Consider the following 72,089-nt stretch of genomic DNA (forward strand, 5'->3'; position numbering starts at 1 on the left):
TCCATCCTCACTATTTGCCTGTCAGCAAGTCGTATTTGGACACGGTCAACATTGCTATAAAAGGAGATTTGGGACAACATATTTCATTCACCAAAGGAAAAGTCACGGTGAAACTCCATTTTCGAAAACGGTTTTCTCACGATTCGTAAGTAAGTCATGTATCCAGTGTACCGAGGGGTTGCACGACAGCGAGGACACGGTTTAGGAGACATGCTGAAATCGGCCTTTCGTTCGGTGGCCTTGGTGTTGAAACCGATGGTAACACGCGGATTGCACGCCTTGAAAGATGCGGCACTGACGCAAGGCAAAGAATTTCTCCAAAATGTCATCATCGACAAACAAAACCCTAAAGAAGCCTTCATGAGGGCTGGCAAAAATGTCTTGCTGCAAACGGGCAAAGACATTTTAGGCCGACGAAACACACCTATAAATGCCCTGCACGCTACCGAGTCAGGCATTCAGCAAGGACAAGGCAGAAAGAGACGACGAAGAAGAAAACACCTTTTCACCAGACTTCAAGCGAGAAAGGCCAAGAAAAGAAGAACCGTTCGAGACTTAGACGTTTTCGATTATTGAAACACAGAAAAAAAATATGCACCGAGAGTCTTGCGCTTGTTCCAAGACGGAACTGGATCTGTTTGCCATGCCCCCTACCATGATGACCATGCAAGAATCCCAGTGGGTGGAATTTCATCCCGTCTCCTCATTGACCGATTCCGCTCCCATCCAGTTTGAAATCAAAGGACAACCCGAAGATTACATTGATCTGAATAGCAGTTACTTGTACTTGAAAGTCCAAGTTCTAGATAAGGATGGTAATGGAGTAGATGACGCTGAACAAATAGCTCCCGTCAGCAATTTCATGCATTCCTTGTTCAGCTCAGTGGATTTGTACTTGAATAACAAACTAGTAAGCAGCAGCATGGATACTTACCCTTACCGTGCCTACCTGGAAAATCTCTTGACGTACGGAATAGATGCCAAGGATACTCATCTCAATGCCTGTGTGCTGTGGGTACCTGACGAAGCGGGCAAGTTCGAAAAATTGGATGGAAGCAATTCCGGCTTTCAGGCAAGAGAAAGCAAAATCTTAGAGAAGAGGAGTTTAGAACTGATGGATCGTTTTCATTTGGACATGTGGTTGCAAGAGAAATATTTGCTGAACGGGGTCAATGTTCGCTTGAGACTGAATCGCAGCAGTACCGCTTTCCATTTGCAGGCTGATTCTGAAAAGATTGGCATTCCTAAAAGCAAAATCGAGGAGGCCAAACTCTACGTACGACGCGTAGAAGTGTTACCTAAAGTGGGAAACGACATCAGTCAAACGTTGAGCAGAACGACCGCCAAGTATCCCATACGACGTGTGGGAGTGAAAACGTTCACCATTCCTGCTGGACAGCATTCCATGATCGAAGATCATCTGTTTCAAGGACAGTTACCCAAGCGTTTAATCCTTGGTATGGTCTCGAATTCAGCCTTCAACGGAGCCTTCAAAGAAAATCCTTTCAACTTTCAACACTTCAACGTGAAGAAAATCGAAGTCAGTCGCGATGGCAAGACCTTGTGTACCCGACCTTTCGAACCTGACTTTAGTGACAAGAGGATGAATTACTTGAGATCGTACTTGTCCCTGTACGAAGCCACCGGCCAGTTAGGAACCAACACCAGTCACGGCATTGAGTACGAAGATTATGCAGGAGGCTATGCTTTGTGGGCTTTCGATTTCACTCCAGACCAAGGCAGCGACGAGGGACATTTCCACCCTATAAAATCTGGCCAGATTCGTGTGGAACTTCAGTTTGCAGAAGCACTGAAACAGACAGTGAACGTCATCCTGTATGCAGAATTCGATAATACCATAGAAATCAACAGTTTGAGAGAAGTCATTCTAGATTATTAGAAGCTATGGAAGACTGTTATCCCTCTTTACCTAGTGGAGAAACTTTGGAGATGGAATGTGAGGAGACCGTGGAAGAAGAATCTCAAGATAAAGAAGAAGAAGATATCATGATGAAGTCGAGATGGCCAGAACAAGAAGCCCATTTAGTCTCCTGTTTTGCCAAACACTTGGTCGAAAAAATGACGGAATTGATCAAGAAAAATTGTTATGGATGTCAAAACGATCATCCCAGTCAAATTCAACACGATAAATGCCTGATGTTAAGTCAAGAAGAAAAATTGGACGAGTATCTGGACGAAGCTTGGAGTCTCATCTCGGACAAAGACGTGTTGCATCAGTGGTATAAAGACTTGCGTGAACATTCTTGTCCACCATTAACCACTCAAGAGATCCATCGTATCGAAGCTCTCCTGAATCAGAGTGAGGAAACAGAACGAATAACCGTTTATTCGTCAGACATTTTCAAGCAAAATGTCAGGATCGAATTGACGACTTATTATTACCTGTGAAGAAGAAGAACACACACACACACACACACACACACACACACACACACACACACACACACAAATCAATGGATACCTGGGACTTTATTAACTTTTGAACCACAGTTCGTATACGGCTTCTTGGAATCCTGTCGTCTGTGCTAAAGATGAACTCCCTCATCGGAAACCTAAAGACCATCTAGCTTACGTGATCAACACGGACGACAGTCATCTCCCAGGAACCCACTGGGTAGCCGTCTACTTTCCTCAAGAAGGATGTGTGGAATATTTCGATTCGTACGGATTGCCCCCTCTGGAAGACGATATCATTGACTTTATGAGAAGAAATGCTCAGACCACCCGATTCAATAATGTGAAATTACAAGGCACATATTCCTTGGTGTGTGGACAGTACTGTGTGTATTTTCTGCATCATCGCAGCCTGGGCTATTCCTTAGAACATTTAGTGACTCATTTTGATCCTCGTTCTTCTTCAAGAAACGATGTGAAAGTAGATCGATGGTTTTGTGACCATTATGCTTATCTTTTGTCTCAAGCTAGGAAACGTAGTGTCAATCAATGACCTAATGATTTCCAACAGTGGAAATCACAATTTCATTCACAACGTTGTCAGCCCTGTTTGTCCATTGAGAAAAAAATGTTTGTGATTTGAAAAGATTGTTTGATGTTATACTGTTGGATTATTGTTAAAAATGTTAGAGTTGTTGTTTAGTGTTAAGTGATTTTTGAATAAAAAATGTTGTGTTTTGAAAAAAAATGCCTTTGTCTTTTGTTTAGCTATAAGAATGTTGGATTGATGCACTTTCATTTCTTACTATCCCTCTCATGACACTCACTGAACGTTGCGGCTCGAAAATCGTGTGGGGGATGTTTTCCTTCACGTCCGCGCTTTGACTTTAAGAACCGGGGTTGTTTCCAGTCTAACCATCCATTGTCGACTCATCCTCCTAAGAAGATGTGCTCCAAACTAGCTAAACTCAACGAAGCCTACGTGAATTTGCATAGGGTCAGACACAGTCTGATACCGAAGCCAGAAGAAATAGAGAATGTGAGAATGTTAAGAATCACTGAAGACCTGATAGAAGAGCTCTTCAGAGAAGAAATGAACCGGGAAAAAGAAGAATGGACAGAGAAGTACAGACTTCAGAGACAGCAGCAACAGCAGCAACAACAACAGCAGCAACCTGAAGCTGACAGAGGCTTTGTCGATTGTCGTATCGACACCAAAGAGTTCTTCTTCTCTTTTCGAAGAAGCAGACCTATCGCCAGAAAGTCTATCCTCAGAGGACATCGCATTCTTAGAAACTAAAAAAGAATGCCATAGCAAACAAAAAAAACAGCCCTTTTCAGGGCTACCCAATACTCTAGAAAAGAAATAACGATCGATTTGCCGATGTGTGTAAGTAGAGTAGTGTGAATATAAACACTAACTCTTTCTTAAAAAATGTGAGGGTATGTGTTAGTGAGTTTGTGTTTGTAAGTGATTAAGTATGTTGGTAAGGATAGTAGATTAAAATGATGTCTTTTTCCGTGTTTGAGGTGTATATTTGAGGTTAGATTGGATTGCTTTGTGTATGTGGATAGTCTATTGAAGTGATTTATAAAAAATTTTAAAATAGTGATGGATAGTATAAAAAAGTGAGTGAGTGTTTCTTTTAGGTCCGCGCGTTGTTGTTTTTGGTTATGATCTAGGTAAGATCAATTTTATGTTTTTAGGGGGATGTTTTCCATCACGTCCGCGCTTTCAGTATAAGAACCCACCACGTTCGTCGTTGGAACCATTCTACGGAATAACTGAGACAAAATGACTCAAGTATCAGTTCTATTCAATCTACTGAGAGACATCTATTTCTGGATAATGGATGTAGAATATGTTTTAGGAAGAATAGAAGAGGAATGGAGGCATGGAGATATGAAAGACTTTGCAACGAGTCAAGTTCAAGGCCTAAAGACAGCAAGAGATATCATAGCAGGGATGATTGAAGAAGAAGTCAATAAGTCAAGAGGCTTCATTAACCCACCTTACTTCACCTTTTCAGGGCCAGCCATATTTCTCGAAAAGAGATAGCCTTTCCATTGCCTACCCCTTTTTTTTTAAAAAAAAAAATCCCATGTTCAAATTCCCCTTGTCCCTAAACAAGCCCAAACTCTATTCCCCATGTTAAATTCCCCTTGTACGTAGATTGACCCACGATTTTTTGCCATATTCAATTCCTCTTGTACGTAGAGTGTCCCACGATTTATTCCCATGTTAAATTCCCCTTGTACGTAGATTGACCCACGATTTTTCGCCATGTTAAATTTCCCTTGTACATAGATTGTCCCAAGGGGTTCTGTAATGCTAATTCCCATTGTACGTAGGGTGCCCCCCCTTACTACTAGCTTATGCTAGTGGATAGACGTTGTTGTTGTTGTTGTTGTTGTGTGGTTTAACGCCATTTTCAGCACATGGCATGGCGGCCAGTTTTATTGGTGGAGGAAGAACCCAGAAAACCCCCAGGAAGAACCACCGACCCACGAGAAGCTACGCGGATAGACGTACCTCAGAGGCCGGACAACGGGCCATCCCATAAAGTACGGTTTTCTAATCAGAGGAGTTAAAAACCAGTCTATGTTTATAATATGATCAATAATAGTGTTGTCGACCTGTGCAGCAAATACTCTGTGAAATCGCCTTCATATATGTAAAACATCACGTAACACAAAACATCGACTGAAATTAATCCGCAGTGTTTTGTCAATACTATTGTACATACAAATTGATCTGATCTAACTTTAGGAAGAAAACTATTATCTTCGTGCAAGTTATAAACAAGCTAGCAATAATCAGGCACGGTTCCAGAAATATCGTCTGCTTGTTTGTTCTTTTGTGTTTACTTTGGGGAGCGATTAAACAAATTGGCAAGGGTACTCTGGAACGGAATCCCTGGTGGGGACCCGGGTGGCCAAGCATCCCCTCACGAAGATCACGCATTTTAAGCGTTTTTAGAGCATAGTTTTATGGTTAGGTCATTACGCGGTCCTATGTCCCACCCACCGCTATTCCGCCTCTGATAGTTACTGTGCTAATGTGAGATTCGCGGCAAGTTTCAGTCGTGTTATTAAATTAATTCTATTACACTGTTTATAGCCCACACTTCCTCTGTTTACATGCAAGAATAACTCGACAGGGTGTGCTTGTTATTCCATATTTATGTCACGTAAGCAATGCATTCAATGACCCTTACTTATCTGATCGGTGTAGATGTAGAACGTGAACAATGAGTATTTACCAATAGACCCTTAATGACCTTTGCATACATAAACACATTTGCCTGTGCTCAAAATCACGCCGTTACAGTTATATATAAAAAAACGAGACTTTCCAGACATTATACATGAGTTATATAAAGATGAACGACATGCCTCTGTGCATATTGTATGTATGCCTAATGCATGGCGTTCTACAAATGTTGCAAGTCTCATATAACTTATTTTCACGTGGGCGATCTGTTTTCGCATGACTCTCCCATATTTGAAGACAGTGAACGAAATAACACGTATCCTAGAGCATGATCTCCGAATGGGAGCCCGCATAGTTATAAATAGTACGGACTTTCCAAACATTATAAATAGGTTATTCAAACATTGTGATGTAATGTGATGTGATTTTGATTTTTAACGTAGCTTTAACAATTTTTCAGTCATATCGCTACGATGTCTGCAATGTGGCAGTTTCTAGTGATGTCTATCACTGAGGCATCATGCCGCAGATATGTAGCATGATGTCCCACCCAGTCACATTATCCTGACACCAGGCCGACCAGTCCTAACACTAACCTCTTAATGCAGAACTCCAAGCGAGGCAGCTGTTAGTACCATTTTTTAAGTCTCTGGTATGACTCGGCCGGGGATCGAACCCACGACCTCCCGCATCCGAGGCGGACGCCCTAACCACTAGGTCACCGGAGCGGTCAAACATTGTATGTATGTATGTATGTATGTATGTGTGTGTGTATTTATATGTATGCATGTATGTATGTACGTGTTACAGCTACACATTTCCTTCCGCCATTTCTAGCAGAGTAAAATTATGAAGATAAAACTTTCTGAATAAAAGTGAAACATGTACTCCTATTAGGTGGAGAGAGAAGGAACATTTAAAACAAGGGCTTGAAAAGGTATACGTTCTTTATATTGTTTATATGCTAGTGATAATAACGTGCGATAAATAATATAGTCATTAGCGATTAGAAAACACTTTGTTGTCCGATCCCTGTGTCAATTTTTTTTCAGTTTACAGTCAATGTCAGGTGAATTAATTGGAGGTACTGTAACACCATTTGTTTCAAAGATTTATTACGCCTCTCTCTTTAATACAGTATTATATAATATACAAATAATATCACAAATACAGTATTATATAATATACAAATACTATCTTAAAGACAGTAATATAAGCTATATAAATACTATCTTTAATACAGTATTATATAATATACAAATAATATGATAACTACAGTATTATATAATATACAAATAATATGATAACTACAGTATTATATAATATACAAATAATATGGTAACTACAGTATTATATAATATACAAATAATATGATAACTACAGTATTATATAATATACAAATAATATGATAACTACAGTATTATATAATATACAAATAATATGATAACTACAGTATTATATAATATACAAAAACTATCATAAATACAGCATTATAAGCTATACAAATACTTTTATATAATAATAGTATTATAATTCTTTTCTGCTTTCATGAAGGTAGCAACACAATATCCAGCTATTTTTTTAAAATCTTCTGTAGAAGTTTTAAGTAAAATGATAGTGATATAGTAAAACACAAGTTATCAGCGTTTGCCTAACAAAGACATCTGACTTTAAAATATTACACAAGATAAATAATTAGTGTGTGCTTTTCTTTCTTTCTTTCTTTTTATTTTCTTATTATTCAAACTTAAACATGACGCATTAACGAGGATCTCAAAACGGATGTGAAGGGGAATTCATTGTGGGTGAAATAATATGGTAGTAAGGGATACTGGAAATTTCGTAGTTTAAGGATATTACTTGACTTCTTCGCCTACTATTGTTTAATGATTAAAGATATGCATATATTAATGATTAAAGATATGCATATATTTGTGAATTAAGTGTTTCTGTCCGGTCTTGTTCTTGAAACTGATGTGAGACATGTTCAGTATCTAGACCAGGGGTACACACAGGACCGACAAGAGGGGAGAGAGCAACCGGGGATATATCCCCGAGGCCCGGTTCCGTGAGGGGTGCCGGGTTGAACAACACTTGATTTTAACATGAACTAGGAGAGGCCAGGGTGTTTCTTAATACAGGGCAAAGGATCGCTCTATACGGCCCATGGTACACAATTCGGATGTTTGCAATGGCTGTAACTGACCTTGACTGGATCTAAGTGGCCCACCCTCGTGTAGACAATGAAATACTAATTGTGAGTTACGATCGAGAGCTAGCCACCCACAGCAGTAGACGCGCTTGACTTAAAAACGGCTTTGTATCAACCATTCAGAATTGGATCAAACTGTTTAGTACACACGCTTTCCAGAATTATCAATAGTGTCAAAAATTACCTTCAGACCTGAAACATGCATGTCTGAATTTGGGGCTGGGGTGTATCAGCTTCTTCTGTTATGAGTCTGCATTTACTTGTCAAATCAAGTAATTGATATTTGTATGCCTTTTTTATTATAGATATCCAAATATGTTAACCTTTTTACTCTACATGTGTATTTTATTTTGTATGAATTTTTATGCCAGGCAAGCTAAAGCGGTATCAAATTCATGCATACGAACTGTCCCGTCGGTCCAATAGATTACAGATGCTTCCATTTCTGCTCAAAACGCAACATACTTTCTTTCAGTGTTCAACAAATGTCCTGAGACACCTAAACTTACATGCAATGAATATTTTTATACTGGCTTAAAACATTTTGACATAAAATAAATGCAGAATTATTTTGCAGCAACTCATTTAGTCACGAATCTGAATAGCTAACCAATGAATCAACGCGGTTCCTAAACATGTTTTACGAAAAGAGTTTTCCGCCAACTTTTACAAGAATTTGTTTGTTCTCCACCAGCTTTTACGAAAAGGCGGAGAGAGAGAGAGAAGAGCAAAGAAAGGAAGTTCAATCCTCTTGAAAGAGGTGTCACTTGATGATGTTGTAAATACAGCTATATGTTGGGGAAGCTTGGCATGAGAGAGTACACGGGGTCGAGCTGTAAAGACAAAAGTCGGTTTAAGCTTCTGGCCAGCAAAACTGGTGTCAGCCCGTGGCTGGGGCTTTATATACCAGTTTCTTAAAACAACGCCAAATATGGCGCGCTCCTAGCTCCTTGCGAAGGCCAGAATCTCAAGTGAGGCTTCGTAGTCTCTTACAGATTATCGTCTAGATCTATGTACGTCATTAGACAGACAATTCTACAACGTCAGCGCGATTAGTAATAGCTTATGATTTTTCTAGGTTTTCGCAATGCGGTACTTTACATGTAGTTTTTTTGTGTGTGCCGACTTTAGGAGACAAGGGAAATGTATGTATAGACGGTTCGTACTTGATCATAAGGGCGCAATCTGTATTAAGTAGTATATAATTGTAATACCGAAATATATGGATTCAATCTCAATATATTTGAATAGAAATTTACTTTCAATATAATTTATCAACTTACTTTAAATACCATTTAGAGAAAATTTCAATCTTGTTACTTGTACTAAAAAATTCTGTCCCAATAATACCCTCCGGTTCATTTGAGCCGAGTCCTCGAGGCTCGAGAGAAAGAAAACAAAATTACATTCATAAATAGAATGTAAAAAGTGACAGATAAAAACATACAATAATAAACAATAATAGAACAATGTGAGAAATACTTAAGTTCAAAAATACATAAGATAAACACTGCAAATACCGAGTAACATACAAAATATACAATGAGAAAAACAATGCAAGTATTCAGTGAAATATCAAAGGAACATTGAGGAAGAAAAAAAATAACCCACTACAAAATACTCAGTAAAATACAAAATTACAAAGAGAAAAAGCACTGAAAAATGCTCAGTAGAAGTATACGCAATCTACTTCTTCGACTAGGTTTATTAAATAATTATAACACTAAAATTAACATGCTGTTCTTGTTATCTTTAATTATTTTTTTGGATGTTATTTTACTCTTTTTTGTTATTTTTTTATAAAGAATTTTCTCTGTGTAACATCAGCATAACATATTTTTGGGTGACTACGGTTATTATTTTGCTTCAGCCAAGTGTTGTGAAAAGAATTCCCGTTCTTATGGATAGTACTAGTGAGCCGATGTTGAGTGCATCTTCCTATTGCATAGATAATATCAACAAGGAAATACCAGCAACAATGAAATAAAAATAGTTGCGAAGAGAATGTCCAGAATTTGGTATTAACCAAGAGTAAGGAAAGTAACAATTTTAGTGTTGTGTTAGTCCTATCCTAATAACCATAAAGTATATTCACTTGCAATCAGACCTTGAACTGCGTATGTATGAAATAGAAATCGTATCTAACATAAGAGCAAAAGTGAAAATATCATTATAATCTATCATTATAATCTTAAGACTGGTTGGTGTGGTCAAGTACAACTTTGAAATGGGTGTGTATTGCCCAAGTTACATATGACGTAGCAAAGAGAATGTATCGCCGTTATCGTTTCAAACAAAGTAGACGCAGAAGTTGGCCGTATGTAGGCCAATAGCTACTCATATCTTATGAGAGCTGTTCAACGCGGAAAACTCGGTTTCGAGTAATCGCTCTGACACTTTGACTAATTTATCATTTTAGCATACATATATAATGAACAACACGACAACATCAATCGATGTTGCCTAACCAGGGAAGGTAGCACCTCTTCTGACTGGTTTGAAGGCATTAGACCCGTTTCTATGGCGTTATCGCCGTGAAACAATACCATAAGGTATACACTCATACGATTCGTATGAAAACATAAGAGAGAACCCTCAATAACATTATCGAACCCTATTGGGCTGACACAATAAACATCTGCATCAATATGTTCGAGACGGCTAGGCGGAAATTACAATTCTCGATAAGATAGGCGAATACGGTACGACATTGTTATATGTGTAGGCTACGAAACGTGTATACGGTGGTTTCAGATTTCAGTACGAACAGGTTTGATGTAAAAGCTTAGTCTGGGATGCAAGTTCAAGTCGGTATGTTCATTCACTCTGTAGTGGAAACCTTAGTTAGCGCGATGAGTGTTGCTGAAGTAGGTGTATAGAAAGTGTTATTGTTGCTAAATAAGACATTAAATACAGCATAAATTATATCATTTTGTTTAGAAATAGTTTGAAATTATCGCACTAACCTTGTATTTTTTTTGTAAGTCAAGATACAAAATACGGTATAGCAAAAACATACCTGTGTGAGAATTACCACAGTCCAGAAATATTCTCCTTATGAAACCAATTGTATATTAAATGAATAGTAAACAATACACTTATTGTCTTTAATATAGAAAGAGTTCAAATTGTAAAAGTTCAAGTCACTATCAGTGGAAAGGAAACTGTCGCTGCTACTGTCGTTGACTTGGGGCCTGGCGGAGATGTCGCTGTTGGACCCATGGAAATATCTTTTTTGGCATGGATAAATGTATTTCAGACTGGGTTGTAAGTAGCTCGAATTCGGGGCTGGACTATGTATAGTATGCATTCGCCATGTCTGGAATTTCAGGTGTTATTTCAAGAAGAATTCTCACTGGCAATGTATACATTGTATACTTGTAATATGTTCGTTGCCTTTGTAATGTTTCTGTCGCTGATGTTTCAGAACAAACCCTTCTTATTGAGCGAAAAGTACGAAAATCACAGAAGAGTTGTCAAGTCGTTCCGGAGTTCATGTAGCGTAGCTGGGCGGCGTGACGTCTGATGGTCGCAAAGGTTTTTGGCGCGAGTCTCACTCGTGAAACATCATTATGCGGAGTGACACCTTTATCCATGTTATCATCCCTTCGTTCTATTCTCCACCAACTTTTACGATGATGAAAAAAAGAAGGAAAGTTCAATCCTCTTGAAAGAGGTGTCACTCGACGATGTTGTAAATACAGCTATATGTTGGGGAAGCTTGGCATGAGAGAGTACACGGGGTCGAGCTGTAAAGACAAAAGTCGGTTTGAACTTCTGGCCAGCAAAAACTGGTGTCAGCCCGTGGCTGGGGCTTTATATACCAGTTTCTTAAGACAACGCCAAATATGGCGCGCTCCTAGCTCCTTGCGAAGGCCAGAATCTCAAGTGAGGCTTCGTAGTCTCTTACAGATTATCGTCTGCATCTATGTACGTCATTAGACAGACAATTCTACAACGTCAGCGCGATTAGTAATAGCTTATGATTTTTCTAGGTTTCCGCAATACGGTACTTTGCATGTAGTGTTTTTTATGGGTGCCGACTTTAGGATACAAAAGTAATGTATGTATAGACGGTTCGTACTTGATCATAAGGGCACAATCTGTATTAAGTAGTATATAATTGTAATACCGAAATAAATGGATTCAATCTCAATATATTTTAATAGAAATTTACTTTCAATATAATTTATCAACTTACTTTTAATACCATTTAGAGAAAACTTCAATCTTGATACTTGTACTAAACAATTCTGTCCTAATACATGTATAGTCCTGCATATGTTTGAATAAATCAAACTTTCATTATTGCGTTTCTTATGTTAGTATACAAACCTTTACAATATTTCGTAATTTGTTGCAAGTCCCAATTTGTCAAATAAGAGACAAAACTATAGTCATACTCTCCTATATACAAACGGCTATTATTATTATTATTATTGTTGTTGTTGTTGTTGTTGTTGTTACTCCTGATGTTGTTGCTGCTGCTGCTTAACATTGTAGTTAGATGTTTGTATTCGTTTAGAGTAATTTTGAAAGATATCACGGTGTCAATTATTGGTCAAATCACCACTGGACATAACTGTTATTCAATGATTTACAATTGTTATTGTAGGGTTTAACGACAGTTTCCAGCACAAAATAGGCTATACATGGCGGCTGGTATAAATGGTAGAGGAAGAACGCGGGAAAACACCGAAAGGAACAACCGACCCACGAGAAGCTACTGGCGAGCTTTCTCACAAACCCACAATGGCCGAACCCAACACTCGAACCCACGCATGCAGATGTGAGATGGCAATGATCCGTAACGGTAAGCGCTTTAGACAACTCGGACACTCGGGGCCCCCTAGAATGATTTACAGAACGTATGAAAAGTTAAGGTATAAATTTATAGCATGTATTTCGAAACGTGTTCAAAATATTAGGCAGGATTTTTAGTTTGACAGACAAATGGGACAAAACTAAATAAACAAAAGAACACTAATGTAATATAAAGTGTGACTTTCTTACACAGATTAATGATGAAAAAGTCAATGGAACGCTGTCAAAATGTGCGCACCAACAATGCCAACTCTCTCTCTCTCTCTCTGCTTGATAAGATTAGGGCAGTGAACTTTACAATTTTTCATATTTTAGTGCTGAAATAATATTTTCAAATTTGTTAAAAGTTTAAAGGGAAACCTGTCAGTAGATATAAATGGGTGTAAAGCTATGTGCTTGACTATTGTGTAATAGGTTAATTTCATTTCTTTCTTTCTTTCCTTATTTAGGAGAGCACTGTAATAATGGATGATTTAAATGTTAACGTATTGGTTATGTATATTTGATTTAATTATACGTGATTTAACACACACACACACACACACACACACACACACACACACACACACACACATATATATAAATTTAATTGTTTGTTTATCAGTTTTTATTTTTATTTTAATTTCTTATTTTTTTATTATTTTTCATTACATGCTAATGTAAAGTAAATTTATTCACTGGAGATGATACTTTTTTCCAGAAAATAGTTTGACCTTGACTGGAATTCGATTCTTAAAACCGTAAGTTCATAATTTTTTCATTTTTACAGAGTATCCCTGGGAAATAAATTATTTTCTTTTTTCAAAGTTTGTTTTCACTCTTTCTTGCGTTATTGTTTATTCCAGCCTAAACACGTGTCAGTCAGTAAGTTATTTGCTCGATTGTTGCAGAATATTACGAGATTATAATTGTAATTATGTGTAGTATGTATGCTTAATTATTATGATCGTTTAGTACGTATAATTAGCTTTGTAGTGTTTTTAAATTACATGCGTATTTGAGAAAGGATTTTCATTATTATGTAGAGAATTGTGTAGATTGTAGCCTGTGGTCAGAATTAATGTTTTAATTCGCTATTAAGTTACTTCGCAGTAAACTAGTGCATTTATTCATGTGATATGTTAGAATGTACACATGCTTGAATTGTGAATTTGGAAAATGGTTGAAGTGTGTAAGATCAGTTAATATGGATGCATGGATATTTAAATATTTGTGTATTTAGTACGAGTTGTAATTTTTATAAAAAAAACGCGTCTGATTGTTGTGATATTTTTTTTATTATAATGGGATTAGGAATGTGTACTAATGTGACGCAGTTTATTGATGTATGCATAAGAAGTAATTGATACCGTGCTTTTATTACGACGTTGTTTTACCATACAAGAACGTATTAGTATTTCGATTTGAATGAATGCGTGACCGAAGAAATTTAATAGCCGTTATCTGATGATAGGCTGGATGTAGTGCGAGATGAGAGGTCTTAGGAAAATAGGTACCGTCTTTATATTTTCAAAGGAAGCTTTTTGGGGGGACAGAACTTCCGGTTCAGTGAGTCCCGAGTCTCTAAGAGGGGAGACGGAAGTAAGACTAGCAGAGTAGTCAGAGTCGACAAGTCTAGTCGGTAGAGAGTCGAGCAGTAGGAGGAAAAAGAGTCGAAGAGGTTAAAGTGGAGAAGAAGGATGAGTATCGAGGAACCGGTGGAGAGAAGGCATTTGGAGAAATTCGGGAGGAAGAAGAGAAGGAATAGGAGGAATAGAGAGAAGAATAAACAGACGAGTAGAATACAAGGACAGGTGTAAATCTATCTCACACTAATAATCAAATGATGCAATAGGCTATCACAGGATCGAGAAGAAGGGAGAGTACTCGGGAAATTTTAATCATTTGATTATTGAACTGTCATTAAATTGTTATTCGTTGAATATCACTTTCGCTGAAAGAAGAAATTTGAAAATATGAGTTATATGAAAAACTCATGCCAAAAACAAGAGTCACTTGCATGGGCTGATGTTCTTAAAAAACTCCAACATACCATCTTGGAGAAGGAGCAATAATCAAATTTTCCAGATGGTCATTGAGGTGGCCATAATGCATGTCAGAGTATCAATTTCATCTATCTAAGACCAACTGCACAACATCCAAAATCTTTCAATTAAGACACCATGTTGATATGACTGACAGTAGTGATAAGAATTTCAAGACACCCTCAGTGATCTTCATCTATTGGATAACTGAGGGTATGTCCGATAGACACCATTTTGATTTAGGAGCAGCTAGTCAGCATAAGAATTCTTTTAGCAAAATCTCCATGTCGATACAATCATCCATTCAAGAAAGTAACAAAAAGAAGGCATATGGCATGGCGACAATACTGGATGTCGTGTACTGATAAGATTTCCACAATAGCAGCCATATTGGATGTTAGATTGTTACTAGTTTCATTTACGACATCATAGGAAGTATTAGTAATAACCCAATGTGAATATGACAGCTAGCCAGCTGTCCAGGAGTAATAGCGATAATAAAACTTTCAAAATGGCTGTCTGGTGCTCATGCTGGATGTCCAATGAACATTATTTTCTATTTTTCCATGGGTCTATCAATGAGCATAACCCAAGGACAAGAAAGCCAATAAGAAAACTGTGACTATGTAAAATTCTTACATTTCAAATATAAAGTAAACCAGCTATTGGGTCACAGAGCATCAAGTGAAGGTCAAACTTAAACAATCTTGTAAAACTGGCCACAAACACACAGCTAAGAACACAAACAAACCTTCTTACAACCTCAGTATTAAATGACCTCACCTCAGATCATACATTTGATGAGATTAACATACTGATGTAAATTAAGTTTATTAGCTTGCTAGTGGCTGTGTCATTGTGGTATTATAAGCACTGCTAAATGATCAACATGACCTTGACCCTTTTGAACAAAAATACTACAGGTGTTTACTTATCTATAAAATCTAATTACTTGGCACATAAATGGTAATTATGTATACTGTGTACATACAGTTCCTGTTGATACTTATACCAAAGTTCACTGCCAATTAACCTACTTTGGGCATTTTTTTTAAAAATCGACCTTTATTCATTTCTCATGAATTTTGTCTAAATCTTTCAAAGTGTGTAGTTCTAAAATTTAAAAAAAAAAATGAGATGTTTTCAACTGAGAAAATGACCGACATGCATGTTATAACATGTTATAATCTGGCCTGTTGCTTTAGCATTCGCTCAAAATGGTAGACATGGAGCCTAAATTGTTGTATGAGTTGCTGCAAAAATGGGCAAAATTACACATCTGGCAGCATTTTTGGCTGCAATTCTCCAAGAAAGATGGAAACGTAATCAATAATAAAGCTATTTGTTGAGCAAAGCAATGCTGCAGTGAAGCTCACAAGTGGGACCATGAACATAACTGGCCATATACACTAACATCGTCCCATAATAGTTGCCAATGTCGCCAAGAGTTTAGATGATTCAGGTTAACAAGCAGCCTATTTCAAATATATCGTATTTGCCCAAGTCTTAGAATGTTCCCCGATTAGTGTTTATTTTAAGAGATATAAAAGAAATTAAAGATATATGGAACTTTTACTTATTGTTTAGTTTTTAATATTTGCATTTTCAAAACATTCGTACTATTCTGTATTTTGATACAAAAATTCTGCTGACACCCAATGCTACTGATTACTGTCTATTAATGGAAACAGAAGATGAAGTCACATCATGAATTTGATTTCCAGGAAAGTTCTTTCCTTCCTGACGCAACTGTTGCAAAATTCTAAAGATACATTACACCACACAGGAGATACTACCTTTTAAAAGTGCATTAACCAAAAAGTTTCAGTCAGACAGACATATATTTTGACCACTACATTTACAAACAACACATGCAAAACAAAAATGATTCTATACAACAACAAAGAATGTATGCTTACTATTTTAAATATCTGTATCATACAAAGAAAACGGTTTAATATATTAAAAATCAGAAACTATACCATGTTCTCAATTACCTGCATCATCCGGAGGGGCTTGGCATCATGTCAATTACTGATTAGGTAAATAGTTTCCATTTTCCATAAATTACATCAGGTTTATTTTTTTAAACTGCTTCTTTAATAAAAATTAAATCACCTTCCATTTCTACTGTTGTAGATTCACATAAACAAGTACATAAATGACTGTACATGCGTCTGAAATTATAAGTATTAAGCATCTTCCGTAGATTATATTTTCTATTTAACACGATATCTAATACTAAAATAAATACACAAAACTTTACATGATGAATGTAGCGTCATATATATGCAAAAGCAAAACAAGACATATTTTATAAAAGATACAATGATTGAAACTTATAAATTGTAGTAATTCGTAGCACATTAATATTTCTTCTAAAAGTTGATCTAATGTTGATAAAATCAAGAATATACATACATATAAGCAATTAACATAATTACAATGTCACACATACCTACTTAATAATAGAAAAATGTCCTGATCATGGTTTATTTACACATGATTCATGACAAACATGAAAATGTTTTGGCTTATTTACACACGGGATTCATGACAAACAAGCCAATCTCATTCCAGTTGGATCAAGAGTACAGAGCTGAATATAATGATGACCTCACCAGATTTGCTATATCCAGTAGCAAAAGACTTCAAAATGTGACCTGCCCATCTGTCATAAAACCTTACACATCATTTTCACCAACAACATTTATTCTGAGGGAGGGTTTTATGAGAAAGTGGTACCTCCCTGTACTTAAGCTGTGAGAGGTACCTTTCTGTGCTAAAGCTGTACAAGCGGTACTTCTCAGTGTTCAATCAAGGACTGCATTTGTCAGTTTCAGGCAAGATGTCCAAGTCTGGAAAAACATTTGTTACTCTATATGCCATGTAAAGTTTTATGACAGAAGGGTATAGGCTAGTAACCCTCCATTAAATTATGCCATGTAAAGTTTTATGACAGAAGGGTGTTGCTCATGCAGTTTTTGAAGCCATATGTGCTCTTCGCTGTGCCACGAACGCCCAGGACTATGCTAGGTGTAGGCTAGTAACCCTCCATTAAATTATGCCATGTAAAGTTTTATAACAGAAGGGTGTTGTTCGTGCAGTTTTTGAAGCCACATGTGCTCTTCGCTGTGCCGCGAACGTCCAGGACTATGCTAGGTGTAGGCTAGTAACCCTCCATTAAATTATGCCATGTAAAGTTTTATAACAGAAGGGTGTTGTTCGTGCAGTTTTTGAAGCCATATGTGCTCTTCGCTGTGCCGCGATAGGTGTAGGCTAGTAACCTTACATTAAATTATGCGAATTCAATCGTGTTTTAAATCTAAGTGCAGGCTCATAAAAAATGGTAGATAACAGAATGAAAAACTATTTACAAAATGTATTAGGTATCTGAAAAAACAAACTAAAAATTAAAAATATGAAAAGAAAAAGGAAATACACTGAGATCAATAATGAGCCAACATACTTCATCAATTTCATTCAACGTGATATACATTTTGACATGTACCAGAAAGTGAGAATGTTTTTATGTATTACTTTGTTATGTTCTCCCTTCTTTTATCATATTTACATACTTCATAATTTCATTTAAATGCAATGATACTGACTTTACAAATTAAGTAAAAAATATATGCATATGCAATCTTGTCTGATAATGTTGCACAATTTCTAAAACTTATTCATTTGAAAATGATGGACGACTGATGAATGTCACTTTTGTCATGACAATTGTACTTATTATCTGTCCTATCAAATTCTGGCTCTTTCAACCAATTACAATATCCACTTCTAGACGTAATACCGAGAGTAATATCTAGCGCATGTCGCACGACATACACTTATGAGGTACTAACACCATTACATAATCCCAATATACTCTGCACATACGTCATACGTGACAAGAGGTGATTTGCAATAATTTGTGATGTTACAATATCATGGTGTAATAATGTATTAATACAGCATTATTCATTTGAAATGATCTTTTCACTAACAAGTTAAATAAAAAAAAATCTGACATGAAATCATGTAATAAAACAATTACAGACCTTTGTTTAGGTGAATATACAGATTTGTTAACCTGTAAACCTATCACACAGGCCTCCGCTTAATGTCGGCCGACATCTGGGGGTTTTGTGGGTTTTTTTTGGGGGGGGGGTTGGCTTTATGAAAATTAAAGGGTTTCTATCTCAATTGTTACTGGTGTTAGTGTTTGAAATATTTAAAGCTATACTATCAGGCACAAAACATCCAACCATCAAAACCCTGCTTATTTTTTTTAAAGAGGTGGAGAATAACAGGCCCGTTTTTCTGTATTTCTCATTTCTTTTACAATAAACCTAAAACAAATGAATATGCAATGTACTACTTGTAATAGTATTTTGTTCCGATTCCTTTCTCTGATGTCACTGTTATTTAACAAGCAGTTCATTAATAATGAATGAGTTAGTCACGTGAAAAAAAGCCACTATTTTCACATTTACAGTCATGGAACACATATGTTTGTTTTAGAATTGCTTTTTAATTGTACATGACATCTTGACCAAATTATATTGAATTCTTTTACTCATTACTTTTTTCATATTTTTAACAAACATTAATTACTTCATAAACAATAAACTACAAGATATACGCTAACGTATGGAGATGTAAAACAAAAACTTTGATAGAAACCCTTTACCATTCACCTCAACAAAGGTCATTAACTGTAAATGGTATATGACCTCACAACCTAAACTGTGATATCACATCTCTGAATGCAACCTCAAGCTCTGGAGGCCGTGAATATGCTTCAGTGACATAAAACCTGAGGTTAAAAAGTGTTCTATTTAAAATAAAAGGATTCCTATACTGAACTTAAGCTAACCTGCTTGTTAAATGATAAAAAATACATGGGAATGCAAAAGATGGTTTTGTTGTTTTCAAACGGTATTGCTAGTAAAATTTCATGGCTTACTATCCAACAGCAGAATAATATGTACATTTTGCAACAGTTTGAAGTTGATCATAAGTCCAAAGAGTGATTAACTTCATCAATTTATTATTTTCTTTTAACTCCAAACGTACATCACTTTTGGAATAAAATGTGTCGAGTGAGAGAAAAAAAAACCTCATATAAACTTAAGTCTTTGAATACTTGTGGGTTATAATTTAGATATAATCAATATGTTTTAATTCAAACCATGTGTTATGCAGATTCCAGTATCTCACTTGCATCATTGCCATTTAGTAACCCCTATCTGCCTCTACCACCACCAAACAAGCTGGCTTGCAACAACTAAGAGTTTCACACAAAATGTCAAAGCTGATACCAATGCTAATGCAACCGCCTCCAGATAAATGATACCGATGTTTTACCATGCCTATGCAGGCAAGACAATACTTTGTTTGAGGAAATATAGGTAAAACTAGGTGTACGTGTAGTCACAGACATATATTAAAAAAATAGAAACAAGGTGAAAACAGATAAATGACTCACGAGAATAACACAGTAGCTAACACGTATCATACGCAAGTAACAGAAGAAAAAACTGGAAACAGCACTGCAACAATATCATAAAACATGAAGAAAACAAACACAGAATAAAAATGCCGGATTGTACTAATGGAAATCAGAAAATTATTCCTCATAGAACATCAGCCAGCCCTGAGCTGGACGGAGTCTTTGTGTTTCTCTGTTCTCGCTGGCTCCCAGGAAACCAGCTGCAAGTCGAAGCTGATACTGCTTAAAAGTGTAACGCTGATCATCAAGGGTCATAGGGGTAAAGGTCAATCCATATCCAAGATCATCATATTCAGGACTTCTGCTGTTGCGAACAAGTTTGCCGTTGTAGTCTCTGGAGTAGGGAAACATGTCACCTAGCCATCCTGATAATTCAACCTGCCCTCCAGAACCTATTGGTGTTGCAGTGACAATACGGTTCCACCAACTGATGTCTGGCTTTCCTTCTTTGCTTAATATAAATTTGTCCACGATTTTGTGTACTTTGCCAAACCACCAGTCAAGATCAGGCAGGAACTTTGACAATTTGTCAACTCTTTCTTTGATGTTCATGTAATCATCCAAAGTGCCAAGAAGACAGATTTCTGGAATTCCACATCCCAGTATGCATTTGTACGAAAAATAATTTTGCATTGCCTCCATCAGGCAACAGCGGAAAACCTGGGACTCCAATGGACCAGTTGTGCTAAAAGGCTTAGTCATCACATCAGTTATGTCGCATTTTGTGTTGTGGTTTATCAATTCAGCGATTTCTTCGACAAAGCCGACCCATCCCGTTCGGTTGTGATTGGGGTCACATATTCCTTTTGGCTTTATGTCATACTTGGTTCCTTCAACGACCAATTCTTTCTTTCCAGCATGATTAACAAAGGTCTTTCTGTTCTCCTCAGCAACCTGCTCATCAGAGAGGTGAGTTGCAACTCCTTGTATTATCAGAACCCAAAGATCATCTGGTGCTAGTTCAAGTCCAAGATGCTTATTGTAGGCTTCTATCACAGTTGCCACCAACCCATGTTTGCACCATGTACTTTTCAACGTAATGAGAGGGTAATTAGAATTACCTGTTTCATAAACAATGTTTCTTTCCTTTGCAAATTCCCCCGCAACCTTGTCTAACGACAACTCTTCAAAAGAACAAGTCCCACGTTTGACCTTTGCACACTCAAAAGCTGTCATGATTATTTTGCTGATTCAAGCTGAAAATGACATTAAACGTTATATCACCAAATGTTCCTGTATGACAGTGTATTATTATTATGGCATACGTATACTCTGATAAAAACAAGTAGAATATTTCGGACTAGTACCTGCTGCATTAACTATTCGATACCTGATTGGTCTTTCCACAAGTTCTTTGTTCTGCAATATGCATTTCCATTTCTGGTTTCAGACAAATTATAATATTCGTTTAGCAGAGTGATGTGGTCCTTCCTTCTTGTTAATTCTCACTCGTGTGTAATTAAAATATATTTCACATTTCTCATAGTTGTCTGTATGTTATTACATTAATTTATTATTCTTTCAGCCATTGGTCCATCTCGTCATTCATTTTATTCTTAAATTTACTCTTTTACTAACTTATATGCAGCTACCTCTGATTGCTCGCAGTTTTATTGTGCACTCCTTTTAATTAAAAGACTGACTGGTAAAGTTGAAAACTACATTACATTATTAATGGCAATCTCAATAATAAATATTTTGGAGAAGACGAAAAAACATTCGTCATAAAAATCCTAAGGCACAACGTTGTAATTCATTTAATGTAATTGTAGTGGATGAAGTCTTGAAAAATATTATAATTTGTTTCTACCATATAAATATTCACGATAAAAATTTTCAACTATTATAAAGATTTCATCGGTCAAACTTGGCATGAAATTTAAATCAGTCACTAGAATCTATAAAGAATACAGGTTATTATGGAATGTTGAGAAATATACATGGATTACCTCTTGACCTTCCTCTCGACGTTTCTATACTTAGATGTTCAAAGAATACATGCATTGAGACAGCTAGTCGTATATGTTACACTACTTTTTAGAGTGTCTAGCAATATCTGTTCCAGAAATAAATTACTATTAGTTGAAGACAAACACAATGCATTTTTTCTTCTTTAAATTACCAAAATAAGAAATAAAAAATATTAAGACAAACGCTCGTGTGCTCGTCCATCTTAAAACAAATGGCCGCTGTGTTGGCCAAAGTGGCTGTTTGGGCACCATCATTCTATTTTACGTCCAACTAGACTTTGAGATGATATGTGTGTCAAGACCACAGCAATCCTCTAGCTAGTTTAGGAGGATTATCGATAACAAACTTCTGCTAAAAGACAGATGGACGTCAGGCGACAATGGACAACTGGCCACCCTATTATAACTTTTAATCGTCGAACAGATGATGGTCGAAAGAAACTGTGTTGCGCTTTTGCAAGATAACAAATTAGGCTGATGCATGATGAGAAAAAGTAAACGTGTTAGTTTATCTCGTGAACAACCTAACAGCCAAATGCAACGATTTGGCCAAGAAATCTGGACCATTAGGATGCTGTTGATTGCATATCTGATGAAAATAATTGTCTCAAGCTTCTTCAGTTTTGAATCTTTATAAATGGCTGATGGCACATCAGCATTATTTGTTCAATAATGAAGGTTCTTTATGCCATTGCGCTTTTGGTCAACACTGATTCAGTACTGGGGGGTGGGGGGTGCTTATTAATGTTTCGCTACGTTTATTCAACCATGAACACTTTCTTTCAAATGTAGTAATATTCTCTTAAATGACGTTTTAAAAAAGCTATTTTTTTCCCTCTAGTTTAAGCAAAATCCCTCATGTCAGATGGCAAACTGGCATAAATTATAATTTTTTTTTTTACATGATCTTCATACCAGCAAGTGTTCTGTATAATTTGGTTGATATCTTCAAAGAGGTTTTTGAGAAACAATATAAAGGTTTTCCGTGTTTAGTAATGGCGGCCAAAATGAATAAACTTTAATACTTGAATATTTTCTGTAAAAGTTTGTCTAGTTCCGCTAGGCATTTTCTAAGAAAAGTTCCTAACAGTGTTGTATTCTATTGTTCGCAACAGAAAGCCACGTTTGATGATCAGTCAGCATCATTTGCATAAATTTGAACGGTCTGCACGTGAGGATGATTTCTCTCACGTTGGATCACATTCAATTCGTGTTTTTTGCCGGAGTCATTTAATGATTGGTTTTTCTTCAATATAAATAACGACAACACTATCTGATTGTGGGTAGTTATCATTGTGCAAGCTTGCATGTCCTTCATGCAGGATTATTTTGTTAGCTATTGAAAGCTATTCGCGTTAGGATGCCCTCTGTCAAACGTGCAAAACTGGTCCAGTGTTGTTCTCTATCGGACTATGCATGATGCAAGATGGCCATACTATAAACACACTTGGTCTTACGCCCGTGGGAGAAAAAAACTCGTCTGCCTTTACAAACTTGGCCCATATTATTGTTGTTGACCTGTACAATAAGCATGTCCAGTCAGATTGTATTCACACATGTAAAACAATGTAATAATTCCAATCGACTGAAACAAATTTTCTCTCAATATTACTGTACAAGAATCCAACTGAAGGATATCAACTAATTGTTGATGCGAAAAACGTGCGGAACGAGTAACTATCCGTGACAGTCATTACTCTGAAAGAAAGGTTAACTTTTCAGTAATATTAATAACTTTATTCAATTGCTTTGTTTCCATTTAGCATGTTCCATGTTTTATATGGCTGATAATTAACAGCTGTTATTCAAGGTTATCTCCCGCGAGCTATTACGCACAATGATATGGGCTTCGTAAACAAGTTCATTTCAGAATCAATAGTATGACCTTGTTGATAGTATCAGTTAAATGAACTTAAAGCAGTACAGCCGGTGACAACCACAACAAATTAGGGCGGTCATTTTATATCTTTTTCATATTTATATACTGAAATAAACAAGAATGAGTATGCTCGATTCTACAGTTGTGAAATCCCAAAATACTATTTTCCAGTTTGTAAAACGAAAAACATAACGTCCAATTTTCAAACTAGTTCAAGAGTAAGATGCCCATATGAAGAATGTTTCGAGCAAACAACACAACGCTTGAATATAGATTATTTCTTTTTGGAAATCAAACATAGCGAACTATCAAATAGATCGCATTCCTAAGTCAATATCCCACCTTTTTTCCAACTTTGTTTCGTGAACCTGCGATGTACAGAAATAGAACATTGCTGAATATGAGGAAACATTAATTAAAATTGCGATTTTCACATCTTACATCATTTTCTTTTATACATGCATATTTGATAAACATGAAGTTTCTTTTTAAAAGTTCTAACAGGGAACAAGCATTAACATGGTGACAAATGCGAAATACAATGCTAAATTTATTATAAGATCAATAAACTTTGAGTTCTTTATTGAACTGGGTAGCTTGTACGAGGTGAGTCAAGATATATATATATATATATATATATATATATATATATATATATATATATATATATATGAGACATTATCTGTTTACTGTATGCTTTATATATTTCTCTTCATATCATGTTTAAACAAGTGTAATATCCATTCACTGGCCGCGGCACCTGGGGCCATTTTAAATCGTTATGAACACAAAAATTCACGTGAAATTCAAGCGGTTAAAACTAGCCTGGTGTTTCTTTTTTTATGAACATGTTTTCACGCGCAGTGTATAATGAGAAAAGCAATTGCACAGAAAAGGACACCTTATATTAACGTATTCTGCATGACGTAGGTGTTGGGAGTGGGTTATGGACTTGATTATTCTCCCAAAATGTCACAACGTGCAATTAGTTTGATCTGATCAATGACGACAGTTGGGGTTAACTTAACACGGGAGCTTTTAACGAAGTAAAGAAGTAATCGTCCTAAACAAACGCTGTCACTGGCATTTTCAATAATTCTACAAATAAAGCAGCTGTCGCCGAAAAACTTGAAAGAAGCATATTTGGATAGAGACATAGTTTAAATCGATGAACATGTTTGATGCTTGCCTATAAAACACAATTATCCAAAATGATTTGACAAGAGCAGTCATTAAATTATATATCCATGAATCAAACTGAATATACAGTGTTAAACGAAATGTCATTTTATTCCTATTAACAATCTTGAGATTTTATCTCTTTTATACACATCTTTAGTTTTGTAACCTTACAAATGTTGACGATATTTAACACATGCCAGGGATGGATTAATTTTCAAATACCTATACTAAAATGGCTAACAAAACTTGCACACGAATTGCTACCCAGTTTTATTCAGACACTTCCATGGGAATGAAACTTTGTAACAGTCTATAGTGTCTTACCTGGAGAAGCTGCATGGATAGTAAAAGAATTACTGACACGATAATAAGCAAGTTAATACTTACATCAAGTAAACCATACAAAACAAGGTAGGCATGAGCGTGGAAACATTACGAATATTCTGTTGTGCATCTTTACTTTGAATTATTGAGGCAGTTGCATGTTTATATAGTATGACAACACACCTTGTAATTATTTATAGTAAATTACAAATAATGTTCGTGAGTTTTCCATATTGCGCAGTGTACCGTAACTATAAATAGAAGGGGCTTTCCTCGTCCTACATAGTACTAATATTAGTACCCTTACTCGTACCTCGTGGACAGGGTACTAACATGAGCATATAAGTGTTAATGTCAAATAACTATACTAAAATGGCAAACAAAACTTGCACACGAATTGCTACCCAGTTTTATTCTGTTGTGCATCTTTACTTTGAATTACTGCACTCTTTTAGACTAATAATAACACTTTAAACATATTCCTTGCATATAAATCCAATAAATTGAGTAGTCCTCTTATTTAATACCGGAAGTATGAAAGTCATTGTAGAAATAGTTGTAAAATCTCGTTTACCTTTTTTTAGCCGATATTTTCGTTTTGATCGTCCGCCATATTATTTCAAATAATGATTACGTCCGTTCTCGGCCTCGTTTGTTTGTGTGCCACATAAGGACATTGACGCCTTATTTGGAATGTAAACAAATCGTAGTAAAAATTTGGCGCCGTTTGGGTCGGAAATTCTGCTCATTAAAATTAAATACGGTTTTGTAATTCCATCAAGAAGCGATTATTCGCACTTGATTGATAATGATATAGCGTAGAATACCCAAAATATGGTCTGGCAAGCCTTATGTAGAAAAGGGGTCACGGCGAGAGTATCGCGTTATCTGTCATGGCGGACAGGATAAGGTTAGAGAAACCATGCCAATTTATTTTATGGTGTAAGGGCTTAATAAATTCAAAATAAGCCAAACTTCTTTCACAACATGATCATACTTATGTAGTTTATTTCAACACTGTTTGTTTTTCTGCCTTTAGTGATGATTTTTTTGCTCCATTACACGATATGGGATCAGTTCGTAGTCTCAACCACAACAAATCAAGTTGAGGCTACGACATCGTAGCTACGTCCTATATAAAAACTTATACATATATGACAGGTCAGTTGTAAGCAACGATACAAGCCCCTGTGAGATAAGACTATATGACAAGTCACAATAGTCGTGTAGGTAATCAACACCGATTATTTCAGTAATGAGCGTCTTTTTTTTTAATAAAGAATTTGATGGAGCATAAATTTGAGTGGCAATTATTCACTTCATTTGGATTCGTATACATCCATATTCCTTTGAAGGTGATTATTTAGACGCCACGATAGGGCAAAATCAATGTTATAGTACGAAGATATTTTTGGACGAATTGAACTTAAATGTGTGATCCAGTACAATCCTTAACGAATGTCGCTAGTTGTGATATCACAATGAAAGCTACAGATATTGATAAACAAATTCTTAATATATTCGATTGTTATGATTCCACTTGATGCACTCTTATGGCCACCTATGTAAAAGTCCATTGCAATAGATAATTTTCATCTAAAGCATTCAATAATCAGGATTTAATAGACTCTGGTTACAGAAATTAGTGTTAAATTTTAAAAGACCAATTTATATTTAATTTAAAATGAGTAAATGCGCATACATTACCCATGTGACTTGTACTATTGTAATTTCTTGTGTAATGGGATCGTGGGGGTCATCTCAAACCGATACCGATTGAGCGTTTACATTATCACATCTCTCTCTCTCTCTCGTAAAATAAAATAATCGTAGGAGGAGCTCTTGGTCTGTTTATCTATATGGTAAACACAGACCAACAGCAAACATTAATTCCAAGTTCACCTACAGTGAAAGTTCAGTGTTTTCGTGTGAAGCTGTATAGGAGTTTCAGCACTGACATGGATTGGAAGAAAGATGGCCACACACACGTACATGAACAAAGTAAATCCCATATGCAGCCAGTTTATTGACATTAAAGTATAAATGTATTTTTTTAAAAACACATATCAAGTCTTCACTACTTTTCAAGAAATTAAGTGAATTATACTTCGATCAATGAAACATACTTTAACAGAATCATGTTTAGGTTACCAGGCTAACATTTATATAAAAGTAACAGTTTTTTGTTGTTGTTGAATCAAGTACTTTGTAGGTTAAGCTGGGTTTAGAAACTTACCTCCTTGTTTATTAAACTCGGGGGCTGCCAATTTAAATGTCAAAAGGAGTGAGTGTGCTGGAATACATTGTACCCAATAAATTCAAATTTTCCAGCCATCCAACAGTTTGAAAAATTCTCAGTGATTTGTGGGGAAAAAATACCTTATTGTATCCATTATATCAGCTAAAAGGAACTAATTACTTTATTGGAAGATATTGTAAAAGTTACACAAGTATCCATACACTCTGATTCCACATTTTCTTCAAGATGTTATGTGGGCAGTATCACTTGAAGTTTTTGCACTGGAGGATTGCTTGGGTAACAATCAAATTCAGTGAAATCCAAAGTGAGATACAGGAAAATACCCACCATTAGGTAAATAGCATATCACCTTGTTTACAGTCATGCTTGGTAAAAAGCATGGCATAGCATATCACCTCGTTGACAGTCATGCTAGGTAAAAAGCATGGCATAGCATATCACCTTGTTTACAGTCATGCTAGGTAAAAAGCATGGCATAGCGTATCACCTTGTTTACAGTCATGTTAGGTAAAAAGCATGGCATAGCATATCATCTTGTTTACAGTTATGCTAGGCAAAAGCATGGCATAGCATATCACCTTGTTTACAGCCATGCTAGGTAAAAAGCATGGCATAGCATATCACCTTGTTTACAGCCATGCTAGGTAAAAAGCATGGCATAGCATATCATCTTGTTTACAGTTATGATAGGCAAAAGCATAGCATAGCATATCACCTCGTTTACAGTATGTAGCTATGGGTGGGGCCTATCCTGCAGACAATTTTCAATACTGTAAATGCATCTCTTTTCACATCCAGTAAATGTATATACAGTTTGTATATAATGGGAATCTTTAAAGTTTTCAAGTTATGAGCTACGATCTAGTTCACAATCACAGGGTCTGTGCTGGATATAGTGTATGCCTAAGTCTCCTCATGCCCTTCAAACCTATACATTATTATAGGCTCGGGATCTCAACAGTTTCCAAGTGATGACCCAAGAACAAGTCTCCTTCTACAAGGTCTTGATTGGAAGTATGTACATGTATGATTTTTTCTCATGTACTTCAACCAATGTATGATGAGGATCTCAACTGATCTTAGCTATGACTCGGGGGACAAGCCCACAACCTACTTGGGCATAACCCATTGTCTGTATTGGATTTACCAGTATGTCTCATTCCATCTCATGCCCATCATAATACCTATTGTTATTGGATGGGGATCTCAATAGTTTCCAGAGAAAGCTGAGGCAAGACCAGAGGGTGCAACCCAAAAATCCAAAATGCATATATTATCACACTGGCCTAAATGACAAATCAACTTTCAGACATCTAACTACAGACCTCTAATGTTTAGATTGTTTTGGAGAAGAAAAAATCCACCTTCTCCCCAAAACGGATCCCATGCATCCCCAAAGTCACAATTAAAATTTTAAAACCACTATATGTATCAAACGACTACCTCCAATTAAATATCACAAACTCATCAAGCCTGTCTCTTTAATGGTGTAAGAGATACAATGCATCACTAATGGTGGAATAAACAGACAGACATAATCCCCCTATAAAAGATACATGGGAATACTTAAAAAGAAACCTCATCAATCAATGCTTGAAAATGAAAAGAGCAACTCAAATTCTTTTGAAACATTTTCAATGAACTCATTGGGGGAACAAAGAACTGATCAATAAAATTCACTCGCTTCTGGTAAATGACATCATTATCACTAATGACAATGATATTGCAAATATTTTCAATGATATTTTCATCAACATTACCATAAAAATAAAGGAACCAGTAACTATGAGAAAACAACCTTAATGAATGGAAAAGGTTCTATACAAGCAAAATATCTAAGAAGGTATGTTTCTCTATACCTCCATTATCAAAAACCTTTTTTTATCAAATGTGTCATTGAACTTGATCCCAAGAAAGGTACAGGACTTGATCAGATTGGTTCATGACTCATAAAGACATATGCCCCAGCTATTTTCACATGACATTCATGATCAATTTTAGTACATGTATTGCAACCTCAGCTGTCCTTAAAATATGGAAAAAAAACTGCAAAAATAATGTCCAGTCACAGACTGAGTTCTAATGATGATGCTGGTAACTACCAACAAATCTCAATGCTACCAAGCTTGTCTAAACTGATTGGAGAACTTGTCCATGACTGCCATATTTAACCAAACACTTGTTGTTACACCCTAACCAATCTGGCTTGAGACAAAGCACTGCATGCATTTCCAGGGCTTTATTTTAAACATAAATAAAACTTACTCTACACTATGTTCCTGCTTTTTTGAACTTATTGAAGAGAGGGCCTGCTCTAACCCCACCCCTGGCCCATCAAGAGCCATTTCTTTCATGCATGTTCCAATAGCAGAAACAAAAATAAAGACAACACCGATATACACTATTAAGATCACAACATTTTATTCAGCTATTTACAAGTATAATGGACAAACATCAGACCTGCCAACCCTGACAGTCAGTCTCAGCAAGGCACTTGTTTTTTTCCATAAAACTGACCAGTTTTCAGTAAGGTGTAAAAAAATATAAAAAACTGCTATTGTAAAGCTGGAAAATGTAATTAAAAGTTTGACGCATCGATGACAAACATTATGTTCAACTGAAAAGTTTGTAAAGTACGTGTAGACTTTATTTACCACTAGTATAGTCACACAAACTCTAGATCCAAACCTTATGCAGCTCAATGGCTTGTTGCTACCTCTTAACATAATTCTTGGAAATTCTTTTCCATTTCACATGAAGACCACAGGTGTTCAATGCAAGGATGATGTTGAGAAGAAAAAACAACAACAATAATCTGAAGTAAAAAAATCATACAGAGTGACAAAAATACCTTAGATTACCCCCATGACCCATTCTGACACAGGACCCTCTCTATCATATTATATAAGAGAGAAGATACTTAACTTCCAAATACTTTGTGCCACCCATGACCCTCAATTTCCTTCTGCTATTTCCATCTTTAAAGGCATATGACCATACTATACTGCTTGTGTTACTCCCGAAAAAATTTTTCTATTCATCAAGCCATCACTGACTTTTCTGCATTGCACCAAACTGAAGTTACTGGCTCCGAAATGTGCAATTTTCGCAAATTTTTACTGCTGGCAGCCATATTGAATGTCATATCACAGCCATTTTCAGTTATGACCAACTAGACATCATAGGAAGTCATTTAGTAAAATCCACATGCCAGTATGACTAATGGTACAGAAACAGTTGAATGACGACATTTTCAAGATTGCTGCCTGGTGCCCTTACTGGCTGTCCAAGAGGACATTTTTATATTTTCCCATGACCCCACTGATGGTCAAAACCCATGGAAAGGAAAGATGCAAAGTGAAGTAATGTATGCCACATATAAAGTATCGGATTACCGAGCTACATAGGATGGGAACAATTCAAGTAAAGCTGTCAACAGTAAAGGACAAACATGCAATATGTATATACATGAATGTATGTATGTGTATATATATATATATATATATATATATATATATATATATATATATATATATATATATATATATATATATATATATATTTTACTGTCTTGCTAGAAGTAGTTACTGTGTCATTGTAGTCTCATGAACAATGCCAAATGTGATCACTACTTTGACCCTCTTGGAACACCAAATTGCAACAGATGTTCGTCTTCTGTGTTCCACTCATATGACAAATTTTAATATGAAGAGTGTATGCTTTTTACAAGTACAAATGTATGCTTTGGTACAAATCTTTCTGGTTCATGTACCATGGTACATTGTCAATGCACTAGTTTTGTTGGTATTTCTATAAATCAAAGACAAATATAATGTATACTTCAGACTTCATTTACACAGCTTGAAGTTTTGATCTGTTTCAATATCTATTGTTCTAAAACAAAAAATATACATGGACATGAAAATTTGTTTTTGAGCTGGTACTGACAAAAAAAGACAAATTTTACTTGTCTGGCACCATTATTTACTTAAATTCTCAAAATAATTAATTGATATTTTGTCAGGAAAATAATGTAAAAGTTGTGGGAAGATGACCCTAACTGCCCTTATTCACCATCACAGCAACCAATGCAACCCAAGTTATGATGCAAATTAAACAACAGTGTATCACGTCTAGTTCTGACTTGCCCACATGTAAGGATGTTTCCCAATAATTCTTCAATTAAAGGTATACAAACAAAGTTATGTGTAACTTTGACCTTGTTAGCTCTTTAATACTATCTTGTATTTTCTACAAATTTCAATATAGTTTTGCACTATACTGCAACATTGTTAAATGGATGCAAAAAGGCAATACTACTACTTGAATAAGCATCTGGTAAAAAAGTTCATGCCTGGCAGAGAGACTGTGCTCACTACATCTGCATACATTACAGGCAAGACAAAAATGATACATTATTCTGACACCAGGCCCAGTTCTAACACTAACCTCTTACTGCTGAACATCAAGCGAAGCAACTGTTAGTACCATGTTTTGTAAGTCTTTGGTATGACTTGGCCAGGGATCGAACCCATGACCTCCCATATCCAAGGCAAGCCACCGAAGCAGTCAAAAACTCAGTGTACTTTACTCAATTTCATATCACCTTCCATTTCTAAAGTGAAACAGATAATAATATATACATATCCACAAATTTATGTTTGAAAGAAAAATTAGTAAGCAGCTTTCATTTATTATATTTTCCCCTAAGAAATAACATGTAGTACTGAAATAAATCCATAAACAAATCTTTTCTGCAGCAGCTGCAAGTAGCTTCAGATGTATGCAGAAAAGTTAAGAAGACTAATTTTTTTCAAAGAGACCATCAATCACACTGGTAAACTGTAACACATCCATAGTATATTCTTGTAAAAGCTGTTTTATATGTGATAAAAGCAGGTAGTATACATATATAACTGAATAACATAATTATAATATCTAAAACATCTACTTCAGATTAGAAAAATTAATGTCTTCATCACAACAAAATGTCATGGCTACTTGAACACAGTATTCATGACAAAACGTCGGATCTCATTCCAGATGTATCCAAATAACAGGGTAGAATAAATGGATGTCCACATCAAACATGCTACACAGTATTCAATAAAAAACATGTCAGATCTCATTCCAGATGTATCCAGATAACAGGGTAGAATAAATGGATGACCTCATCAAACACGCTACACAGTATTCATGACAAAACATGTCAGATCTCATTCCCGATGTATCGAGATATCAGGGTAGAATAAATGGATGTCCACATCAAACATGCTACACAGTATTCAATAAAAAAACATGTCAGATCTCATTCCTGATGCATCCAGATATCGGGGTAAAATAAACGGATGACCTCATCAAACAAATTTTTTTCAAGGTCCAAAATCGTGCTTTTCAAGGTGCATTTTTACATTAATTTTAAAGGATTCATAAATTAAACTGTATGCAAACACAAGTTACTACTTACTATTACATCATACGAGGAACAGTTCTTGCAAATTTTTTCAAATAAAAAGATGAAGTCAAGAGTATTATCATTGATGTCATTCATTTTGCAAGGTCCCCTACAGACCCTTTATTATGGACTTAGGACTCCAAATCTTACTCCGATACAATTCTGGCCAATCAAACACTGCATTGGTAACTTTCAGGTAAGATTTCCAAGTCTAGGGTAACATTTATTACTCAAAACATTAAGTTTTATGATGTGATCCATCATTACATTGCAATATGTGAATACTGTGTTTTAAATCTAAGTACAAATTCAGTAGTAGATACCGCAGAAAAAAACATATTTACAAAATGCATTAAACAGAAGAAGAAAAAAACTTGAAAATAAAAAGAGCAAACAATGAAAATACACTCAAGCAGGGCTTTCCTTATCAGCCAGGAAACAGGTGATTTACCTGGCTACTATTAATTTACATGATACTCATAAAAAATAACTATCCCATTGAGGGAGTTCCCCAAACCCCTGCCTGCTTTGGTAACTAAACCTCCAACTTTAAATCTAATGGAAGGCCATGGTGAAGGTCAATGATGACCTGACATATTTCAACACTTCTCATTCAGTGTGATGTAAATTTTGATACATACCAAAAAAATAGGAATTTTTATCATTGTGCATGTCAGAGCACTGCAGCGTTGTCTAATAATGTTGCACAAGTCCTGAAATTTTTCCATTTAATCATTTTGGACAATTGATGAAGGTCAATTTTGTCATGAAAATTATCATTATTCTCAGCAATACATACTTCTATCGATTCTCCCAAATTAAAATATCCACCTCCAGACATAATATTGAAAAGGTACCAGTACAAAATTATTAATTTATTACAAGATTCCAATATGATTAGTCATTCCACACATGATGTGCAGTAATTTGAGATATTACACCATCATCATGTCGTAATATGTATTGTATAAAGCATTTGAATGGCCTTTTTAATTAAATTTAAACACTCAAGTAAATTTAATTTTTTATAATGAAATCATGTAATAAATCAATCATAAACTTCTGTTTTGATGTAAATTAATCTGTATATACCTTTAAACATATATGTATCATATTGGCATCTGCTTTGCTCTGGTCAAAATGTTTTTTTACTGGTTCATTAATCTTAAAGGGTTTCTATCAAACATTTTTACTGGTTGAAAGAATTAAATCTATAATATTGAGTGCAAAACATCAAATCTTTGAAATCCTGCTTGTTATTTCAAAATTAGGAGGAAAATTATCAGCCATCTCTGTACACATATTTTTCATAACCACTGAGCAACCTACAGTGTGTCTTGTCAGATGAGAGAGTCACTTGGCATATCCTTCATTGGTAGATTATTTAAGAATGTTTTATGAATTTGCACTGGGCTAAAATTTGTCTAATAAAATTACTTTCTCTTGATCTTGTATCAAATACCAGTCTTTAATGCTGCCACATTTACAAATGTCGAATCTCCTGCAAATACTGTGTCAGACAGTTAAAAAAATAAATAAAGATATGAACTCCAATACCTTCATTTACATTTTTAAAGAAAAGTTATTAACTGTATGCAGGAATCTGTCCTCATGCATGCTTTGCAAAACATCCATACCTACTTCTGTTTTTGTCTGTATATGTTCTATGCTTATGCTTTAATTAACACTTGTTAATATTTCATCAAAATTATCCTTTTGAAAGATTTTTACCTGGACCTTTGATTACACTGATTTAACAATGACATTTGTAGATTTTTTTGTATTTTAAGGGAAGACCTAATTGACTGTGATTACAAACTGTCCATCCGACCCACCTCCACCCAAAAGGGATCAACATACAAACACATGCAAAATAATGGCAATCTTTTAACTCTAAGGTGAGATGAAATAAATTCTAAGATGAAAAGATATTTTCTGACAGGAATTTTAGGTATTGGTCTTCTTAGTCAGAAGCAACCCCGCTTGAAAATGAAATGAAGGTCATGTCAAAACTGAAACATTTGGTAGAAATGAAAAATGAAAGAAAAAAATTCACAGCTTTGACTTATTAAAATTGATATGAACAGCACAGTACATGTAAAACCAAAATTGTACCTGATGATGATCATCATCATGATAATCATTATCATTATTATTGGTGGTATATATTAGATTGCTGAGTGATAGGATCATTATGAATTCACATTTTTTAAAATACAAAAACCTATAACAGATCAATGTTCAGTGAACCAATGATAACAGAACTTAGTTCCATGTCCTCTGTCTAGTGCAATCAAATAGTTCATTATTATTCTGTGAGTCAATTGATTGAAAAAAACAGAGTGCCTGTTTCACATTTACAGCAAATCCAGGTGTAAGTAAGTATGGGAGGGATCTATAAAAATACATAGCTCCATTAAGAAAGAAACTACATGGTATTTTTCATGCCCTCCAATTTTTGATACACAGCTGACCCATTGAAGTCATAGTCATTTTTTTGTGTACAAAGAAAAAATTCATACACAGAAGAAGTGTTTCCTAGTACCCTCAATTGTGCATCAGAGACCCCCCCCAAATTTTTAATTCGACCCCCAGTTGTGATGCAAAGGTTTGTATTTTACTCAATCTGACCCAGTTCTGACATCCTGGGGAATTTTGACTCACAATCTGACACCCCTATGGGAATTACTGATAGAAGTTGTTTTACAAATGAACATTTTTAATTTTTTATACAAATGAAGTCTGAAAACTAAAGATCAACATGTTTTAGAATTAATGTATATCAATATGAAAAATCTGGCAAAACAAAAAAGATCTTTACTGAAATAATTTTCCAAATCTCCTTTATTAAGTCAATTGGTTCGTGTATCCATTATTCATAATCATTCTCTACATATGAGCTGTTGTTAAAGAAATCAAAGCCCATTGCAACATATTGTATTAAGGTATGTTATAGGCCAATCGGATCCCATGCACATGAATTTAATATTGACAATCATGTAGATATTTTGGAGTCCTCAATATCAGAACCTTTATTACTTATTTTTTTTAATACAATATCTTGCCCAAAACAAAAATTAATTTTTCCAAATTATTTTTTTTCTTTCTCAACTAAGACAAATTATGAAAAAATACACTAAGACATTAAAATGTAAAAACCCTGACAGAAACCCCTGTAACATTCACATTAATAAAGATCATTAACAGTACATGGTTTCTAATCTCACAACCGTTACCATGATATTATGCTGCTATAAATGCAAACTCGAGCCTTGGAGGTCTTAAATATCTTTGAATGATGGAAGTAGTTAAAGAGTGATATCTCTGAAATAAAGAGATCTCAATACTGAACCTGTGTAAAGCTGACCTATTCTTTAAATGATATATGAATATGAGGGAATTTGAAAGATGGCTGATATTGGTGGTAAAATTTCCTTGACATATTGTGCAACAACAAATAAAAACCAACAAGGTATACTGGATTTTCCTAAAGGAAAGTTTTGCATCCTTTGCTCAAAACCAAAACACTATTGTTCATAAAACACCAGCCAGCCCTGAGCTGGACGGAGTCTTTGTGTTTCTTTGTTCTTGCTCGCTCCCAGGAAACCAGCTACAAGTCGAAGCTGATATTGCTTAAAAGTGTAAAGCTGATCATCAAGGGTCATAGGGGTAAAGGTCAAGCCAGGTGCAAGATCATCATATTCAGGCCCTCTGTTGTTGCGAACAAGCTTGCCATTCTGGTCTTTGGAGTAGGGAAACATGTCGCCCAGCCATCCTGATAGCTCAACCTGCCCTCCGGAACCTATTGGTGTTGCAGTGACAATACGGTTCCACCAACTGATGTCTGGCTTTCCTTCTTTGCTCAAAATAAATTTGTCCACGATTTTGTGTACTTTGCCAAACCACCAGTCAAGATCAGGCAGAAGCTTTGACAATGTGTCAACCCTTTCTTTGATGTTCTTGTAATCATCCAAAGTGCCAAGAAGACAAATTTCTGGAATTCCACATCCCAGTACGCATTTGTAGGAAAAATAATTCTGCATTGCCTCCATCAGGCAAGAGCGGAAAACCTGGGACTCCACTGGACCAGTTGTGCTAAAGGGCTTCGTCATCACATCAGTTATGTCACATTTTGTGTTGTGGTTTATCAATTCTGTGATTTCTTCAACAAAGTCAACCCATCCTGTTTGGTTGTGATTGGGCTCACAAATCCCTTTTGGCTTTATTCCATACTTGGTTCCTTCAACGACCAATTCTTTCTTTCCAGTATGGTTCACGAAAGTCTTTCTATTCTCTTCAGCTACCTGCTGATCAGAGAGATAAGTAGCAACACCTTGTATGATGAGAACCCAAAGATCGTCTGGTGCTAGTTCGAGCCCAAGATGCTTATTATAGGCTTCTATAACAGTTGCTACCAAACCATGTCGGCACCATGTACTTGTCAAAAGGATGAGAGGGTAGTTAGAATTACCTGTTTCATAGATAACGTTTCTTTCTTTTGCAAACTCCCCAGCAACCTTCTCTAATGTCAAGTCATCAAAAGAACAAGACCCAGGTTTGACATTTGCACATTTAAATGTTGTCATGATTGATTTGTCGATTCAAGCTGAAAAAGACATTAAAAATGTATCATTAAATGTTTTATATGAAGGTGCAATAAAATGATGGCATAAGTTCTGTATAAATACAAGTTTATCAGATAGGCACTGACATAGTTTCCCTTTTCCTGTAACCTTTGGAATTTCCAGTCCACTTATTTTTTGTACTAATTTCTCAAATACGTTTTCCATTTCATGTTAGTGAGATATCACTTGAGATGACTTGTTCCAAAAGACATTTTCCACTTTCATAAATGTTGAAAATGTAATACATGTATAACTGGTGAATCAAAAGGTTAACAGGACATGACCTTGTATCATCATCGATCAGATCTCCATTATGTTGGGATTTCTTGATTTTAATCAGATTGTATATGTCAAGACATATTGCAAGGAAGTAAATCAATGTAAATAACAAAGCAATATCCATGCATGCACCTATGTGATAAGTGTAGTATTAAATTCTTATACACTATGGCTAATATGTCACATAATATGTAAATAGATAAGTAAAGGATTACAGAACTGCCATAAGGATAATATTGGGAACTGCACACTTTCCATATTTATTGACATCAGAATAAAACTTGTTTGGCTGCTTACAATGGATCTATGAATAATACATGTACGATATATAATAATAAAAGGGAGGTCACCTCTCCCCAACACAAATCACCTATTTAAACATCAGTAATTATATCTCCAACTATACTTTGCTAAGGCTGTAATATTCACACATGTAAACAGCTTAGCTTATTTTATTATTATTCTTGTTTTATTATTTATTTTACTGTTTCCAAACCAATATTAAACTTTGTCAACATGTAAACAAACATGCATGTGGCTGTCAGTGATGCTTGAACTGCCTATTCCTATTATAAATTTTAAACCAACTAGATCTCTGCCTTTTTTTCCCTCTGACATTACTACATGGATAGATTTATTTGTTGGTCTAGTGATAATTTCATTAACAAGCATTCCAAAGTCCTGAGAGTTAAATACATAGTACTATATTGTACAGGAACTAAAGCAGTTTTTATATGCAGTTTTAGAACAGTGAATATGCTAATCTGAGTTTCCTCTGACCCTTCCCACCCCGTTTTTGATTTGGGACATTTATGTTGGTGTGTAGGTCCAGAACCAATTGAAATTGCTGACACTTTGCTAGCAAAGGTCCCAATATGTTTACCTATCAACACCCTGGTGGTTTGATCGGATATTTCTGTGCTTTGGGTCTGTGAACTTTACAGCAGCAATCCACCACATCCAATTAAAATCAAGCTGTTCAATTTTGAACATTGTTACTAAATGACATAGGCAAGGGGACTAGAATGGACTCATATATAAGCAGTTTTCTACTGCCACTCCCCATTCATGTTTGCATAAATAAATCCTATCCTTCAAATAAACCTGTTATGGCTTCTCTCAGGTACACAGTCACACTTTCGATTTTCAACTTACAAAATATCCCTTTGAAGTCTATTGACTCCACCAAAGTCGGCTGATGTACAATGCACTGCAGTTACAAGCTACTGGACAGATGGCATTATGAACTAAGGGAGACAATTCAAGAAATACACCAGAATGGCATTAATATGGCATCCCCTGCACCTTTCAGGCTTAACAGACATTCCATATTAACATAGTGCCATATTGTGTACACTATGGGCTAGCTTATTTCCATCAGACAACATAATAACGTAGTTCATCCTATTAAGTAACTGCCGGATAATTCCGTAAATTACCATTATGTTGAGAGTTTGGAATTATATCCCTTTGCGCACATGAACATAGAAATTAAACCGCTTGTTAAATCCATGTGAGAGGCAAATTTGTTGTTGTTATTCTTTTCCTTTGCTTGATTCGACACCGTCCATATCGGAAGCAGACATCTGTAATCGCGTACACACCCCTTTGCTGCAAATGGACTAGTCCTACATGTAAGACATAGCACATTTTGATTTTGTTGAGGTGCTATGTCTTACTATCCAAATAACGGCCTTGTATAGTGTGTTCCAACGTCGTTGACATCGGAATGAGTAATCAAAGTTTCAGGAACATCTCACACATTTGGCAGCCTATATCGACATTTTTCCACTAATTTATGTGTAATTAATATATTTACTGTGCTGTCTTTATCCTGGTGGAATGAAAATATGACACTAGCAAATGGATGCATTTTCACATTCCGTTGACATACATTTGAATTTGTTGCAATGCGACGGTAGTCGAGATATGCCGAAGTAAGTTCAAGTAGGTTGATGTTTGGGATATGTTTCTTGAACGAAATGAACCGTTGCTTACAGTTCCAATAGGCATACTATTTTTTTTATTCGTTTCGTTAAAAAATAATGTTTCAACTTTATCCGATTTCGGCATTCTCGGCTTTCATCCCTTCCCAGCCAACTGAAAAGTAGGCCAAAGAAACTTGAAAACGGGTCCATTTCTTTTGTGAGAATTTGAATTTATTAGAGAAAAGGCATCATAGTAAGTAAAGTCTGACTAAAACATTATAACTTTACTTTGTAGAAAAGCGTCATTATTTTAGTTGTCAGTTGTGTGAAATATTCCTGAAAATTTTACTTTCGTAACGATGTTAGTTGACATCAAAACACACTACACAGCGCCATTAGTTAGGCTGTAAGACCCTGACGCTCACAACATAAATATCAGCGTCGGGTCTTACAGGTAGGACTACAAATGGACTTGTCCTGGAACTGGAAATGTCCGTCTATTATACTGGAAACTTCTGTTAAGCATGAAATGCGCAGACGATCACTGTGTTAGGGACACTATACTAACAGTCAGGAATGAATGAATTAACTAAGTTCCTTGCCCTTTTTATCACATTAAATGTTTCCATCAATGAAATTGGTAGGAGGGTACAAACAAACGTGGATGTATAGTCAGACTATAACAGACTGGAAATGTATGTGATAAACCCCAAAACGGAACAAATACTTAATATACAACACTACATACAAGACAAACACAACCCCATCACAATTATTTCAATGTCAACAAACTAACATATAAATGATACCTTACCAGACGCAAGGATGTGAAAAATACACGTTATAATTCTCTCAAATTATGACTCCAGGTCCTTATTCAACCTGATGACAGGTTTTCATTTCCATATGAAGCAATAACTCATTTGCATCAGGCAGACCAAAATCAAGATCAGTTTAAGTACACGTAGACACAACATATATATCAGCGTCGAGGTCTTACATGTAGGACTATGCAGTAGGTGACATGATTCATTGTCCAAATTTAGCACAATGTTGATTTCAGTACAAACGCCATACGTCCTTTATCTGATCAAGTTTATTTATTGTTGTAATTTCAGGCGAAATACATACTTATTTTTTCGTATTATGAACCTGTATTTCCATGTACCCACTTTCATATTTATCTTAATACGAAAGTGAAGTACGAACTACGCAGTAGACTTGACACACATTTGTAAAGAACGCCTTCTTGTATATAAAAATTAGCTGGCAACCACAAAGACCGTAGCACTAATATTATATTATCTTACAATACTAAAGCAAAGATCATTAAAATATAATTCTAGCTACCGTCGATATATACTTTTCTGCGGCAAATTGTATAACGTACCACCATGTCGGCCAATTTTGCGCAAAATGACGTCATTTCTGTAAACATTGGATCACGTGAATTTTGTTAGTCTGGTTCCCTGACCCTCTCCATTTTAATGCCCTTGGTAACAAAGATTGACGGAGTGGACACAGGTCAGGGAACCAGACTATCATGTTGGGTCTAATTCCACTTTGTATCGATAAACAATAATGGGACAGAAAACAAAAATAGAAAAACTAACCAAAGAATCGAACTTTAATGCTATTATGATACAGGAAACCCACAATGGAATCAAAATTGAACTGAAGTATCTTTCAGAAGAATAGCTTAGTTCAATAGTCATTTGTAACGACTATACAAACAACGATACAAGAGGGGTAGCTACGATAAATAAAATTAACGGGGAATTGATGAGGGAGTTTTTTATATTTAAAAAAATGAAGATTACTACGTATAAAAATACAAAACTAGCATTTAATTAACATATATAGCCCGGCAAATTCTGGAAACAAACAATTATTTATTGAAAATCCATAAATATACTTGCAAAATTATTAAATGAAGAATTGAAGATTGGGTGTGGGATTTAAATTGGATTGGAGACGAAATAGAATATCTGAATTAACACCTAACGATAAGGTTTTTAAAACAGATATGGTAACTTTAATTTTTTTTATTTAAAAAAATCATAAATTACATAATATATGCAGAAAACTGAATTTATTACGGAGTGAATATACCTACCAGTATAAACAAGGGCAAGCCAGTACAATAGACCGTTTTTAACATACATATATAAATGCGGAAATAAATGATCTTAAATTATCAGATCATAAACTGGTTATATTGAATTACCAATTTAGGACAGACTCAAATGGGGACCAGGATCACACTAACGAAGAGAAAATCACCAGGGAAACACGGACTCACCGTGGAGTTCTATCAGAAATTCCACGGAGTTAACGCCGGTCCTAAATGCACTCTATAATAATCTTAAGAAAATGTCAGAATCAACGACAGAACGACTGATAACTACAAAGGGAAAGGAGATATAAAAATTGGAGACATATATCCCTTCTCAATATAGATTAAAAATTTTAAAGCAAGATTTAAATTAATCGGGTTGGGGTAGGCTAGGAAAAATAATAAACGTAAATCTGTCTTGCGGGGGAAAAGGGAGGGACATGCATAGTAACAGTCTGAATATAAGAACAATAATAGATTTTAGAAATGAAACAGGAACGAAAGATGCCATGGTACTTTTCGACCAGGAAAAAAGCTTCTGACAGGTTATAGTCTGACTAAACATCCCCGTTTGCTTGTACCCCCCGACCGTTTTCAATAACGAAAACGTTTATTTGATACAAAGCGTACAGAACTAAGTCAATTCAATCATTGATTTAAAATTTCAAAACCGAGTGAACTAAAATGTTACTAACTTGGCATCCCTTGTACCATTCAAGCTTAACGGACTTTACATAATAACAGGCGTCATACTGCGTACACTATGGGCTAGTTTATTTCTATCGGAGGCCATAATGACGTAGTTGATCGTAATCGGTAACTGCCGGATAATTCCGTAAATTACCATTACGTTGAGAGTTTGCAATCATATTCCTTTGCACACATGAACATTGAAATTAAACCACTTGCTAAATCCACGGAAAGGCAACTTTGTTGTCGTAATTCTTTTCATTTGCTTCATTCGACATTGTCAATATCGGAAGCAGACGACATACTGTATGTACACATGAAATCATGCCAACACCCCTTTTCTGGAAATGGACTTGTCCAAAAACTAGAAATGGATCTTGAGCATTTCCGTCTATTATATTGAAAACTTCCGTTAAGCGTGAAACGCGCAGAGGTTGACGGTGTTAGGGACATCTACTCATATTCAGGTTAGAATTTTTAAATCAATAAATGAATTGACTAAGTTCCTTGCACTTTTGATCACATTAAATGTTTCCATTATTTAAATCGATAGGGGTGGTGGTTTACAAACAAACGAGGATGTATAGTCAAACTAACACAACTACATACAAAAAGTATTGAGAAATTCGCTTTCGGGGCAAACTTTCTAAAGTGGACTGAAATCCTTTATACTAGAATAAGTTTGTGTATACAGGTAAATGGGAAATGCACGAAATAATTTGACATACAAAGATTGATGAGGCAAGGCTGCAGTGGTCAATGCAATTATACATAATATCAATTGAAGTTCTAACTTTATAAGCATGCACAATCCTTTAAACATTTATTGAAAGAATTATAAAATTTCGGTAAAGCATCGGGATAAAAAATAAACCATGACAAGGTCAAATTTCTAAGAACAAGCAACTGGCGCGATAACTATTGGAACCAGCCTGGAAATGGGAACCTAAAATAGTATATAAGGGTTTATCTGACCAGGATTGGCTAAAAATGTAAGTTATGTTTTAGGAAAAATAATTTTTGAAAGCTTATTCAGTTATAAGTGAAAAAAAAATAGATACATTGTTTTATTGACTTAATTTCAGTCCTTTACCAGTCTTGAGTTTGAAACACTCATTACTAGAATTAGCACCTGCCTCTTTGGTGCGGAATTGAAAGCATGTATTTCATACACATGCAGGTCCAGAAAATGCCTCGGCTCATATCCTTTCCTCTACAAAGAAGCTGACATCCAGGTTTGATTTATACTGATAAATATAGGTTTGACCATGAGCACTCAGAAATGTTAAGTTATTGAATATCTAATATCATGGTATTTGCATAGGTTACTATAGGAACTGAATTAGTACCGTGAGTATAACTTTCTGGACTTCAAAATGTAAACTGGAGACAACAGAAAATGTTGATAACTTAATTTTTACAGGCTGTTTTCCTTGTGCATGTTGCAAATGCAAACCACTTCACCATAAACTTGTCGCTCTCAGAAGTACGTAACATTTTAGAGCGCCCCAAAAATAATCTTCTCATTTAAATCTTCAGAAATTAACAACATCTATTCATCGACATTTGCGCTACAAAACTATCACGAAATTGTGGAATATAAAAGTAATGGAAATCAGTTTAAAGAATGCTAGTTCGCGGTTTGAAGAGGAAACCTGGTTCGACAGCGAGGGCACCAGGAGAAAATAAATCCAAGTCCGGTCGTACCATTCAAGCCTTACCCGCCTGTCAACTGGTAGTTAACGAGAGAGAGAGAGAGAGAGAGAGAGAGAGAGAGAGAGAGAGGGGGGGGGGTATAAACTTACCGCAGAAACCCAGGTGACGATCGGGGTAAGCTTATGCAGGAGTATGGAGCGGAGGCTAGGACCAGTGGTGTTTTCTGGTACGGACATGCATTTCAAATAGAAGTTCATTCCTCTGTCCACATCTTTCTTCTCTAAGTCAAGTGTACTTTATATCTGTACATAATGCACCGATCTCCACATCTAGTCTTTGATCCTGTGGGGAGTCCAGGGCCGACTAGAGGGGGAGGCAACTTGGGACATATACCCAGGGCTCGGGCCAAACTACACTTTTTTATTTTATAAAATAAAAATTTTGTTTGAACAAGAAATAGGAGAGGCCCGGATTTTTCTTACCCTAGGACCTGTGATCTCTCTCTACGGCCCTGGGTGTATTAAGTTCCAATGCATGTAAAAGAATAAAAATCGAAAATGGGACTTTATTGACCTTGAACTACAGCTAAAATCCACGCGGGAAATAAATCAAACATTGCAAAGAGTTTCGGGTGAAATTGTTATAAAAGGAGATCGCTTGCTTCGTGGTATAGAAAAACATCACTACGTCCATTAGTTCTATTTACACCTTGACTTCGGCATTCCTCAGGCGTGGCAAAACGTTTTGGTCAGGAATTCTGAGATTTTTAGTTTGTATCACTCTTTCATTCGGGTATTTGGTAGAAGGTAACTACAACTGGGTGGGCTATTTACGATATACAGTAGGCCTACCGTTTGAAGAAAACTCAATATCCTACCACATCTTGGGGGCTGATTGATGTGGGACTCTGGGTCTTGCATTTTGCCAAAAATTGCAAGCACTCGCCTACATCCAAATGGCAGATCCACCTGCCCTCGTCAAATCGTTAAAGGGATGCTCGTTTGACCACACTACTAAAACATATAGGCTGTCATAGAGGGTCTTGCATATTTTATCCGAAATGTAGATTCAGGCATGCCTGCTGAGAGTGCAGTGGACCAGACGCTGCATTTAGTTGCAAACAAAGTAAACCATCCTTTCAGTTATCAAGTTCATGTATATGCTTTGGGGGAAAATATTTAATCTTTAAATCCAAGGCGCCTGCTTAATATCCATCCCCAAAATGGTTTCAAATGAATTTATGGTTTCACTTACGGTTCCCCGCTGCACCACAATTTCAGGATTCTACAAATTTAAGCAAAGTTGCTTAGGAGGCACCCAAGGTTTTACAACAGAAATATTCAGAAAGAAACCGACACAGGGAGGGTTGTTGGACCTTAGCCTTTACCCTTTTTTCCCATCTTCGAGACACTCACCAATGAGCTTAGTGCCAGAAAAAAGATGAGGAGTTTTGAGTTACACATCACATTTCTTGTCCTAAGAATGAATCTCTGAATGATTACATAGACCCTGACATATGCTCTGTAATGTACTCTGGATGATGCAGTCAAAGTCATTCAGAATTTAAGTCCAGGGGCTCTGCTTGCCAACTCTGAAATTAAATCACCCTTTTGGCGTTAATCAATCTGCCCTGGGGATTTTGATCTGATAAAGATAAATGGCAAATATTACCTTGATAAACATCTCCTTTTGGGAGCATTTTTTGAAACTTTTGCACATGTTTTGTTACGACTATATGGTTTTAAACTAATATAAAGAAGCAAAACCAACACGCTGTGTAAAACAATTTAATTCTATAAGTTATAAAATGAAAAATTAAGAGGAGTTGACAGTACTATGAATTAAATCCAAATTAATCCTGACAGTTCTATCACAAGTCCAAAAGAGTTGAGTGTTCCGAATGAATTTCTGGATTTGAATGTGCTGAAGTGCCGACATTTTTTTATGTATTCACAATGTCATTGTCCAGAACGCCTTTGAAGAAAGCCACGATAACCCAAAAATATTATTTTAATCCCAAGTCAATGAGCACTTTGTAATTCCAAGAATAATCCAAACAAATTATTCCTCTCAGATTATATCTAAATGAAACAGTCAATATATCTGCAGACTGGTTTTAAAACAAGAATATAGGAAACAGGAATAAATCAGTTGTCGACTTATTCGTTCTTATAAAAAGAAACTATGGGTCTATTTGAGTACTCGATCTTTGACAAGTGAAAAAATGAAGCTATATTCCTAAACTGTAGAGAGAAATAATACGAAAGTCAACAACTTTCACACCGAGGTTAATCTTAGGTATGGACGAGATCAGTGCATAATGATGGGACACCTTGCAACTGATTGGCCGAGCGTATTACATCTCTAAATGTAGTGACTTTATTTTTCTTCCATTTTAAATAAAACTCTGTAAATGGGTTTATCTCGTCAAAATCTTGGATGACTTCGACTATGAGCAAGAGACTGTGCATAACAATTAAGAAATTTGCTTTAGAACAAACTATTATCACGATTTAGACAAATAAGTGCGATCAGCATGATGTAAAGTTGGTGATGTAGTTTACCTAAGTTGTATTCTTACAATACTACATGAGCCTGTTTAGTCAAATGGTCAATTATTATATTATGTATGCAAGATGAGCAATATATGAAACGCTTGGGCTTCTTGTTTTGCGTGTAATGATTGTATTATGCGTGTTTTGGACCAATAATGATTGATGATGACAATTATAAGCATCAAAATTGTTATTCTTCTGGTCGAAGTTGGTATCATATTGATAAGAACCATCCATCACTTTAAAAAAAGACAAATTAAGCTTCTAAAAGTAGACTGTTTCTTGGGTATAGGCAAAACGTTATTGAAATGTAGACTGCCAGGTCAAAGATCAGGGTCACAGAAGGTAATATCTAGTCTTTGCTATTCCCACGATAAGTTATGTCTTGTGGCGCATGTACAGCTACCGATATGACCCCGTCTTTATTTAGGCACAGTAATTAAAGTTCTCCATCATCTACCATCAGCTGTTTATGAAGGTATGCAGCGTGGAGTAAGGAAGAAACCTATAAATTTTGCGGTCAAAGGTCAAGGTTATTGTGACTACACGAGTCACTTTTGGGAGATATGAATATAAACATTTTAAGGTGATTTTTGCAACATCGCACTACAAAAACATTTCCTTTCGTTTGCATGGGTATGGTAAATTTGTTTAAGGCAATACAACTAATTGTCTTGTCTGAAATTAGATGCAGCTTACACAAATATATGCTACTTCAAATGTGAGAAATTTTAAACATGATGTAAATGAGGCCTAAGTATTGTCGAACCTTCCTTAAAGGTCACTTCCATTAAGCAATCACCTTTTTTCAACAGTTACATTTTTATAAGTATTTTGCAGCATTCAAAAGTAACCAAATGTTATCAGAGGTTACTTGGTTCCCCAGATATGACTCCTTATGACAGGTGTTTGACGGTATCAATCTATTAGGACATAATACACAAACAAAGCCAGTACGGGGATCAAATACGTTTTTATACCAGGCGCGTAGTTGCCTATACACAAATACATAGCTGCGTACGAAAAATTTTAACCAGAAAAAAATAAAACGCTTCGGTGGCCTAGTGGTTAGAGCGTCCGCCTTGGATGCGGAAGGTCGCTGGTTCGAATCTGGGCTGAGTCATACCAAAGAACTTTTTAAAAAAAATGGTACTGACAGCTCCCTCGCTAGGCGCTCAGCTTTAAGATGTTAGTGTTAGGACTGGTCGGCCTGGTGTCAAGATAATGTGACTGGGTGAGATATGATGCTATATGTCTGCGGCATGATGCCCCAATGCTAGACATCACTATAAACTGTCGCGCTACAGACATCGTAGTAATATGACTGAAAATTGTTAAAGCTACGTTAAAAATTTAAATCACACAAACACATACACACACACACCAGAAAAAAAAACAATGCATTTCAAGCCAATTATTTTAATGATTTGTTAGTATTGCAACAAAAAATATTGATATGACAAAAAATCAATCCACGATTTCATGACCAGTGTTTACGTTGAATATAAGCAACCACTTTGTTGTTTGCTACGCGACGATGGGAATACCTACGTCATTCTATATTTGCACGACTTTTAATGCAGCTGATGAAAACCACACCAGTTTTGTCCATGGTATATATCTATTTATGACATAAAACTAACCCAAACAACGTTTATTAAAATAAATGATATCAAATTTCCCAGGTGCAAGTCCGTCATGTGAACAACAAGGTTTGGTTTAAATATATGACTCGTGAGTTAAGTTTTGGAATTTATTGTGGTTGAGAAAATTATTCGTGCATTCGACTAAATTCTACTTACACTTGATATACTCTCGTGAAACAAACCCATGAGTATTAATTTTAGTTCATAACATTCCGTCATTAAGGTTCTTCGTAATAGTAATAAGCAAAATATTTCGGCTTTTCTTACAATATTGACTAGGAACAAAATGTGCCACAAGTTCGCTACTGACCAGCACCTACACTTACTTACCAACACTTCCGCTTACCCACTAGCACCTACACCTACTAATAGATGTGTAAAGGTAAGTACGTTGGTTAACTAGAAACAAAGTCCGTATAATCAAACTAATACTGAACACTCCTATAATCCGACAACCTCATACAGCCCGTGTAAACAAAGAAATGAAACAACCGTACAACCCCATCACAAAAGAAAGGGGTAAGCTGCTTACTCTGACATAAAAAATACATTCACACTCAAATAGTATCACACTTTAAAGAGCCAAAATAACGAGGAGGAATACAATTTGCACAGAAGATAAACTAACAGATGTCATATTTAGATAAGTACGTAACACGATTAAAACAGAAAGTCTTTGACAAGATTTGAGTAGTATACCTGTTCATTCTAGGTGGGCCTGAAAAAGACTTTTGGTGGTTAACAACTAAATTTTTAACACTGGCGACACTATTTGATTCTTCATCATCACAAGCTTCCTCTCACTGTCCGTACACTATCACTTTCCTCAAACACCCTTGGCTTTCCAAATACTCTTATTTTCCATCAGGCATTATCTGTGATGCTTTTGATCGCCTACATTGACATGACGTACGCCGAGTAGTGAGAATTAAAACAACAACAACAAAAAACAAACTGGAAATAATGGTGGACTATTTTAGGATGGATGGCACAATGAGTCAGCACATCTCTTTATATAAATACTAGGTCAGTATGGAAACTGAATTTGAGTCTCCGCCAGTCAGAAGGCCTTTCACATAGTTCAAGGATGTAGTGGGATTTTTTATCCACTGATCGGAATGCAGGAGGTTTGTGACATCCCTTTCTGTGTGTTGGGGAGAGAGATAATCCTAGTCAGATCACACTTGAATTGTCGGCCGACATTTCCAGGAATAAACCTGAAGCAAAGCGTAGACGGCGACGATGACAATCATGTTCTGTGTCACCCAAAATTTTCCGACGATGTTATTAATGGTGGAAAGAAAATTGTTCGCAGAAGTTCAACCCAGCCATTGTGATTCATTTCCAACAACATCATACTCGTCTTCACGAAGACAGTCAAGATCGTCCATGAAAGTGTGTCCGAAGATTTGTTTCACATTTAAGCTATTTACAAAAGAACATACAGAAAATTTAGAATTTCCGCTTACATAGTCAAATTCAAGGAGTTCAAGTTCTATGTTCCTGCAGTGAAAGCTGGTGGATTTATTATCAACTTATTTTAGACACTGTTGGATTAGTTGAAACGAAAGCGTCAAGCTGAATATCAAGATCGGTTGCGACTTTCTATCACTCACGACAGTTTGAAATCTCCTGCCTAGATCTAATTTAGTACATCTGCTTCATTAACCTCTTTCAAAATCTCAACAAAAACAATTCAACACGTTCAAAAATCGAACGAAGGTGCCATGATAAGTTGCCTATTTAGGAGTGCTAGACAAGTTGTTTCTTTCAATGCTGAAGACGGTATTGTGTGTTTTATTATTAGTGGCTTTGTTGCTGACATGTTTGACTCTAGGTGTGAACAAAATATCTAGATGAATAAGAGGTTAGTAATTGATCTAACTTTTGGAGCTCCAGCTATCATTAGCATAAAAATGAGTACTCGTTTATTTCATGGTCGATATTGTTTTCTGATGTTTCTAAAGTGACACACGTCTCTTGAACGCCGAGTATCGGAGTATCATCATAGTCCGTCTTCTATAATCCGTCTTTACATAATCTTTAATCACTTTGTTCCTTTTTATCCTTTGCTATTTCTTGGCATACTGCCACAAAGTGATTTTCAGGCTTTGGGATACATGTCTTTACTGCCTTAGTTCTATTCAAGACGGATCGGGAGAGATGATCGGTTTTTCATAAATTTCTTCGTAACGCTTAAGAACAAAAGGTTAAAAAAATTCAGAAAATGAACCTTAAAGGAGACTAGAAATCAAAATTTTCCTTTTACGTATGTAATTCTCTACAGATTTTAATTCGACTGCAATGTTTATAAATGAAATATCGTAAGCGGGTAGTGATTATATTGCGTGGAAGATACCAAGATTCCGTAAATTGCCGAGTTTTTCCGAGTTTTAATGAGACGAAAGATCACGTGGTACCGTGACGCTATACTAGCGAGTCCTCGAATACAAACATAAACATTGGCGAGCGAGGCAGACAGGAGACCACATTTGGGTTGCACATTCAAAAGTTGAATCTGCAGTCTGATATAATAGTTTATGTACTGTACTGATAAGTACTAAAAGAAATTTGTTAGGCACAGGCCCCGGGCTGGTGACTTAAATAAACTAAAGTCCTGAATGAAATTCCACAAGCCCGGACAGTTCATACCTGTCAACTCTCAAGCCGGGAGAAAAACCTCCCGATTTTGGGGGTATTTCCTCATCTACATCCCGATCTCGTAATATCTCTCAATTTTGCGCAGCGAAGTCCCGATTATTATATTATGTCTGTCAATTTTCATTTGTCAGAAGAAAAAACCCAACCCCAAACCATTTTTAAATATAACGTATGCAATCCACAGTCTAAACTGCCACACTGCTGACATCGTAGCGATATGACTGAAAAATTGTTAAAGCTACGTTAAAAATTCAAATCACACGCACACACGTCTAAACCCGGCACTGGACGAAATAATTAATATCATACAACAGTTTTTTTCTCTTTTTTTTTTCTTCTTCAGTAAATAGAACGTGAAGATTAAACATTATTCAAGTAAATTTCAGATTTTTTAAACAACTACAACAGTACTATAGTAAAAGAAATAATTAAAAGAATAAAATTGTCACCAATTAGCTTAAATGATTACGTTGAAATTTTCTCTGCAAACAAAATCGCATCTCTATTTCCGCCAAAGAAACTCGGCCAGTTAACACCTGACATTCCTCTACCGTATATGAAAAGTTTAATTACAATGATTAAATTACAAGGAATAAAACAAAATATACCATGCAGTATATGTGGCCCTAAAGAACTAATTCTGAATAAATATTTTAATCAGCAAACAGTGTTACATGCATTAAGACTTAAACCTAAGAAAATAAGGTGGGGCATAAAACTTGAGAAAAACAGTTGCCAGATGTACGGTAACTTGTGACTGCAGATTTGAACTGTTAAAATGAAGTCCATGGCATCGTAAGTAACAACAAAATAGGCATCGTTTATTTGGTAATCAATTGCTGGTGCTTATACGTACACACACTGTCGAACATGGTGTCTTGGAAGTATGTCCGAAGGGCAGTCCTTTTCACAAGATCAATGTAAGGATAAGGATTCTGTTCATTAGTCACACAGGCTTTATTGTTTGCGTACTTAAATCAAAACTTTAGCTATTTTGCAATTTAGCCAGAACTGACCAGAGTATGCAAAAGGGGCTTGTCATGGGGGAATAATAAGGCGTATGACAGCGAGAAAAGGTACGTCAAATGGGCGGTCGCACATTGGGGCAATGGGGGGGGGGGGTCAATAGTCCCTCCCCCGTTCTATTGTCAGACAGTTAATGTGAAACTTTGACCTTTTTTTTTTAATCGCTCCTTTTTAAACTGCCCAAGGAATAGTTTTATATCAGTTCCAATTAATACAGATTACCGTTTATGCATACTACACGTATACAATGCATTTTTTTTTAAATTTAATTTTTATAAGATTACTGAAAATTGTGTTTTCTTGAAACACGACAGGTTTAGAATCTTATTTTTAGCAAAGCTTCGATTTGATTAAAATCACATCTAAATTTCACCTACGACAGTGGTGATTTGATTTAGATTGTGCCGTGTTAAGGCATGTATGTCAACATCTTGAAAATACATTTACTCATTTCACCAGCGCGATCAAAGTTTCCTCAGGCAAACACTTTTTGTTTCAACAAGCCTGACGGGCACCTCACTTTGAATACAGGATGGGCCGGAACTAAAACCAGAAGGGGCCCAGGGTGTCGGGCTATCAGATTTGTTTTTAGCACTGCTGTTTTAGATAAAAGATATGTGGATTGATTGTTGCATTTTGTGGTCACTTACTCGTCCTTCTGCCCATTTTCGTAACTCGCACGTTTAACGCTTTTCCCAGGATTTAAAATGTTCAAAGGTATGTCTGGAACAGCGCCAACTTTTAGTCTAGGCCTAGCATTTGCGTATCTTTGAGCTGCTATTTTTTCATGATCCCTCTCGTAACATTCCTTTGAGAAATGTAACGTGCACATAGTGCTGTATGGTGTTGCTTTGAAATCGACTCGTTTGTAATAATGTACCCATTCTTTCATGATGCCTTTATCTTTCGGAAAAGAAAAAAAAAATATGTTCAGAGGCTTTTCTTAATGTTCTATTACACCCGTAAGCAACGCAAAACGGTATTGTCTTTTACTCTGGCAACTCCCACTTGGGTTGCTGGAGTCGCTACTATGACGTCACATCCCGAAAGTAACCGAATAGGCGCGGAAATTTTGCATACGAGGTCACGGAAATTCAGCTCCTAGAAGATAGGCCAATATTTAAATATTGGCATTACAGTCGCAGATGATACTTCAGAATAAGGTTTTCTGCTATAGTACTTTTATTATTATTCTATATTTCCATTGGTTTCTGGTCTCCTTTAAACATATAGCAAATTATATATGAAGTTTGCGCGAATTTCATTTTTGCATGTTGGTCCCCTAGTTTTTGGATTATACTAATCATCACGAATAACAGTCCAATTTAACTTTTTAATATTTATATATCTCTTTTCATTTCGTTTGCTATGTCATTTATTACAATGTTATGATAATACATACAACTTAGTCAATTTATTACGTCTGTTATATGTACCATTGTGTTGTTTATCTGTGATTTCTTCTTGTGTTCTTCCTTTTTTCTTTCTGGTTTTGTTTAGTCCAATTTAAGATTTGATTATTGTATGTGTTACTGGAATTTTATCATTATGTTATGGTCCGATTGGTAACGTCGCTGTTAGAAAGTTCGTAGTTCATTTAGCTTTATGACAAAGTCTCATATTGCTGAACCAGCATATGTAATTGGTTTTCCTTGTGAAAATACACTGAACCCAAATGTATGGTGTTTTGACATTAACGCTGAGTTCTCTTTTCATTTTTTTCCTTCTCGAATATGTTGATGTTTTCGAGTGTAATACCAGATTCGTACAGTTTCTTTTACACAGTTTTTGTATCTATTTTATATTTCATTTTTTCCTTTTCCTCTGTCATTCTTTTTCTAGGAAGCATTGTAAAATTTAAAACTACCTTTTGTTTCTTTAGGTCACGCCTCCTCTGAATATGATAACACAATATTTTAAGTAGTTTAGTTTCACTTACTATTAAAAGAAAGTTATCTGGAAAGTGAGAATTCAAAATCAGTATATAAACATACTGTGAAAGGTGTACCAGCTTTTATACATCTAGATAGTGAAAAGCATATTCCCTTATCAACTGGCTAAGCCTGTGGTATTTCTTTACGACTGAACGTTTTATGGATTAGCTAAAATTGTTCAATAACAATGTCCAGGGAAAATGTACAGTTGGTCGAGTACTTGCATAAATCGCTGTAGTCTTTCAAAGAAAATTTCTAAAGTTTCAGTGTGTTATTTTTTATCAACATAATTAGTTTTTGTTCTTGTTGTTTTGCATGCAAAATCTCAAGACCAGCTTATTATTTGTATGTTATTTCTTTTTCATTTCTTTTGCTATGTCATACAGTGCAAGGATATTACATACATGGTAGTCACCTGATCACGGTTTCCACCTCTACCATTTTATTTGTTTATCTTGGATATATGTATATTTTATTTGTTTCCTTCTGGGGTTTTCTTTATCAATACTAATTCTCATTGCACTCATGTTTTAATTCATTCATTTTCTAATGCACATGTTACTGCAGTTGCCACATTTTAGAAAATCCTCATATTTAAAAGACCCAAAGTTTTCATACTCCTTCATGGTGATAGCTCTGTATTCTGCTTCATCTATCGTTTTTGTTTTTGACACATAATTTATTTTTAACATAATCATGTTTTCTGCTAGTTACCAACTGGTAAACGACTCATTATATCGTTTCCATTTGACAAGTACGTACATTTTTGCCTTTCAATATTTTGGTCTTGAAATTCATTTCAACTTTTTATATGTCATCTATTGTGTGGCATCTAGATACCTCTTGTTTGAAAATATACCGTCAGTCTCATCTTCATCTTAAGTTTTCAGTGTATAATCAATCGGATCACCTACTATTACTCATCACATTTTGAAAGTATTCTCTGTAAAAGTTAAAACGGTACCATTCTTCTGGTATTATTTTATATCCTGAAATTCTGACCATTCGTCAATGTCAAATTTAGGGGCTCACAATGCATCACATGTTAAATAACTGAAAAGATTGATTCGTACTTTTAATTTACTTGCATCGACCGGAGTTAGATATATTAAGTTGTGATATGTGTTATAGTACCCATAAATTAACTTTGACCAAAGGTCTGGTTTCATTTTCAAATACTTTTACATTCTAGTCTTGCGAGTTCTGTTAAACCTTCCCACTACAAAATCTGTATAAGCTGAAAAGTAGTCAGTGTTTCATTTTCCTAGAAATTTTAACTGTTTTGTCGTACAGCTCTATTACTTCATCAAACTTAATCTTTCTAGGATTTCTATTTGTTAAATTCTATTTAAAAACGTCTTGTATCAAATCCCCGTTTCGTTTTAAATTTGTTCAGTCCATGTGTATTTTGATAACATATCTATCGGTATCAAAATTTATTTGCATTCATTGTTGTAGTTTTCATACGCTTGCAAGTGAATAGTGTCTTCCTACCACTGATCATCCAGGCGACATACCTAGACCTGTCTTAAGGAAATCGTTTAACACTTTCCTTGTATAAAATACAGGTAGATTTTTCAACTGACCACTGTTTCAATTCCACGTATTTTGATCGAATCTTTGGTTTAATTAGTTTGCACATTGGATTCATATTTATTTAAGAAACTGTACTATCAGAATCGTATTAAAGGTTCTTAAATATTGCTCTTTTTCAGTTATTTAAAACGGTATGTACAGTAACAGTTCATAAGTTACGCTTGAAAAATTGTCTTGAGGTGCAATAAATAATTTTACTTTTTCATTGCGTACTCTCTTTACAATCTTGGTATCATGACTCATTATGCTTATCTCCATGTTCTCTTTAAATATGTTCTATAAATCTTCATCAAAATGTCATTTTAAATACTTGAAATCAGGAAATCAAATTTATATTCTTTTGCACGTCATTTTGTAATAAATAATAAATAAACAATTCTATTTAAACATTCTGCTATTTCATAACAAAAACATTTTACTTCTTGATACTTAAATTGTTGTTTTTATTTTAAACACATTAAATGTATTTATATCATTTTTCTGAAAACTTCTGAATCTACAATAATGTGTGTGTGTGTGTGTGTGTGTGTGTGTGTGTGTGTTATGACAAAAAATTAAGTACCTCGATAGTATGTACCGCGAGTAAATTTTACAAGTGCTTCCGAAGATCGATTCCTGTGCATTTAAGAAATTGTACAAGTATTTCAGAAATCCGATTACGAAGTTAGGACTAAGTCTAGTAACCGTGCATTTAAGAAAGTGGGTTTCTGAAACACTCCGCCATCGAATTATTATAATAAATTTAACAAGCGTTTCAGAACTGGCCACAAATATGTACTTACTTCGATAATTTCACTCTCACTTCAGACTGAACTAACCAATACATTAAACCATTCTTAAAAACAAACAGAAAGCCGTTTGAAATCCTTCAAAACCACAATACAATAAATCCCATATATATATATATATATATATATATATATATATATGGCAATTTTTTTTAGACAACTCATTAAGTTAATGCCTCGATACTATCTTGATTTAGAAGTATTCCCACCTGTACATATTGGAAATTAATCCCTCACATGAAGACTTATGAAAATAACCACAATGAAGTATTGATTTACATAAAGTATTGATTTACATACGTTTACATAAAATATGACAAAACATATCACGAGCTCAATCATCTCGTCGATACTGCCTGTAATATTATGTTTAACACCACCACATAATGAACAACCAAATGTTTAAGAGCCTTTTTTAAAATAATATCCGTGCTTATTCGTCTCTTACGTCTGCTGTTTCTGTGCTGATAGGGGTAGTCACATTCCGCTTCAAGGAAAATATGGGGTGTAAAAAACAACGGATGCTACGTAGGTAGTTAAGTGGGGCACATTAGCGACAATGGGAATTAGCATTACAGACCCCCCGCCCCGGGTCAGATTAGCGACAATGGAAATTTAACATGGCGAAAAATCGTGGGTCAGATTAGCGACAAGGGAAATTAACATGGGAATAAATCGTGGGTCACTCTAGCGATAAGAGGAATTTAACATGGAACTATAGTGTGGGTCTGTCTAGCGACAAGGGGAATTTAACATGGGGAATAGAGTTTGGGCTTGTCTAGGGACAAGGGAAATTGAACATGGGATTTTTTTTTTTTTTTTTAAAATTTAAAAAAAGGGGTAGGCAATTGAAAAGTCATTCTCTTTTCTAGAAATATGGCTGGCCCTGAAAAGGGCCTTTGGCTTTCTTCTGCTTCTTCTATTTCCTCCATTTTCTCATCCAGCCCCTAATCTTTCCCCAAATTCCTTTTTTCTTCTTCTTTGCTGTTTCCGGCATCCAGTCCGGGTGGCCCATGGCCCGGAACTTCTCTTGGATTTTCATCCAGTTTGCGTTTAGTTTTTCTAGTTCTTCCTTTTTTTCTATTTTCTTCTTCTTTTCTTTCCTTTGACCACTTTTCTTTGATCTTCTTGACCTCTTCGGTCAGCACATTCCTCATTACTTCTTCCGCTTTCTTAAGCTTGTCTAACCCCCACTTCGCAAAGGACCAATCTGTCCATTCTACAATGTCTTCTAGAAAGCACCTTGCACTCGTCACATGAACTATCGCTTCTTTTAACTTACCCACTTTCACATACGGTGGGTTAATTAAACCTCTGATTCTCTTCTCCTCATCCTCTATCATTTCTTTTACAATATTTACGGATAAGTGGAGGCTGGTTACTTGTCTTGAGACGAAGTCTTTTGTCACTGCATACCTCCATTCCTGTTCAACCCTTTCTGCTACACTCAATCCATCCACCATCCAATACCAACTTCCCATAAGATCGTTATATAAAGCTGAAGCTGCTGGCATCTTCTTGTTTGCTTATTCCGTAGAATGGGCTCCAATGGTCAACACTGTTAGTTTTATACTGAAAGCGCGGACGTGATGGAAAACATCCCCTAAAAACGTAAAATTGATCTTACCTTGATCATGACCGAACAACGCGCGGACGTGAAGGAAAACATCCCCCTACTTTCTCATTTCATATAATAAAACCCAAACTATACTCTCCACATACGCTAAGAAACAATAAAGAAACCCATAATCTACTATTCACACTAACTTACGCAAGCCCTTACAAACACAAACACAAACACATACACTCACACTATGAATAAAGAGTTAGTGTTTATATTCACACTACTCTACCTACACACATTGGCAAATGGATCGTTATTTCGTTTCTAGAGTATTGGGTAGCCCTGAAAAGGGCTGTTGGTTTTTTTTGAACTCCAGATGCACCTATCTAATGATGGCACCTTCCTGGCCTGGCGCCACACACGCATCTTCTTCCCCAGTCTCCTTTCACCTTTCTTCTGGGGAGCGCAGAGGGAGGATGATTCGCTTCAGCACCCCAATCCTCTGTCTCGGGAATATTGTACGACATCCTCTCTCCTATTTTCTTTTCCTCCTCTTCCCTCTGTCTTCTCTCCTCCTCTTCCTTTTTTATTCTTTCCTCTTCTACTATAGCCTCCGCGGCCAGTTCATTTAACAGGCGCCTGACATATTCCAGATGTATCTGGAGTTCAAGAAGTTTGCTTATTCTGCTATTCATTCTTCTTGTGTTGATCAATCAACAAGGGTAGCTAGAATGCCCAGCGAGTTTCAATTTATAGTGTAAGCGCGGACGTGAAGGAAAACATCCCCCTAAAAACATAAAATTGATCTTATCTAGATCATGACCAAAGAAACAACGCGCGGACCTAAAATAAACACTCACTCACCTTTTTTATCCTACCCATTCCTATTCTAAATTTTTTTCATTAATCACTTCAATAGACTATCCACATACGCAAAGCAATCCAATCCAATCCAACCCCCAAATCTACTCTCCCCACACCTCAAACAGCCAAAAAAAAAAAACCCAAACATCATTTTAATCTACTATCCATACCAACGTACGTGAGCACTTACAAACACAAACACATACCCTCACATTTTTTTGAAAAAAGAGTTAGTGTTTATATTCACACTACTCTACCTACACACATTGGCAAATGGATGGTTATTTCTTTTCTAGAGTATTGTGGTAGCAATGGCAATCTTTTTTTAGTTTCTAAGAATGCGATGTCCTCTGAGGATAGACTTTCTGGCGATATGTCTGCTTCTTCGGAAAGAGAAGAAGAACTCTTTGGTGTCGATACGACAATCGACAAAGCCTCTGTCAGCTTCAGGTTGGTTGCTGCTGCTGTTGTTGTTGTTGTTGTTGTTGTTGCTGTTGCTGCTGTTGCTGCTGTCTCTGAAGTCTGTACTTCTCTGTCCATTCTTCTTTCTCCCTGTTCACTTCTTCTCTGAAGAACTCTTCTATCAGGTCTTCAGTAACTTTTAGCATTCTCACATTCTCTATCTCTTCTGGCTTCGGTATCAGACTGTGTCTGACCCTATGCAAATTCACGTAGGCTTCGTTTAGCTTAGCTAGTTTGGAGCACATCTTCGTAGGAGGATGAGTCGACAATGGATGGTTAGACTGGAAACAACCCCGGTTCTTAAAGTCAAAGCGCGGACGTGAAGGAAAACATCCCCACACGGTTTTCGAGTCGCAACGTTCAATGAGTGTCATGAGAGGGATAGTAAGAAATTAAAGAGCATGAATCCAACATTCTTATAGCTAAACAAACCACAAAGGCATTTTTTTCAAAACACAACATTTTTTATTCAATAATCACTTAACACTAAACAACAACTCTAACATATTTTAAACAATAATCCAACATGATAACATCAAACATTTCTTCTCAATTTAAAGTCTACTTTAAACACGGCTGACAATGTTGTGAATGAAATTGTGATTTCCACTGTTGGAAATCATTAGGCCATTGATGGACACTACGTTTCCTAGCTTGAGACAAAAGATAAGCATAATGGTCACAAAACCATCGATCTACTTTCACATCGTTTCTAGAAGAAGAACGAGGATCAAAATGAGTCACTAAATGTTCTAAGGAATAGCCCAGGCTGCGATGATGCAGAAAATACACACAGTACTGTCCACACACCAAGGAATCTGTGCCTTGTAATTTCACATTATTGAATCGGGTGGTCTGAGCATTTCTTCTCATAAAGTCAGTGATATCGTCTTCCAAAGGGGGCAATCCGTACGAATCGAAATATTCCACACATCCTTCTTGAGGAAAGTAGACGGCTACCCAGTGGGTTCCTGGGAGATGACTGTCGTCCGTGTTGATCACGTAAGCTTGATGGTCTTTAGGTTTGCGATGAGGAAGTTCATCTTTAGCACAGACGACAGGATTCCAAGAAGCCGTATACGAACTGTGGTTCAAAAGGTAATAAAGTTCCCAGGTATCCATTGTTTTGTGTGTTTTTTTTTCTTCTTCTTCACAGGTAATAATAAGTCGTCAATTCGATCCTGACTTTTTGCTTGAAAATGTCTGACAAATAACCGTTTCTTCGTTTCGTCTCCTCACTCTGATTCAGGAGAGTTTCGATACGATGGATCTCTTGAGTGGTTAATGGTGGACAAGAATGTTCACGCAAGTCTTTATACCACTGGTGCCACACGTCTTCGTCCGAGATGAGACTCCAAGCCTCGTCCAGATACTCGTCCAATTTTTCTTCTTGACTCAACATCAGGCATTTATCGTGTTGAATTTGACTGGGATGAGCGTTTTGACATCCATAGCACTCTTTCTTAATCAATTCCGTCATTTTTTCGACCAAGTGTTTGGCAAAACAGGAGACTAAATGGGCTTCTTGTTCTGGCCATCTTGACTTCATCATGAACACTTCTTCTTTTTCCACGGTCTCCTCACATTTCATGTCCAAAGTTTCTCCACTAGGTAAAGAGGGATAACAGTCTTCCATGGCTTCTAGTAATCTAGAATAACTTCTCTCAAACTGTTGATTTCTATGGCATTATCGAATTCTGCATACAGGATGACGTTCACCGTTTCATCAGGGTCTCGGTCTTTAAACTGAATTTCCACACGAATCTGGTCGGATTTTATAGGGTGGAAATGTCCCTCGTCGCTGCCTTGGTCAGGAGTGAAATCGAAAGCCCACAAAGCGTAGCCTCCTGCATAATCCTCGTACGTAATACCGTGACTGGTATTGGTTCCTAACTGTCCGGTGGCTTCGTACAAGGACAAGTACGATCTCAAGTAATTCTTCTTGGTAAAGTCAGGTTCAAACGGTCGGGTACACAAGGTTTTGCCATCGCGACTGACTTCGATTTTGGACACGCCAAAGTGTTGAAAGTAGAAAGGATTTTTTTCGGCAGCTCCGTTGAAGGCTGTATTCTCGACGATACCAACGATCAAACGTTTGGGTAACTGTCCTTGGAACAGATGATCTTCGATCATGGATCGCTGTCCCTTGGGAATGGTGAAGGTTTTCACTTCCACGCGTCGTATGGGATACTTGGCGGTCGTTCTGCTCAACGTCTGACTGATGTCGTTTCCCACTTTAGGTAACACTTCCACACGGCGTACGTAGAGTCTGGCTTCTTGGATTTTGGTTTTGTAACCGTCACTATCAGCCAATAAATGGAAAGCGGTACTGCTACGATTCAGTCTCAGGCGGACATCCACCCCGTTCAGCAAATACTTTTCTTGCAACCACATGTCCAAATGCAAACGATCCATTAGTTCTAAACTTGTGTCGACTCCCGTGATTCTCTTTCTTCGTTCTACAAATCCATCACTGTTGTCTTTCTTTTCATCAGTTTCCAATATTTCAAACTTGGTAGGTTCGTCAGCTTCCCATACCACACAGGCATTGAGATGAGTGTTCTTGGCATCTATTCCTTACGTCAAGAGATTTTCCAGGTAGGCACGATAAGGGTAAGTATCCATGCTGCTACTAACCAATTTGTTATTCAAGTACAAGTCCACTCCACTGAACAAGGAATGCATGAAATTGTTGACGGGAGCTACTGCTTCATCGTCTATATGACCTCCAGTCTTATCTAGAATTTTGACTTTCAGGTACAAGTAACTGCTATTCAGATCGATTTAATTTTCGGGCTGTCCTTTGATTTCAAACTCGATGGGAGCGGAATCCGTCAAAGAGGAGACGGGGTGAAATTCCACCCACTGGGATTCTTGCATGGTCATCATGGTGGGGGGCATGGCAAACAGATCCAGTTCCGACTTGGAACAAGCGCAAGACTCTCGGTGCATCATTTTTTGTTCTTTCTCAATAATCGAAAACGTCTAAGTCTCGAACGGTTCTTCTTTTCTTGGCCTTTCTAGCTTGAAGTCTGGTGAAAGGGTGTTTTCTGCGTCGTCTCTTTCTGCCTTGTCCTTGCTGAATGCCTGACTCGGTAGCGTGTAGGGCATTTATAGGTGTTTCTCGGCGACCCAAAATGTCTTTGCCCGTTTGCAGCAAGACATTTTTGCCTGCCCTCATGAAGGCTTCTTTAGGGTTTTGTTTGTCGATGATGACATTTTGGAGAAATTCTTTGCCTTGCGTCAGTGCCGCATCTTTCAAGGCGTGCAATCCGCGTGTCACCATCGGTTTCAACACCGGGGTCACCGAACGAAAGGCCGATTTTAACATATCTCCTAAACCGTGTCCTCGCTGTCGAGCAACCCCTCGGTACACTGGATACATGACTTAAGAGTCGTGAGAAAACCGTTTTCGAAAATGGAGTTTCACCGTGACTTTCCCTTTGGTGAATGCGATATTTTGTCCCAAATCTCCTTTTATAGTAATGTTGACCGTGTCCAAATACGACTTGCTGACAGGCAAATAGTGAGGATGTACAAATTCGCGGTGGACGTGGTAAGTGTTTCCACCTTCCTCGTCAGCGTTCGTGGCAGAATCCACTTTGAAAGGAATGACACGTAGTAACGGTACGGAGGTGTGTCCCACCACGTTGTACTCCACCACATCGGAATACACGAACATCAAATTCAGTCCTTGATTCAGTTCTACTGGGGTACGAAATAACTTGCTAAACGACTCGTTGTCGTAAACGATGGGTAATTCGTTTTTCTTGAGCATGGCCATTCTCATGTTCATGTCTCCGCCCAACATGTCAAACAATTCAGGACAAAATAAAATGGACATGATTTTACTCCGTTCAAATTTCATCGAGAAGCGACGAGCTGCTTTGTGGTACTCCATGGTGACACTTTTGTTGATATGCTCCAAAGCTTTCAGAAACACGCCATTAAACCTGGTGGCTATGGTGCTGACCAAATGTTGACCACTAAAATAATAGCCTGGGGGAATAAACAAGTGATAGGTGGTGTACTTTTGTGTACGGGTTTTCTTGTCATATTTGACATTGCTATCCATCCACTGTTGCATTTGCTCGTCATGAACTTCCACATCAAAAAAATTTTGATTGGGAAGGATATTGAGGACTTGGGTCGGGTGAATGATTTCTACTAAAGCCACTTCCCAATGGGCTTCGTGATCTAAGGGGATGGCCTGAGGTAATTTGGCCGTGTAACAGCACAACGTGTTGTGGGGAAACACCTCCATGGAACTGTCACTGGGTAAGGTTAAGTAAAATTGGTTTTCGTGACTCATAATTCCAGAGTTCTGTGGCTGTCCGAGGGGTTAGTGGACGTCAGAGGCGTGCCTCCGTCCAAAATGGGGTTCTGGTTGTTGTTGTTGTTGGAGTGGTGACTGGCACTGGCACTGGACACAAGGTTCCCGTGGTTCCCGTTCGAGGAGAATTTCAGGGAGGGATTAGGAAGCAGGTAACCGATGCAACTGCTCAATAAAATGGTCCACAATTGTTTGTCTCCTTGTTGCAAACTCAAATTGGCGATGGCTGCCCCGATGACACAATACACCACGAAGATTTGGCAGAAAAAAACGATTTGCGTTTTAGGCACACGTTCTCCACACCACACCCACAAGGGTTGTTTTTGTAAATCTTGCACAGAAGAACTAGGTGAAGGAGGAGTGGTCGACGTAGCTGCGTCTGTGGAAAAGGCATGATGGTCACTTCTTTTTATAGTCGATGACTTGCGAAGCGTCGATCCAAGAATCAAAACTGGGTGGATATCCTTTCCAACGTACTTTGACTTCTTTGACACGTCGTTTGCCCACTTTACGGGTTCTGCGTTCGAGAATGCTTTCGATGTCGTACACGTCGTCTTCTTTTTGGTGACACGCTGCAACTCGGGCAAATAAAACGTTCCTTTGAGCACTTCTCCATTCATGTCTTCCAATTTATAGACGGCAGGATGACGGCCATGCACTCGTCCAGTGACACGAAACAATTCGGTCGTCCAGTTAGGTAAGTAACCTTTGTCAAAAGTGCGTTTGGTTTTGCCAATGCGCACCCAATCTCCTACGGCCAACATTCCACTTTTCTTGGGGACAGCCCTCGTCGGGGACGTACCAAACAGACGCTCAAACACCAGCACTTCGTTGTCGGGAGTCACGTCTTGCGGGGCACGTCCGATGCTTCGATGGTAAGATTGGTTGTACGCTTGCACCAGGTGCGGTAAGATGTCGATGTACTTCAGAGTGTGGTGATGCGTAAAATATTTCCACATGCGTTCTTTCAAAGTGCGTTGAAAACGTTCCACGATGCTGGCTTTGGTTTCGGGATTCTCGGTGGTAAAAAAATGAATGTCACGTTTCTTTAATTCTTTTTGGAAAGCTTGGTTCAGAAATTCGGTGCCTTTGTCCGTTTGCCATCGAAGAGGGTGACGATCGCTTTGTTTCAACACTCGTTGCAGGGCTCGCACTAACTCGCTGCTCGATTTGGAAGTCAAGGGCACGACCCAGGCAAATTTAGAAAAGACGTCGATGACACAAAACAAATATTTGTAGCCACGATTGTAGCTGGCCAAATGAGAGACATCGGCTAAATCGGCTTGCCATTGATGATCGATGCCTTCCACTCGGGTGCGACTTCTGGCAAACTTGCGTCGAATGGGTTTGTGTAAAGTGTAGGTAGCTTGTTCTTGTAACCATCGTTGCACTTGAGGTAAACGGAGACTTTTCAGTCGAGTTTTGGCAGCACGATACAATTTTTGAACTCCTGCGTAACCTGCAGGATGGGAGGGGTCGTAGTAAATGCTGGCTAAGACTTTTTCCATTTTTATTTTTTGTGTTGGTTGGTGTGTTAATAAGGCACCCACTCTTGGAGGATGCTACTCTTTTTCTCTTGGGGTATTTTCTTGGATTGCAATGCTTTGCGTGTGCGACCGGCAATAGGTGTTGAAGAGGAGGATGTTTGAGCGGGCGATATCGGTTCTTGTTTCACTTCTGTCTTCACTTCTGTCTTCACTTTCTTTTTCTCTTGTGATGAAGAAGGGTTGGCCATCATCTTTTTAATCCATCCAATTCTGGAGGTAGGTGGTGTTGTTAACTTGCGTACTTTTTCTGGTGGAGTTTGAAACCCTTCTTCTTCTTCTTCTCCTTTTTCTGTCTTGGTCACGGGTAGTGGTGGTACTGGTATTGGTACTGATACCGGTGATGGTGCTGGACTTTTCATCAAGGTCTTAAAATCTTTCAGAGTGGGTAGAGCTGTTTCGTCTAAAGCTTTCTGGTGAAAGAGTTGCAGTCGTTGCAAGAGTTGACCGTACTTTTGCGATTTTTCTGTTTCGGACAAATCTTGGCGATCCATCAAGGACTGCAATTCGTGTTGTAACTGGGACATCTCGCTCAAATTGGGATTCGGAGGTAAATGCGGGGTGCGTTGTTCTTGCCACCGATGGTATTCCATCCATCGTTTGTAAGGTACTAAAGCTAGTTTTCGTCCTTCCATGGGGTTGTCAGGGGTCAATTCTGAGATCTTGGGACTTCCGAGGGCCTTTTTATCTTGCTCCCACCAGTCCTCCCAACATGGTTCCCAAGACTCCTTTTAGTATGGGGCCTAACAAGAGAGGCAAAATGCCTCCACGTTGGACCAACATCTTCTTCTTTTGACGAATGGGAATTTTCTTTTGAACCATTTGGCGAAGAACGTGACGATGTTTGCTTAAGCATTGTTTCTGGTGTTTGGACAAAGGGATCGTGCCTTTCAAAACGTTCAAACAACATTCGCACACGGTATCGATGACGTCTTTGGATGCCGATTGAATGAGTTTTTTTCGTAGAGGTGGAGAAGCTTTGGACAGGACAGATAACATGTCCCCATGTTTGACTAAACGTGGTGGTAGTCCTTTCCTTTTCTTTCCTTGGGGTTTTCTGGAGGGTGACATCTTTGAGTCTTCAGGAGTACCAAAAAACACTGATACCCTACTTGGTCACACACCGTTTTTTATACTGGAACGCGTCGCCACTGATTGTCTTTACGTCCTATCAATTTGAGGACAGGCATGACACGTCGTGCAGGGGTACGCAACGGACTAAATCGAGCCAGTTCTTGCTTGGACAAATCCAGTAAACTTTGTAACATACCCGATCTTTCTTGGACTTTGATTTTGGGAGAAGGTACTTTGTGAGCAGCAGCCACTGCCACTAAATTGGAGGGTCCTGCCACTGGGGAAGTTCTTTTTGGGGTCATCACCGGAGAAGTTCTTGGTGTGATCAACGTCTCCAAGTACTCTTCAGTTCTTGGTGTCATCAACGGAGAAGTGGATGAACGTGAGGATGCCGGAGACGCAGTCACTGCCGTGGCAGGTCGTGGTTTGCGAGTGGAAGGTTGCGTCCTGGCCGAAGTGCCTCTCTTGCGACTAGTTTTCTTCTGTGGACTTTTCTTTTTCTGGGGACTTTTTCTCTGTTTCTTTTTCTGGGGGCTTCTTTTCTTTTTCCGGGGTGGTGGTGTCTGATCAGAGGAGGGTCCCACCACTGGAGAAGTTCTCCTTGGGGACCTGGTCTTTTTCTTTTTGGGGCTTCGTTGGACTTTTTTCTTGGGTATAACTTTGGGGGCATTAGGATCCCATCTTAAGAGAGAGCGAATGATGACCCCTCCTAGAGTACCGCTCCCTCCAGTTTTCAAAATGATTTGTTTTTTGGTTTGAGTGTCGATGCGGGGATCGGCCAGTTGGACCAAAGCGACTTTGTTTCGATCGAAAAAGCGTTTGGTTTGATGAGGAATCTGAATGATTCCTTGGAGTATTTGACGTGCCGTCACCGTGAACCATCGTAAGACTTCTTTGAGACTAGCTTCTAAGACACGAGCTCATGTTTGTGGATTTTTTTCTCGACTGATGCCATACAAGGCACGAATCAATTTGACGGGAAGATGCGACTGAAGGGACGTCATGTTCACACTGTGTGAGACAGACGAAAAAGGGTCTGAGGTTTTTATAGATTTTTTTATGTGGAGTGAAATGAAGTCGAGGACGGAGACGTGTACAGGACAGGCCCTCCGTCTTGGCACCAGTGGTGAAACAAGTGGGTACGAAATCGCAAATCCTCGGGGGTCGTAGGTTTCAAATCGACGAGTAAATACGCGTGTGGCGTTTGAGTGGCATCGTCGTACGCCTGAGTCAGCCAAGGCGTTCCTAACTGTTTGGCTAAGACTTGCACTTGCGATTTATCTCGAGGGCTTTTAAACAAGACCACGTAATGCGCATTGAGACTGATGGTGCGATGGGCTTTACTTTGTTGAAACAAATTTTGGGTGATGTAAACGACACTGGCATTACGGTGATGCCCTTTGCGCGTGAACCACAGTTTAATTTCTTCTTCGTCTTCTCCTAACATGTCGTCGAAAATGACCAAATGGGTTTGACGGGAGTCAGAGACGATGCCGTCGTCTTCTTTAGGAATGCCTTCCACAAACACGATGGAATCGCCTTGACTTTCTCGCAAGAGGCTGTACGCTGATTGCCACTCTTTGTAACACCACACGATCCGCTGAGGTGGCCGATCGATCAAATGATGTTTATGTTCGATCAAACGTTTGACGAATTCGGTTTTGCCTGAACCGCTAGGTCCAGCAATGAGCATGTTAAAGGGATGGCGAAGATACAAAGCCTCCCAGCTGGCACGATCTAAGTGTTCGTCGATGACTTTGACAGTAGAGGAAGAGGGAGCAGAGATGGCAGAGGTAGCCATTGTGTGAGGAATGTCACTTGTGACACGAAAACAAACAAGACAAGAGTTTATATACTTTTCAGAACACGTTTATTGAATGTTTTAAACATGAATACGAAAGACAAAAATACATAAAAGCCAAAGGCTTAAGTACAAGAATAAAAGGCACATGATAACCATGAACGTGGAATAAACACAAGTGTCTGTACAACAACATGTTTTGGGTAATGTTCTAACCAGTTCTATAGTAGGGGGTAAGGTCACACAAGTGTCCTCCCGAAAGGGTCTTTCAGGCCTGTCCTGGGTGACGGGTTCTGGCACCGTCACTAACACGGGTTGAAAAGTAACTTTTTTCCTTGAACAACTCTCGTGCATACTGGGCCACTTCTTCGGTCCAAGCCTCAAAACCCCATTCTTTCCAAGCACGGACATCTGTCCAATGGGGATGTAAGTCACAAGCTACACACACATCGTCATACACGTCTTGGGTAGCTAAAAGTTGACGAATATTTTTTTCCTGTTGAGGTCGAGAAGTATCCAGATGAAACCGCAAGGTTTTGAGCAAAAGGAGTTTTTCGTGACCATTTAAGGCCATTGAGGAGGTAAGTACTGATCGTAAAGAGTCCACAAAGAATCGGCTGGTAAACGAAATCCCAGAAAACAAGTCACTAAGACACACACCACTTGTCGACCCAAATTGAATGGATACAGTTCTTGTAATAATCGATGGTAATGATCCACGGTTTGAATACGGTCATTGAGTTCCTTCCACGGAATCTGTTCAATGATATGTGACATAATCCGTGGCATGGCAACTTGATTTTATAGTGTCTTTGTTTCGGAAGCAATAAAGGTAATTTCTAACTAAACACGTTCGTTCTCCAGTAGGGAATTTAAATGTTACATACTGTAACTGAAACGTCAGAGTTTGTCTAGATGTTTCGTCTTTCCCTAAGCAGATTCCATGTAACAAATGTTGGTAATCCTTTAACTCGTCTTCCTCAATACGTTGCAGTAAGTGAATCTCGAAGTAACCAAAATTACGAACGTCTAGTCCATCATCATTCACAAACTGAAAGTGTTCAACAAGGTCTGACCACTGAAAAAATTTCTGACGAATCAGTCCTCTTATACCATTCAGGTACCAGTGGTTAAAGATCTGGTGACGTAACGGATGCAATTGTTCTTTACGTTTCACTTGTATTTTCACCAGCTCTCGGTAAATCCTTTCTCTCAACTCCTCAGGCAAGCCCAAAATGTTCTCTTGTAAAGTATCCATAAGTATATACACTGTTTTTGGAATCGTTGGGTGGTGGCCAATAGCCTCGTTTAACTTTGTGCCTAATGTAATATCCACTCATAATCAGTCTTCTTGTACTTTGGAACAGAGCATAATTTAAAAACGGTTGAATAACTTTGAGTTTACGTTTCACTTGTATTTTGATCAGTTCTCGGTAAATGCGTTCTCTCAACTCCACAGGCAAAGCACGAATGTTCTCTAGCAAAGTATCCATGAATAGGTCATACTAAATCCTCTTTGGTCTGACACAAGAAATGTACTCTTTGCACAAACATGGTTTTACTTCAGTGTCGAATATAAATCATTTTGTCACTAATCTACACATTACAATTCGTTCAGAAGTTTCCTCTTTCACTAAGTTGACATTGTGTTCAAGATGTTGATAATTCGTTAACTCTTCCTCTGGAATTCGATGCAGTAAGTTCACAATGATGTAGTAGATAGAATCGTCCATACCAAACCATTCCTTTTTAAAACTAGGGGATCGTTGATCAATGTCTGTCCAATGGAACACTTTCAATTGAATCAATCCTTGTATAGCCTTCAGGTACCAGTGATTCAAACACCGGTGACGTAACGGATGCAATTGTTCTTTACGTTTCACTTGTATTTTGACCAGCTCTCGGTAAATGCGTTCTCTCAACTCCACAGGTAAAACACGAATGTTCTCTTGTAAAGTATCCATGAACAGATTATGGTAAGTTACTTCAATGTCTCGGTCCCACTAAGGGTAAGTAATGACAATTCGGTGACCATCGAGCATGTTCTACGTAAGCCGAATCTTGCGGTTCCCAGTCATGAAGTGACACACCGCAACTGAAGCACTTGACTTTATCTCCTTCGCCCAAGTAGAAAAATCCGGCTCTGGCTAATTCTTCGGGGGTCGGTCCTCCCAGATACTTAGGCCATTTTCCTTTGAACGATTGAAGACGATTTTCAAAGTCGCAGTATTCCGACAAACGCACAGGAAACGAATATTCGTCTTTCACAGGTTCGTTTCGATGAGGGTTGAGTGACATCGGCAGGAGTTTGCTCAGGGCTGGATGACATCCGTAGGGGGGTAGACGTGAAGGTGAACATTCCCCTTTAAAACGAAACCCAGTAAAATGTCCAAGAGGACGAGCGGCATCACTTTCGCATCCCTCAGGTTTGACACGCACAGCATCCCTTTCCATGATAGGGGTCGTAAGAACAAAGTTCCCACGATGCTTTACGGCATCGCTAAGGTCACAACGTACAGCATCGTACCCATCGCAAGGCTCACAATCGCATTCCACTTCAGAAGCCTCACACTTCAATTGTGCCTTTCTAAACAACTTGTTTTGTGTTTCTCTGAAAGTATTCATCTTGTTCGCTTGGTCTTGGTAGTCCCAATGAACTATCGGTCTTGCCTAGGGTTCCTTTTTATATATAGACCAATACCGACGTGTCCATACGGTAAGGTGAAATGATTGGGAAGTCGCACTCGCTTCTTGTACACGATTTGATAGACTTTTTCCAAGGGTCGACTGACGATGTGGTGAGTGGGTAAACGTACAATCTTGTTCGGTTGGTGAGTGGTCACTTTAAAGTTTCCATCCTCTCCCGATTGCAAGGCTTCTTTCAATACCCCAAAGTTGACCACACGACTGGTACGATGATTCAGAGTCAGTCCTTTCACTTTGCACGTCGTGTGCACTTCTCCTTGTTTGTCCCGGTATTCGTAGCCGTAATTTTTGGGACCACCACTGACGAAACTTAGAATCTTGTCGTCGGGATGCTCGTCTGTCCAGGCTCCTAAACGGTCTCCTTCGATGTTAGGGTGCTGTTGACTCGGGTGATGGATGTAAATGCAACTGTCCGTGTCAAAGTACAGGACGCGTTCTCCTAACAGTTCTAAAGCTTCGTACAATTTTAAGCGAGCATGGGCTGTCACGTAAGCCGCAATGATGACATTTCCAAAAGGGTCGTCTTGTACAAAGTCCAGATCTTCTTCGTAATTGACCAAGATCAAATCCTCTCGAACGACGTCCACGTGTTTCATGTATTTGGTTTTGTCGTGAATCATCTAGAAGTAGCGGGAAGGTTCTGTCAAATATTCCGTCTTGGGTAAACACGGTCGTTGTGCCATTTTACCCCACAAGCAATTTAACATCACTTTGGCAAACGATCGCCTGCCTTCGTTTTTCTCGATGTGGTCTAAAGAGATGCCTTCTTGTTCATAGTATTTCTCTTTGAATTGTATTTGGTCTTCGGAAGTGTGACACCAGGAAGGATAGCCGCTGGCTTCTTGTTTCAGTTTCAAAAAGGCATCCACGTAGTCGGCGAAAATGCCTTTCTGACTGGGATCACCCTTGTGGTATTGTTGTGTCTTGGGAAAGTGGCAAATTTCGTACACTTCTAACAGTTGGTATCCCATGTCCA

At 37.3% G+C, this 72,089-nt stretch overlaps 2 protein-coding genes and 1 long non-coding RNA gene across 8 annotated transcripts; 1 reads left to right on the top strand and 2 right to left on the bottom strand.

Moving 5' to 3' along the window:
- The first annotated feature begins 8,295 nt into the window (after positions 1-8,295).
- On the top strand, positions 8,296-14,694 carry LOC149805206 (uncharacterized). Of its 2 annotated transcripts, XR_016418280.1 has the most exons (3): positions 8,296-12,654; positions 13,366-13,405; positions 14,181-14,694. It is a non-coding gene; the product is annotated as an uncharacterized LOC149805206 (long non-coding RNA). The 2 variants fall into 2 exon arrangements; XR_016418276.1 differs by lacking the exon at positions 14,181-14,694 and having other exon boundaries at positions 13,366-13,901.
- Positions 14,695-15,501: 807 nt separating this feature from the next.
- On the bottom strand, positions 15,502-25,762 carry LOC149805207 (uncharacterized). 2 transcript variants are annotated; one of them, XM_089948381.1, is made up of 3 exons: positions 25,614-25,650; positions 22,145-22,251; positions 15,502-21,391 (listed from the first exon to the last, which is right to left on the bottom strand). In XM_089948381.1, exon 3 carries the CDS (start codon positions 21,369-21,371, stop codon positions 20,313-20,315), a length of 1,059 nt encoding a protein of 352 aa, XP_089804507.1. In that variant the 5' UTR covers positions 21,372-21,391; positions 22,145-22,251; positions 25,614-25,650; the 3' UTR covers positions 15,502-20,312. The 2 variants fall into 2 exon arrangements, with proteins under 2 accessions (XP_089804507.1, XP_089804502.1); XM_089948376.1 differs by lacking the exon at positions 22,145-22,251 and having other exon boundaries at positions 25,614-25,762.
- Positions 25,763-30,207: 4,445 nt separating this feature from the next.
- On the bottom strand, positions 30,208-41,571 carry LOC149805208 (uncharacterized). Of its 4 annotated transcripts, none has more exons than XM_089948391.1 (2): positions 41,448-41,571; positions 30,208-37,871 (listed from the first exon to the last, which is right to left on the bottom strand). In XM_089948391.1, the coding sequence occupies exon 2, from the start codon at positions 37,849-37,851 to the stop codon at positions 36,793-36,795; it is 1,059 nt and encodes a 352-aa protein (XP_089804517.1). In that variant the 5' UTR covers positions 37,852-37,871; positions 41,448-41,571; the 3' UTR covers positions 30,208-36,792. The 4 variants fall into 4 exon arrangements, with proteins under 4 accessions (XP_089804517.1, XP_089804523.1, XP_089804531.1 ...); XM_089948397.1 differs by having other exon boundaries at positions 41,461-41,547; XM_089948405.1 differs by having other exon boundaries at positions 41,488-41,526.
- Positions 41,572-72,089: the final 30,518 nt, after the last annotated feature.

Source organism: Sinohyriopsis cumingii, chromosome 2 (assembly GCF_028554795.1).
Source record: "Sinohyriopsis cumingii isolate HCF-2022 chromosome 2, ASM2855479v2, whole genome shotgun sequence".
In the NCBI taxonomy this organism is placed as follows: domain Eukaryota; kingdom Metazoa; phylum Mollusca; class Bivalvia; order Unionida; family Unionidae; genus Sinohyriopsis; species Sinohyriopsis cumingii.

Coding starts and splice junctions, on each gene's coding strand:
- LOC149805207 (XM_089948376.1), bottom strand. CDS start 21,371: ATGACAGCTTTTGAGTGTGCAAAGGTCAAACGTGGGACTTGTTCTTTT.
- LOC149805208 (XM_089948391.1), bottom strand. CDS start 37,851: ATGACAACATTTAAATGTGCAAATGTCAAACCTGGGTCTTGTTCTTTT.